This window comes from Erpetoichthys calabaricus, chromosome 17, assembly GCF_900747795.2.
Source record: "Erpetoichthys calabaricus chromosome 17, fErpCal1.3, whole genome shotgun sequence".
NCBI classification, from domain to species: domain Eukaryota; kingdom Metazoa; phylum Chordata; class Cladistia; order Polypteriformes; family Polypteridae; genus Erpetoichthys; species Erpetoichthys calabaricus.
This window is the reverse complement of record NC_041410.2, coordinates 98,276,312-98,348,400: the sequence shown is the minus strand read 5'-3', so window position 1 is coordinate 98,348,400 and position 72,089 is coordinate 98,276,312. Positions and strand designations below refer to the sequence as shown.

Here is a 72,089-nt window from a genome sequence, read left to right as displayed (position 1 = left end):
CAGGCTGGCCTTATCTTTTATTATTTTGTCTGCTAATCTGCCCTCGTTGGTACCAGTGGCCTCCACCAGTAATCTCAGCATGCAACTTTATGTGCTTCATTAGCCTTACTAGTAAGGTCCATAGGTTAGTCTCTTCTGTAGTTGTAGCTTCAACCAGCAATTCCATTATGATGATTTTACGTGGTCTAGTAGCCTAAAAGTAATCCCTGTATGCTGGCGTCCTCTTTACTTGTCTTATTTGTTATTTAGAGCAGGGCAACCTCCATTGTTTTAGAAGCCTCACCTAATAATCACTCATCTTTTATTATTTTTGTTCGATCATTTTTTTTTTATGCTGTATTAATCTTTATCGTTGGCCTCAACCAATAATCCCAGTTTTGTGGCTTTGTGCACTTCAGTAGTTTCTGTAATATTCCCTGCAGGTTGGTATAATCTACTTTTTATAAGTCTTGTCCATTAATCACAGCAGATTGGCTTTATATGTTTTAGTTACCTCAATTTGTAATCTACATAGGATGGCCTCATCTATTTTAGTAGTCTCACCTCATAAACGCCAACATGCTGGCTTCATCTTCTTGATTATTTTGGCTTGGTGGCTTCATGTGTACCAGCAGGGTCAGCCAGTAATCTTGGCATGCTGGCCTTCTACAGTATGTTTTAACCGCTTCACTAGCAACTTTTGCAAGTTGGCCTCATCTGTAATTGCGACCTCAACTAGTAATTTCAGTAAAATGGTTTACATGGTTTAGCAGCCAAACTAGTTCCCTCCATAGGCCAGTCTTGCCTGCTTCATTAGCCTTGTCTGTTAATTGCAGTTGGCTGGCTTCATATGTGTTATTAGCCTCAACTCGTAATCTCCATAGGTTGACCTCCTCTATTTTAGTAGCCTCACCTGATAATCACAACATGTCGGCCTCATCTCTACAGGGCAGCCTCATCTGTACCAGTAATCTCGTTATGACTATTTGTTTCAGCAGCCTCGCTAGTAATTTATGCAGGTTGGCTTCATGTGTAATTGTGGCCTCAACCAGTAATTTCAACAAGACAGCTTTACATGGTTCAGCAGCCTCACTAGTAACTCCCTTGGCTGGCCTGCTTAGCTGATGGTGTCCACAGGTTGTTGTCATCTTCTTTAGTCTTATCCATTAGTTGCTGTCTGCTGGTCTTATATGTTTTAAAAACCATGGCTGGTGCTCTCCACAGTTTGGCATTATCCAAAGCTGCTTTTTTTTTTTTTTTTTAAAGCTCTTTTAGGTAATAATATGGGGGTTAAGCCTATAGCTACCAGCAGAAGGACTGTCTTATGTTGTGTTTAATTTTTTCCCTCTTGGCCTAAGCTTGGCATTTTAAAGTCTGCTTGACCAATTCTCACCATAACAGCCTGAGCTATTTTAATATTAGTGGCTGTGGCCTCTACTGGTTGGCTATAACTGTTTTAGTAGCCTCAGCCAGTAATCTCTGCAGGTTGGCCTCATGTCTCTTTAGCAGTGTTGGCTGCTAATCTCCAGGTTCACCTCATCTGTTTTTTATTTTCTTCTTGGCCCGACCCATCAATGCTCCCCATATCTGATAGCGCTGAGCTGGTGAGGAAGTTTCCCCGCCCTGCATGTGTCATCTGAACACACACGTCTCAACCTGAGATATATGCGAGACGCGGACCACAAAGGCGTGTCTGCCCACCTTGGGTGCCAGTAAGATCCCCCAAGCAGCTGAGGCCCAGAAGAGGAAACCTGAAACCGTTGGGGCTGGCTGGTCCGACATGATATCAGTTGTACATGTTTATGACCCAAAAAAAGAGGCCTCAAAAGCTGTCTTCTGGCTTTCATTCTCCTGCTTCATTTTGGTTTTGTGCAGAGCTCAGTGTTAAGATTTCAGCGTATACGAGACTTTGGCAGTCAAGCACTTAAAAAGTGATGATTATATCTCCAGAGTCCGCGTACTGATGCATGTGGAGGAGGATATGCTGTGAATGATGAACTAGGGCTCATCTTGTGAGAGGGATGAGCACAGGAAGCTAGCAAAATGCAAAAAATAAAAGTTTAAAATTGTCCAGTTTATTACCAGAGTGATATTGGAGCACACAAAGTATTGTGTTTAATTTTTTTTTCTTATAAAGTGCTTTAACCATGTCTTGGTTTTTTTGGGGGACTTAGTTTTTATGTGAATTTCATTTAAAAGTATATGTACTCAAATGCATCATTTTTGGATATGATTTATTGTTACAAAAATATGTAAGAAAGAAAAACATCTGTCTGTTTGAAGAAGTAAATAAAATTCATAACTGTTCAGTGTGCACCTAAGGTTTACGCCACCGGCACACTTTGTCCACTCTCGTCTGCTGCTCTCCTGTTGTTTCTCCAGCTACCTTTCCTGCCCAGCAGGACAGACAAGAGCAGAACACAGCTGTAGCAGAACACACTGGCTTCTGAGTGCAGCTCAACCACATCACAATGCACCTTCTTGCATCTCCAGGGTACCTGTCTCTCCCTTGGGTGTTCTATATCCTTTTGAAAGGTATCTTTAAACAGTAAGCCAATTTTACATTATGAGACTTTTAGTTGGGCATGCCAGATTTGCTAACTCTAGCTGCTGATTTTGTTGCTGGTCCATGTCAATTGACATGACTGAAAACATCTGTGCATGTGAACTTTACAGACTGAGTTCCTGCACCTTTTCGGGCAGCCAATAATGCGCGGCCTAATGCAGCTGGCTCTATATGAAGTGTTAACAGGTATGAAGTTCAGTTTGCCTTTTTTTTTTTATTTTATTTTTTTTTTTCATTCTGCTTTATTTCATAAAACACAACATTACACAGACAAGTTTCTTGTTTGTTTGCGAAGTCCAAAATGTCTGTTTTCCTTATTCCTCATCGCTGCTTTCTATGCCTTGTACTTCCAGATGAGCATTCATTGGTTGTCAGGCTGTTATGCACACTGAGCTCAATCATACAACTAAAGACAAAATGAAACCTGTTTAAGGGGTGAGTCCTGGACTAGTTGGAGTTGAGGGAGTCACTTGGTATGTCAGACTACACAACAACATGACTGGGAATTCTGAGAGTGCGCTGCCAACGGTCTCTGGCTTGGTAAGATTATGTAAATGAAGGCTATGACTGGAACTCGCTGGAAAAGTCATCTAGTGTGACATGGCTTTTAAGTGTTGTAGGTGGTAACTGTGATTATTAGAACGTTTGGACGCTATATAAAATGTTTTAACGTGAACCTTCAGCTCAACAAAGCGTGCCCATCCTATCCATCTAACTCCTTTTGAGTTTTGAATGTTCCTAGAGTCCTACTGTCCACCACATTACTTGGTCACTTATTCCACTTGGCTTTGGTTTACTGTGTGTAACATTTGTTTGAAATTTACCCTTAATGAGTTTACAACTGTGTCCCTGTGTTCTTGTTGAAGTAACTGCCAGGTCTACTGCACAAAGTCCCTTCACAATTTTAAACACTTAAATCCTGTCACGACTTAATCTCCATTTGTTTAAACTGAAGATGCTCAACTCATTTGATCTTTCCTATGAACGTTTTAAAATTTCCTCTGACATTACTTTCATCATATTTGTGCTGTTTGCTAATTTTTAGAGGATTTAGAATACATTTATTTAATTGGTTTTGTAATCTGGGGTCACTAAGTTCATTAAAAATATTTGAAGTTTTGGAACGCCATCATTATTTTTTCTTATTGTTTTGTGGTTGCTATGTCCATTGCTACCATGTGACAGTGTGTGAGGTCTCCTTTTGTCCAAATTTCAGGATAGCAGACAGATTTTGCAGTGTTAGGTAATATTGTAGTGTCTCTTGGTTTAATTACTTAGCATCTCTTTCCACTATGGTTTTCAATCATCAGGGTTTTGTTTGAGTTTTCATCTTTTGGTTTTTTACCTTGTCCTGGTAATTGACAAACTGTTTTAGGTTACTTCTGCTGGTGGTCACTTTTCATTCCTTTCCTAATCTGCTTTTTCAGTTCAAGCAGTCCTGTTATGATCAGTTTTTTTTTTTATTTTTTAGTGTTGATTTCCTATGTCGGGGGTTTTCAAACTCGGTCCTGGGGATCCCCTGTACCTGCAGGTTTTTGTTTCAACCAGCATCTGTTTATAATTGGACTCCTGGGCTAATTAAGTGAACTGATATTTCCCAGATTCTGTATTTTGGGAACAATATAGAAAGTATGTGTGTGTGTGTGTGTGTGTGTGTGTGTGTGTGTGTGTGTGTGTGTTTTTTTTTTTCTTTTCTTTTCTTCTTTCTTTCTACTTTTCCAGGTGTTCTAATTGTTTAATTAATCCATTATTTACTAATTAGTGGGTCTGACGCAAAAGTAGTTACAGCCTTTCACGATTCAGGATCATTTGCCTGGGTGTCTGCTCTGCTCGTTTTTAATTGTCATTATTAAGATACAATGAAGGGAACAAACTGCACAGACAAAGGGCAAAATAGAATGAAATCATCAAAAGAGAGCATTTACAATAAATCTGTAGCAAAAATAGAAATATTTCTAAATGTTTTATAAATGTAAAAATCATGCCTCTGTGCTTTTCTAAATGTGGAATAAGAAGAGGAAAAAAGAAATACCAGCTAATTAAATAAGTGTTATCAGTTATTGTCACTGATTATGAGTCTGGCTGGAACTTTAAAAACCTGCAGGCAATGTGGGTCCCCAGCACCAAGTTTGAAAACCCCTGTCCTGTGTGATTATGTAGTTGTGCACTCTTAACTTTAAATGTAGTTCTGATCCTTGTTCTTTGTGGGTGGAGCCCCAGGAGGTGTGGCCACCCTGACATCACTCCTCTGCCTTTGGTTGTTTTAACTGGCCGGGAAGGCCATGGAGTTGGAAATCATGAATTTGGAGGTTTCTCTAAGTATGTAGCAAACCGATCCCCCACAATTAATAATTTGTAGCCTGGATATTCCTATCCAGGATGTCCTATTAACAGCTCATCCTTATTGGATATGTTTGCCCTTTCTAATTTTGTGCCATTTTGATAGCTACTTCAGTTTTTGCAAGCTGATCAATGAACTAAAGGGTACTGTCCTGAGTCGACACTTTGTACAGTGCCCCCCCTCTTTCTTCTTGTACCTTTTCCATAAAAAAACACAGTAAAAGCAACAAAAACACCATGTTGACGTGGCTCTTTGTATTCTTCCACACACTTTGGGTTGCTGTTTAGTGTTGGCTGCTGTGCCCAGTCACTCCTCTCTCGTCAAGGACGCAGCCAAATCATAAAGTCGGTATGATGTTTGAAATGCTCCGGCGCCCTCGTTATTAAGCAAATTGCCCAGGCGTAATTACCCCGCATTCCTCTAGGCCGTTCCGCCCGCCTGCTCAGCAGGAATCGTTTTGTTGGCTCCCCCAGGTGTGCAATCCCAAGTGGAACGAAGCACGGACGAGGACAAATGGCTTCCTTTCTTCCTCTCCTTGTAGTTGTTTTGTTCTGCTGCTTTGAAGCTCTTGTTTTCTGTGTCAAGTGTTTCCTTATCGGCATTTTAAAAGCTGGAACCTCATGGCTCGAGTGAAAAGACCCGGATGGCCGCTCTGCCACTATCAGCGGGCATCTCGGAAGAAAGGAAAAAATTACAAAAAGACCAAGAGGCTGCTCTCCATCCCGGTGAGTGGTAATGGATGCCACAAATTCCTTTCATGCCTGTCTTTCAACCTTCACTGTGGTGCCAGCAGTGGGGTGATGGGGGGTACACCTGCTCAGACTTATTCCCCTTTAACACCAGGCGTCCCAGACCAGGCTCTGGGAGGACCACATTTCTCATTTTACATTAAATGATTTCTGCATCTTTCGTGAGGCTTTTCGCCTAATTTGGCCCTTCATGCTGGTAGCTCTGTATTTCTGCCTCATTAACTGACATTACCTCCTCAAGGGGGGCGTTCTAGTCTTTGACTTCTTCATTAGAGGTGATTTCTTTTAATTAGGGTACATGCACATGGCATCATTTGAGCTGCTTGAAGTCAAGTGCAATTTGAGCAACTAATGGAATGGTTGCCTTAGAAAAAAGGCTTAATAGGAAACCTACATACTGAGTCCAAAAACAAGAAGCAATAGAAATAAACAGGCATTTGAAACTTCAGGAGTTCGACACCCCTGTTTAAGTGCATGGAGAACACTCTCTGTCAGGCTAGGGTGATCGGTATCTTCATGTAAGGCAGAAAGCACAGCCTCGTGGAAAGGTAGCTGGGCTTAAAATCCCACACTAAATTGGTGTGCAGACATCTACAGTATGTCCCTTCTGAAGGTTCACCTAGGTTAAGGGCCCTAATTGAATTTGCACCACTGACAACCGTTACATCCACCAGTGAAGGAGCTTTGCTTAAAATCCCACTACTGACTCTTATAGTAGGGTCCACAGGTGAAGGAGCTCTTCCTTAACTGATATTCAGACAGAACTGTCAAGAGGTTAAATTGCTCTGCTTTAAATCCTACTGTTGATACCCGGTCACCCAGAACCTGCCTGGGTGCTAAAGGTAAAGTAAGGCCGCTTTCTGAAGTTTTACAGTTAACATTATCACAAGATCTGTTACCAAGAACAAACCATGTTTTTTTTTTTATGTAGCGCCTTTCTATACTGAACAGCCTTACATGACACTCTGGGCCTTTAGATAAGAACAAGCTAACATGAAGCTTCATCGCATGCATAACCATCCAGAGGTGAAGGAGTTGGGCTTAAAAATCCCACTCTGACACCACAGTGCCTGCTTGAGTACTGAAGTAATACATGGCCTTCTTAACTTTCATGGTTAAAATCATCACAAATGGCTTTACAATAAGTAACACACTTTATTTTTATAAAGCTCCTTTCTGTAACAAACATCGTTTCAAGTGCAGAGCTCTGTTACACCTAGCTATATAGTGTATGTGTTGATTGGGCACACCTGCAAGATGTGACGTGCTCAGGGTCACAAAGTGAAGCTGCGGTGACGATTGAACTTCCATCTTTATGATTTGTGGTCCTGGTTCTAACGCACTGGGCCAGACAGCTTTGCACAGAAAGAGAAAGATTCCAATAGCTCTAATTGTAAAAAAAAAAAAAAAAAATCTTGATATAACCATGAAAGGCTTTATATAAAATACACTATGCAATATTTAATTTACAAATATGTATTTATGCTAGTATTGTATAGTTAGTAATATTTCAATGCAAGGTGCTAGTTAAAAGAAAAAAATAGAATATATTTTAATTGTTTAAATATATTTAAAGAGTGTATGAAAAAGAGAAAGATGTTAGTAGCACTGGGCAGCATGGCTCGAAGTAAGGAGACCAGGGTTTATGTCCCAGGTCCTCTCTGCATGGAGTTTGCATGTTCTCCATGTCTGTGTGGGTTTCCCCTCGCATTCCAAAGACCTGCATGTTAGGTAGACTGGCGATACAAAATTGGCCAAGGTGTGTGGTTAGGGTGTATGTGTGCTCGCCCTGCGATGGACTGATGCCCTGTCCAGGGTTTGTTCCTGTCTTGCACCCTAAAGTGGCTGGGATAAGCTCCAGCTCCCCCCGCAACAATGTTCAGGACAAAGCAGGTTAGACAATAATGTTAGTTCTATCCATCCATCCATTATCCAACCCGCTATATCCTAACTACAGGGTCATGGGGGGGTCTGCTGGAGCCAATCCCAGCCAACACAGGGCACAAGGCAGGAAACGAACCCCGTGCAGGGCGCCAGCCCACCGCAGTGATGGTAGTTCTAATCAAACAAAATCAGCTTCTACAATGAAAGGCACTGTATAAAAAGCTCTGTGTATGTTTTGTAACAAAGATGTATTAATTTAGTAATGAATAATGGTGATGGTGTTTCATTATGAGCTGCTATATAAAGGAAAGAAATGATAGTACTTAAAATATTCAAAAAATGTCCTTTATGAAAGGCACTGTACAGACGAAAGAAGGGGGGGGGGGTCTGCTGACATCCTGGGAGAGGCAACTAAAGCACACCAATTTTCCGCATGGGCAGTGGGTTCTCCATTCTTGCCCTCCTTAGCTGTGTGCCACTCTGCGACCCGTAGGCGGCACTCTGTCATGCCATTCACGCCTACCCTCAAGCTCTCCAGAGCAAACATTCAGTTGTTAATACAAACACACAGAGAATGTTTGCGTGGGCCAAATGTAAGTTAAATATTAAAAGGTGAGCGCCCTGAGATCCATGACCACCGTTCACAACCAGATGAGAACATTCAAATCAAATGGCTTTTGGCTGTCTGCGTATTTTGCTCCATAAATCAATGGTGAGTCACTTTGCGTCAAGTACCTCTGGCAACTGAAACAAACACGAAGGCCACAGCATTGATTCTGGCAAGCTGGTGACCTACACGGTGTCAGCCCGCACAGCCAGTCATTATGGGTAATTTAGCTTTGGCAGCACTGCACGAGTGTGACGGGGCCCCAGACAGAGGAAAAAAAAGAAGCCACGGTTCTCACGATGGGTGGCTGGGGGGTGAAGGCGCCTCTTGTGTTACGAGGTCTTTGACAGCTCGGCTGAAAGAGCTGGGTGGCCACTGACTCTGGGGAAATGTCACACAGCCTCACGCTTCAGCCTTTGGTCATTTGGTGTTGAACAGCTGATAGTACAAGGCTCTTTTTTGATTAAGTAGCCCGACACTTTTGTTAGTGGACAACTGTGGTCTGTGATTGGTCATCAGACTGCGTTGTACAGTGGGTGAAGACTCACTTTCATCGAATAGCCCAACAGTCTTGGCATTAGTCAGTCTCTGTTTTTGATTGGTCAGCCCAATATGGCCAACGATGAGTAACTGCAGCCTGTGACTGGTCCACATAGCATGATTATCAGTTGGTAACCATTACCTTTGATTGGCCCAGTGGAACACGGCTTTTCTTTAATTGATCAATCAGGCCACCCAGTTCTAGCCTCATAGGGCTGCTCATCCCAGTAGGGTTAGTACTGGTTGTCCACTTTGAGTGATTACTGTCTTTGATTAGTTGTCTCACCATGGCCATCAGTGGGTGACTATTGCCTTTCAGTGGCCTTCCCAGCAGGACTAATTGTGGGTGACCAGCACTGTCATATAAGCCTTTATTTCTTTTAATGGATGTCTCCTGCATTTGTTTGGCTCTCTCCTCCTCAGCTGTGGTGGACCACTGTGCTTATTGAGAGGTGACCACTCCTTGTGATGAGGCAGGCTTGCCCTCCTGGTACTGACAGCAGTCTTTGGTCAAGTAGCCTAATATTGTGACAAAGTGACCGTTTCTTTTAAACATGGGGTCATTTGTTTTTGGTGATGTGTAACTGCTGTCTTTAGCCCTGCAGCTAGGCAGTTCTTAGGTTTTCTTGTTGGTGATGTTTGACCACTTGAGACTACCGGTCTCTTTAGATGACAAATGACAATTGTCTGTCTTTTTATTAGTTAATGGCTACATGAACAAATCAATGGCCAATCTCTTTAGACAATGAGTGACCTGTAGCATGTAGCAGAATTTTTTGGCAGTGAGACCAGTCTTACCATCAATGTAGCTGGTGATGGGCGATCATTGTATGTGTTTTATTAGGCAGCCTGTTGAGATGATGACTGACCATTGTCATTGTCCACATTGCTGATCTCTTTAACAGTGTCTGACCATTGTAATTTTTTTTCATTATTTCGCCTTATACAATTTCTTGTATTAGGAATTTGTTAGTTTTCGCATTCCCCTTGGGGTCAGAGCGCTCCTGGAGCAATTGCAGGTTAAGGGTCTTGCTCAAGGGCCCAGTAGAGTAGGATCTCTTTTTGGCAGTGACAGAGATTCGAACCAGCAACCTTCTGGATACCAGCACAGATCCTTAGCCTCAGAGCCACCACTCCGCCCCATAATTTATCCATATAACTGGTATTCTTGGATTCTGAGTGACCATTGTCATTTCCAGTTGACTGGCCTCTTTTATTGATGAGTGACCCACTACATCTGCCAATGTTCTTTGTCTTTCTGGATGTTTGCTGCCCATTGTCCACATGGCACTGTCATCTATGGTCATGTAACTGGTGGTCTTGGATTTTGAGTGACCATTGTCTTTATCCATGTAAACATGTACTGTTAGTAGTAAGTGGATATTGATTTTGTTCATGTCGCCAATCTCTATAGGTGATGAGTAACCAATGTTGTTGGCCGTGTAGCTGATTTTTTTTTTTTTTTTTTTTTTTTTTCATGATCAGTGACCATTGTATTTACCCAATTAGCCAGCCTCTTTACGTGAGCACTGACCTTTGTCATTGTCCAATTGGATGGCCTAATTTGGCAATAAGTGACCCTTATCTCTGTCCATGTAACTGGTCTTTCTGGATGTCGACTGACCATTGTCATTGTCCACATGGCTGATCTAATTTATAGTCAGTGACAGTTGTCTCTGTATGTGCATCCTATGCTGAACTGGCACTGTTGCCTGGTAGGCCCTGACTTGCACCATGAGCCATGTCCATTCTGTCAGCATCACACAATTTCAGGCCTAAAGTAGCCTGATTTTTGTCTCTGTCACAATCGGACGAATTCCCCACAGGACATGGATGACCTTGAGTGTGCTGGCATGACACCCACATGACTCATTGCTGCCTGCACCCTAACTGTCCATCGCTTCCCTGCCAAGCCACATTCTCTCACATTTTTTTGAATTTCTCCTCCAATAAATGAAGAGGAGCTTTGAGCTTGGGGGCTGCTGATGGGCAGTGAAAGCAGAAGATGGCAGCAAGACTTGTGAGCGCACACAAAAGATGGAAGAGGTGCGGGTGAGCAACGGGATGCCATCAAGCAGAGCACAGCATGTACGTGGAGCTGCTGGCATCAGAGTGGGTTTCACGTGAATATGGAGGCATGCAAATGACTTGGTGATTGGTCAGTGTGGAGTGGTCAGTTACATCAGACGTCACTAGTAGCACACCCTGGTACATCTGGACGAGTAACCTGACCAGCCTGCCTGCCCTCTGATTGCTCAATACACCAGTCTTCCATTTCTGGCATCTCCTGAAGGGTTGCATCTGGGGTTCCATCCACTTGTCGAGCTCAGGGTAACAGACCAGGCCATCATACCATCGGCAAATATCTGCAGATCATCCTAGGAAGTTCTGAAAATGGTGCAATATAACAGTAGCACTAATGGAACAATTGTGGTCAAGTCAACAGTATTGGACCACCAATGACACGGCAGCCAGAGCCCACTGCTAACCCATCATGTGATCCTACGATTGGCTGCCAGTATCCTAGTGCATTATACTTGGTGCCCTAGACAGTGGTGATCAACTTGACAGGTAGTGAGCAAACCAGAAGGCTTCACTAAACAGAAGGCAGCTGAGATGATTTTTAAACTCCTTAAAAACCACAAGACTATGGCTGAAATCCCACTGCTGACTCACTATTTCCCACTGAGTCAGTGAGTGCAAGTCAAAGTTTACTAAAAGCAGAGACCGGGGGAGGCCATGGTGGCCACCCAGCCTTGTCCAGGTATCGACTTGTACTACTCTTGTGGCTGCCATTGTAAAATGCATCCATTATTGAACTTCTTTGATCAATTTTATGCATAATGGGGCAGGTTCAATCATTCAGGCATATCAGGCTTTGGCAGAATAAAATAATGTAGCAAAGGAAGAGTCCACACACACAGGAAGCACATTTAAACACCACACAAATCATATATTGTATTTTTACTATATACTATATAGTGCTTTTCTCAGGCTCACACATAGGCCGCCAAGAGCTGTGAGGCTGCAGTGTGATCACAATAATAAATCAAATCCAAGTTAACAAGTCACTCTTGTATTGTCAATGAAAGATGCTATACAGCACTAAAGTTAGGTGCTAAAGTGTTTCACAGGTTGGTTAAAATATTCCCTGTCTCTGGACAGAAATGGTAAGGGGATGTTTGAAACTCTAAGGGGGACATGGTGTGTTAAAGTCCCAAAAAACCCATCAGGCAATAGTGTGTGTGTGTGTTGGGGGGGCTTAGCCTGGATAAATGACCCCCTGGAGATGGGCATTAAAATGATCTTGAACTGCTTTACAACAAGAAGCATACATTATTTTATAAAGCTCCTTTCTGTAGTGGACACCTCTGTCACATCAGCCTGCCTGGTGTTGTGGCCATCGTCATGTATTTTTTTTTTTTCTTGTAGATGGACACAATCTGTAAAATATTCGGTGAACAAAGGGTGTCCAAATGAGAGGTCCGCCTTGGATCTGTCCAGAACAAATGTGCTTCCAATTACTTTTGTAGGAAGCTGGGCGCAGCCCTTAGTGGACTCTGAGGCAATTTGCTTCTAATAGGCTCTAAATATAAAGGCCATTGATCTGAAGTAAGGTGACCTGGAAATGGCAGTCACTTGCAGTTTGTTCCTGCCCCTGAACTTAATTAAGCAATTCCATGTGAAGAGCGCTGAAAGACAGCAGGAGATCTGCGACACCCGGAGCTGGTTAGAGAAACTGGGACCAACACGAAAGTGCTGTCTGCCTGCCAGAAACACGAGTGTGTGCGCAACCGCATGCTGCAGTCAAATAAGCACTGGGGCCCACTGACGTGCACACACACGCATGTGGGGGTGCAGCTGTTTAAACTTTCGTAACAGCTGAAATGACCGTAATTGGCCTAATTGCAGTGTGCTGGAGGCAGTCGGATGATCTGAGGCAATTAACGTCAGAAAATAATAGATAATCCGATGCCGTTGGGATTTCTGTTTCTCTATTGATAGAGCAACAGTCTTGGACACAGGCGTGCAGCGGCAGAGGGGGATTAGACTGGGCATCCCGGCTGGGTCAGCAGTCAGGGGGTAGGTGGAAATGGGATGCACTTTGCTGGAGACACTTCCTACTCTGACACTGCACTTTAAAGATTGAAGGCTGCACAGACACAGGAATTAGGGGAAGGGTTATGTCTGGTCTGGGCCGGGGTGCTCTTTCGCTCTTTTATAGCGCACACTGGAACGGCCACTGTCACACTACAGTTACGCATGTTGCTGGGGTTTGGTGACCATGAGAAATGCAAAGAAAAGGCAGTGAGGAGAAAGGCAGAGCACACTCTTTGTTATTATTAAAATAAATGAATGCAGTATAAGATTTATTGAATAAATGAGTATGTGACGTACCTTAGAAAGGCAAACTCTGTTATTGAAGAGCTCAGCCAACCCGCACAAACTTTTTTCTCGCTCCTCCCTTCTGGCCGTTGGCAATAGCAGCAGTAAGTTCTGGGACCACTTCTACCTACACAAGAACAAGAAGAAGAAGAACACTTGCTTCTTTAGCACATTTACACACCCAGGATGCACACACAGTGTATGTACTGTATGTGCAAAGCAAAACAAATTAAATTTAGACGAGAATAAAAATGCATAATAATGTACTAAAAATAAATGATGTACATTTACCTGAGATGGATATGTAATTAAAATAGAGTCCTTAAATATGGAATTCATGTCAGTCAGTCATTATCCAACCCGCTATATCCTAACACAGGGTCACGGGGGGGTCTGCTGGAGTCAATCCCAGCCAACACAGGGCGCAAGGCAGGAACAAATCCCTGGGCAGGACGCTGGCCCACCGCAGGGCACACACGCACACACTAGGGATAATTTAGGATTGCCAATGCACTTGACCTGCATGTCTTTGGACTGTGGGAGGAAACCCACGCAGACATGGGGAGAACATGCGAACTTCATGCAGGAAGGACCCGGGAAGTGAACCCCAGTCTCCTTACTGCAAGGCAGCAGCGCTACCACTGCGCTGAAATGACATGAATATGGAATTTATTTTAAGTTTCTAAATGACAGTCTGGTGATAAGGTCTGATGGCCAGGGTGGACAAGAAAAAAAAAAAGAGAAAAACAATCTGCATTGGTTCAAGGGAGACCAAAAGACCTCCCAATCCCCACTCTGTCTAATATAAATGTTCTTAATCCCTTTATTATTTTTAAATGATCTACAGTGTTAGCCTGGTGTATCCCTATTGATTAACTATTCCAGATTTTTGGTACCTGTAATAAGGTTGATGAACAATCATTAAAAAAAAAAAAAAAAAAAAAAAATTGTAACATAATGAGAAGTGTGTGCAAATCAGGAGTAATATGTAAATAATATCTTCAAGTTCATATTGTACATCATTGTGTGTGTGTATATAGGGGTACATACTGTGAAATGCAGAGTGGTACGGGCTGCTACTGTATCTTCTGCGGGTGGTCCTCCTTGGTGTAGAGAATGCATGTTCTCCCTGTGTGTACATGTGTGTTGTTTCTTCTTCCGAATACTCCAGGTTTTCATCCCACAACCCCAAGTATGTGCAGGTTACGATAACCATCAACTCTAAACTGTCCCAAGTGTGATTGTGGGCCTACAGCTCAACAGTTAATTAACTGGCAGACATTGCTAAGCTCCATTCATGCTGATCAGTTTGAAAACACTTTGTTTTTCCCTTGTGTTTAGAGAAATCTGACTTTATGTGTACTCATTATGTAATGCAGTAATTAGTGAAATTTGTATTTATGAATTTGTCACAGCGTTCCAAATTGAATAAAGTTATACAGTTGCCCAGTTCAGGTGCACACTCGGACACTAACGTGCACTCAGACCTTCGACCATCCATATTAAAGAGAGGCTTTTACTCTCACACTCACCCTAGCTGCCCCCCGTCCCGGTTTCTCGCATCTCTCATGTCTTGACCTGAAGTGGTTGTACGTTTCTCATGTATTTTTATTCTAAACCTGCTTCAGTGGATTCTGATTTCAGAGGAAGGCAGTGATGAGGAAATAATAGATTTTGATTTGGTTGTTTTAACAGGGGAGTCAACAAAACATTTTGAGTAGGAAATGCATAGAACTGGGGAAAGACCCCACACATAGGGCTACTGGAAGAACCATTTTTGACTATAGTGGTGTTAAAAATATTGAAAATTGACCTAGTAAATTTTAAACCTGCAGATTCTGAAATCCATTTCATTGAGGGAATGCATCACCTCCTCGCACTCACATTTGAGCAGTTTGGACTCTTTGAGATGTGGGAGGACAACAGCTGGCCGTCTGAGTTTGAAAATGAAAATTACCGCTGGTTCGTGTGACACATTTTCGCCATAGGATATATTTCCATTTTTACTTACTCTGAGCGTTGGCTATCTGATTATTTGTGCCAGGGGCACCATCACGAACTGGCATGTGCTTTAGAATTTAATGGTAATAGATGATCCTATGCCCTAACTCAGTACATCTTTTTAGTGACAAGATGTGTGTAGCTCAACCCCTGTAGCGGAATATTTTGGACAAAATAAAATAATTCTGCAAATAACTAAACCATATGGTGACATGGCCATGAATGAATAAAAAACACAGCAGTATGTGAGCATGATTAATGAAATGTTTTTTTTGTTTTTTTTATTTCAGTGGCACTGCTCCCAACATTTAAATCTGCAGTGAGAAGAAAACTCCTTTTTCACCTGTCAAAGTTGAGACGGTGGGCTCTAGTGAATACTTTGATTTGATTGGTGATTCATCCATAGTGGAGATTTACTTATGTGACCCATGGATACTAAACCCTCAAAAAGCCTTGTGCAGAAAAATGTCCCGCGTGTTACTCATGGTTTTGACTTCAAATCTTGTCTCTGAATATGGCTTTGGTTTCCTTCTTTCCTGATCCTTTTTTTGTTTTCCTATGGGCATCTTCTGGTCACGCAAAAAAAGTTTATCTGCAAGTGTGCTGACAGAACAGCAGGAAGCAGTGATCTAATTGAAGAAGCCCTGAATTCATCATCACTAGTCTGCATCTGATATGCGATGCCTGTTTAGAAATATAGCAATTGATGGCCAAATGTCTGTGCACACTTGACTGATTGATTCACCAATAAAAATACAGTGGCAAATGCTGTGCCTGCATGTTGTCTCTGTATGCCATTTATGATATTTGTAATGTTGATGTACCATCTGTTGGAATTAAAAATGCAATGCATTTTACTGCTATGAATGTTTGTGATGAACCATCTCTTGGAATCACAGACGTATCAGATAGGCAGGCACATACAGACACTTATCATTTGGGTGGGCCGTCCTGATGCCACAGTGTTATTCACATGTTCCTTTTAACGTAAGCTGGCAGACACAACAGCTGAGGCTGGCCTGTGAGGGCAGATCTCGAGATCATTAAGTCAGTTGCATTTCCATTAAGGAGTTAATTATTGCTGATCCGGATTAGTAAGTGGATGTGCTATACGATCGAGGCTGGGGTTCACTTGGCTCATATTCGGTGGTTACTGAAGGGCAGCCCACACAGGATATTTAACTGCTTTGCTTAACCCACAGTGGTGCAATGGTCAGCACAAACTACTTCACAGGTCCATCATCCTGGACTCCAATCATTTATCCAGTTGTTTTCTATATGGAGTTGGCACGTTCTTTGTATTTTCATGGTTTTCTTCCTACATCTCTAAAGACATTCTTGTTAGTGTGACTTAAACTAGGCCCACTGTGGGTCTGTGTGCAAGAGAATCTTGTGTGCAAAACTGTTTTGTATTGCAGCCAGTGCTGTTGGAATAGGGTTCTGCCCTCCGTGACCACCTTGGATTATGTGGGGTTGTGAATGTTAAATGTATTACTTAAGTCAGAGGTCTCCAGCTCCAGTCCTGGTGGGCTGCAGTGGCTGCAGGTTTTCATTCTAACCACCTTCTTAATCAGTGAGCCGTTTTTGCTGCTGAATAAATTGTTTTGCCTTAGTTTTAAATATCGTGACTCGGATCCCTTAGTTGTTTCTTTTTACTTAATGAGCAGACAAACAATGAGACACAGAACAAGATGCCACATTACCAGCTAACCTGAAAATAAACAAAGAAAGGTAAAGGTCTCGGTCGTGTTGGTCTGCTCAGGTCAGTAAAACATCTTGACGGTGGTCTTAGAAAAATGAAAAAGAGAAAATCAACAGTCTGCTGTGGCAGAATGAGAGCAGCAACAAGTCCTGATATTCAGTAACGACTTAAAATAATAATTGGCTGGAGTTTGACATTCCAATTTAGCTGGTCATCTGTTGGCTCGTTTCACATCTCATTTCTGTTTGGCTGCCATTTAATGAAGAAACGAATCAATTCAGAGGACTGAATCCTTAAAAGCAGGGCTATTAAAATGAAGGGAAAAGGAATTAATTAGCAGTGAAAACTGCTCGCTGATGAGGAAAAGGGTCAGAATGAAAACCTGCATCCCAACAGGACCAGAGTTGGACACCCCTGACTTAAGACATATGAATACCAAAGCATGTTGTGCCATGTATACACACAAATGTACCAACACCCCTAACCACAAGGCTCCATTCTCCCCTACTTCATATTCAACATTTATAACTCAAATTTCCACACATTCTTTAAATATGATCGATGTTTGGCACAAGTCCATGGAATGATTTCACAGTGAGACGTCTCATTGTGTTCTGTTTGATATCTCAATGTACATGTAATGAATCAAGAAGGAGATGTCTGTCAGGGAAACCCAGTCAGAAAATTACTGTACAAGTTAAGAGTGTCGCAGAAGGAATACGGACAAGACTACCTGCCACTCGGCTGAAGCCACCCAGACTTGACCACCACTTTGAAGACCACAGTCCATGCTGGGAAAGCAGATGGCTGCTGATTTCATTTGCTTGACTTTTTGTAAGAGTCCCGATTTATACACATGTGCACTCTTGGGCGGCACTCCTGATATTGCAGGAGAGTCAGTTTCAACCCGATGAACTTTTTGAGCTTTCCAATGTTGGCCTCAGTGTCTATGTGCGCAGACTAAGGAACGTTTTTAAATAAGCTAGGGGGCTGCAAGACTTAAAAATGATTATTGTCTCTTCAGAACTGGCACCATTTTGTATGTTGCAATGATGCTTGCTTATCATTAGGTGTTTAGAAGGTGTCTTTGTTCTTTTTGTTTTTTGCAATTTTTCTCTGATCCCTTGTTTGTGGTTTTGTTTTTTTCCCTCCCATGGTTTTTGTATTTTCAGTACCGTATATGCTCACGTATAAGTCGGGTCTTGAAACCCGAAAAATCGATCATAAAATCAGACCCCGACTTATACGCCCGTTCCAAAATCTGACACTTTTTTTTCCATCTTCTTGCCTCCTCCAATCTTGCATCAGTTTCTCGGACGCATCAAATTTTGTTGCAGCAGCGCAGTTACCAATTTCTTTCGCTACTTCAAAGATGTTTAATTTAAAACCAGCTGCATATTTTCTTCTGATCGAATGCTACTTTGTAGATAAGGGATGCTTTCACAATTTAAGGTGTATGAGCGTGTGAGATACAAAAAATACAAACCAGTGCAAACGTTGCTTTGGAATAATTCGGGTATTACCGTGTGGTCACGTAGGCACAATACAAAGAAAAGAAAAGGCCGTGTGCTCCGTGGTTACTCTCTCAGGTGGGCGGGCGTTAGCATATCATAACCTCTTGGTCCAATAGCGTCAGTTTTCCTCATTCGACTTATATGACGGTAAAATTAAGTCCCGACTTATCCGCGAGTATATTCAGTAATTGTTTGCCAGTCCATTTAACTAATATCACTCAGTTAGGGTCTTCAGCTGTGACTTCATTTATTCCACTTAGTGGCCTTGGGTCCTTGCTGAGCCATTTGCTCTTCTTGACTTTTTATCCATGCAGGTGGTACAGTAAAGAGATCATGGGGGTCGTGTCCTGTGTCCTCCCTGCTTGGAGAGTTCTTTGAGTAGTGAGAAAAGCACTAGATAAATGTAAAGAATTGTTATTGCATGTTCCTTTTCATATTCATTTTGTGAGTTTTTTGTTTGTCTTTTAATCATTTTTTTGTTTGTGACTTTGTTTTTTGGGTTTTGCCTTTTTGTTTCTGGATTATTCTTTGTTTTAGTGGGCATGTTTAGGTAATTAGTTACCTTTTCCTGGAAGTTTTACTTGTGCGTGTTTTTTTAGATTTTTGCATTCATTTATTTATGGAATAATATCCTAATTGCATAATTAACAATTTTGTTCTTTAAGCCAGGTATTTTGGTGGGCCTTTCAATGATGATTTACTTCATGAGGTACAGAATAAACAAGAATAGTTGTGTCACATATTTGAAATATTAAAATGTGTACTTCAGTTGAAATGTTTAAAATCTAAATTCTTGATTGATAAAGAAATGCCATTTGTCACCTTTTGACAGAGGTCCATAAAGGGCAAGTGAAGGATAAAAAAAAAAAAAAAATCCAATTTCATTGACCTTGAAATCATCTAAAACGATACACTCACTTGCTTATGTTTCTAATTTGTTGTCCTTAACTGTCTGGAAGTGACTCTTAGAGGGCTGGGACTGCCAGTAAAGAATCAAATATCAAAAATGTGATCATCGGCAACATCAACACAGCATAAAATGACACTCCACATCCCGCTGTTACCGATCCCCTTTAAGTGTTGTGACCTGTTGCATTCTGTTAGGGTGTGAACCCCCTGAGGTTGGTGGTTGTGGCCCACACACCTTCAAGTGTTTCTGATCGTTATTGCTGAAGACGCCTATTGTTTTATCCTTTACAATAAGGGTGTCATTTCCTGCATAACACTTGAACTTAAAATGGCCTAAAATGAGGGTTTTTTGTTTTTTCGGGTCTAAAGGCCCTGGTACTGGTGAGTCAGTGGCCACCAGAAAGAAAAAAACTGAAGTGATTTCTAGGCATACGGAATTCTTATGAACATAGAAAAATGAGAAAATGTCCAGTACTGCCTTTACCCCACATATGAATATTGAATCATTCACACAGAAGTAAACTACACATTCTGCCATTTTCATTCCTGCTTGTAGCATTTTATTAATGGAGAAAACGTTAAATGGATGGATGAGGGCTTACACTGTGTGGATGTTTGTGTAGATTTTGTAGTAACACTGTTCTTCTTGTTCACTCTGATGGACACGTTGGCTTGCCGGATTAATGCTTCTGTACATTATGTGAGCCTGGAAGACGTACACAGCTTCGGTATGACTTGTGTCTCCTCCATTCAGATCTGGCATCTCATGGCCTCATGTAATAGTCTTGTAGTAGGCACAGATAGCTGTGCGACTTGTGTCAAATGTGTTGGTGTCTTGTCTGTGTGTTTATCTTTCACATTCAGCCTTCATCACTGCCCGGCAGGGCTGCTTCTTCAGCAGCATTGTGGAAAAAAGAGCCAAGTCAGTTTTGCCTCTCCTGCCAGTACAGTGATCCCTTATCGATCGCGGGGGTTGCGTTCCTGAACCCCCTGCGAAAAGGTGAAAATCCACGAAGTAAAAACCATATGTTTTATATGGTTATTTTTGTATATTTTAAGCCCTTATAACCTCGCCCACACTCTTCTAAACCGTGGACTCATTGGTGCTGTAATGGCGTCCTACAGCGGCGTAGCTGTTCCCTTACTTCAACAATCGTTGGTATCTTCCGTTGGCGCTTGGGCACGGCCCCGGAAACAGTAGCAGGAGCTGATCATTTTGGAGCCATAACGAAGGGCTTGACTACGCACAAAGATAAACACAAAATGCAAAAAAAGTTAACTCTTTACACAGCGAAACACGTTGATGCTGAATGAGCGAGACGAGATGCTGGCTAACACAAAGCAGAATCAAATGCTGCTGTCCGTTGCTGAGCCAATCCACACCCAGGAACTTAACTGCATGCTCGGATTGGGTAGCTTCTCAGCCATCCGCCAATAGCGTCCCTTGTATGAAATAAACTGGGCAAACCAATTGAGGAAGCATGTACCAGAAATAAAAAGACCCATTGTCCATAGAAATCCACAAACCAGTAAAAAATCTGCAATATATATTTAGATATGCTTACATATAAAATCCACGATACAGTGAAGCCGTGAAACTTGAAGCGTGATTTAGCGAGGGATTACTGTATAGTTGGCTTCTACATGGCAGGTCCTATGCAGTGCCTCCAAGTGGAAACTAAGGCCCCAGGCCAAACCTGCAAGGACTGGGAGATGGTTTGGACCACATAATGTGTGGATATGTCATGGTGCCCACAAACCAAACCCTCTGCTATGGATCAGATAGCACGGGCAGATAGATGAACTGCCAACCAAAGTAGATGAGCTTTAAGGGAAGGAAAACCAGGTAGAGTATTCTTGTCAGCCGTGGTTGGTAAATAACTTGATGAAAACTTAAACTCGGACAAGAAAACCAATACTGGGCCATTGCTGGATAATGGTAAGACCACGGGTTTCCACTTTTCTGAATGGTCAGTGCTCACTTTTCGTTTGCTGGTGCTATTCTTGTGTGGTTACCTGACCACTGACAAAGTCAGAGTACTTTCAGGGCACAAGCTAAGTAGGAGAAAGTGTGTTTTGCAATACTGTAAGTCACAGCAGCCATTCTCTCCTTCTGCTTGTGCACTCGTATGCCACGCCACAGAACTGCAGACACTTTATGAACTTGCTCAGCTGGCACTGGTTTTGCCAGGGAGGCATGTTGCAGGTGCCTCATGTGCCTGGATGGCCTATTCATAACATGTTTTATCTTTAGATGTTGTAGTGCTGTCATCCCAGGTGAAACCAAACCTACTTGTTCTAAATATTTTCCTCCATTCCCAAACCCCCCCCCGCAACAGGCTTGACTTGAACACATGTACAAAGGAGTGCACTGCACTTTGTGGATTTTGTTTAATGTTAAGAATTTGTAGAAAATCAAATCAAATTGGCTTTTGTATATTAGTTTCTCTTAAATATTGAATTAAAAATTCAATATATTGTCCAGCCTTGATCGAAAGGCGCTATATCAAGTGGGTTTGAGCCATTTCAACCTGTTGGTCTGCATTTCTATCGACCTGGTCCCACTAGCCCAGGGGTGGGCAGATTCAGTCCTGGAGGGCCGCAGTGGTTGCAGGTTTTTGTTCCAACCCAGTTGCTTAATTAAAAAACAATCCTTGTCAATTATTTAATTGCATGGCTTGCTAGTGCTTTAACTCTGCCATGTCAGGTCATTCTCATATCCTAGATTTATTTTCCTTTCTAAGGATATCATCCAAATGATTTGAAGTCTAAAACAGATGAGTAATTCTCGGTGCTTCACTTTTTTCTCTTCACTTTCCTTCCAAGTATTTAATTAAACCAAATAGTGCATGATAAATACACACAGGTGTAAATGGTAACAAGCTAAATGGAGAAATGCTGGTCTCTTTTGTCATTTGCATGGTATTGCTAATTAGGAGCAATTAAAAACCAAGAATACAGCTGTTTAAGACTAAAATAAGCAATAAGGGTTCAAAATCTTAACGAGCGAAACAACTAAAGTGAAGCTGAAGTGTTACTTGAGCAATAAGGGCTTCTTATTAAGCAATTGGGTTGGAGCAAAAACCTGCAGCCACTGCGGCCCTCCAGGACTGAATCTGCCCACCCCTGCACTAGCCAAGTCCTGTATCTTGAAGTGTGGTTCCTTACAGGACATTCCTGCGTGCTTTTTATTCCCGTACCAAGTCGGACAAAGACAACTTTACACATTCCAGTAGGATGCAGTCAGCTGGCATTTGTTTGAAAAGAAAATTAACAAAACAAGATTGCAAAAAAAAAAAAAAAACCTAAAAAAAAAAAGGAAAATAAAACATTGAAATAATTCAAACCAATCCGGAAATATCCCAGGGTATCACATTCTGCGGCAAGGAAAAAATGGAAATTTATGTTCCATTTGTATCTCCCAAAGTTATGAACAATCCAGGTGGTCCAGTTAACCCTCATCAGGAAAACTCGGTCAGTGGACGGGTGTCAGATAATCCGACTTGAAGTGCTTTTGAAGAAACAACAAAACAAAATTGATGGATGGGCCTTTTTAGTGTTTGGCTGACCCTCTAGCCCATGAGGACAACTCCAAGTCTTAGAAAGGACAGCTTTGTCTTTACAGCCTGAGGCACCATTCTCGTGTATTTGTAGTCCACGGGTCTTGGCACCTTCTGTCCTAAAAACGTCACAGTTCAGTTCAGTTCTGAGACCCCCAGGATGGACATCTGTTAGTCTGAAGATTTGTCCAAAGGATTCCATCTCTCACATTTAGCAAACATTAATAACATAATCTTTACATTTACAGAGTGATCATTCTTTCAGTCAAAAAAAAAATATCAATCAAGAGAAAACAGGATGGGCAGATAGTGGTCTGGATTCACAGCATCTCGGCTTTCATTCCATCAGTTTTCACACTAAAGAAGCACAGTCTTGACAGACAGGGGGTGCTGCTGGCCCGGCCCATGACCTGAGGAGGATCGGACAGGAAAGGGTCAAATGATGCCCGGACTGTAAATTCAGTGCCAATAACACATGTGGACCCAGAGGCACCCTCGAATTGGGGCTCACTGGGGATCATCAAGGAACAAGTGGTGTCCTGTACGGACCAGGCTGGTGGGAAAGGAGGAGACGTAATGCTTGTCTGAGAAGCTGAAAAAGACGCAATACAGAGGGAGCACTGGATGAATGGACAGTGGATATAGAAATGGATGCATTTATGAATTAGCTCCTAGGTGTTGTGAATGAATTATTGAACAAGTGAATGAATAAATTTATGGATGGACAATGAATGAATGCGTGAATGAATGAGTAGACTGAAGATGGCTGTTGTGATCAAGAAAGCAAGAAGTGCATAGACTGACTGATACAGAGGAAGTTACATGAATGGATGAAATCATGAATAAGTGACCGGGTTGCCAGTTGAGATGTATAGGACAATAAATGAATGGATGAATGGACAGATAAATTGAAAAAAGTCTGGCTATCCAAATGGACAGCTGAAAAAAGACGGACTGGATGTAGAGACGGATGGATGAATACATGTGAAGACTGGCTGCTGTGATGAAAGACCAGTGGATGGATGAACAAATGAATGAATGGGCAGAGTAGATGGAGAAATGGATGCATTTATAAATTACTACATGGGCAAACAGCTCAAGGATGAAAGTATAAGGTTGCAGACAGAAGGAAGACTACATGAAAAGATGGGCAGGTGGGTGAGCAGCTGGTCAGAAGGCCATCTATCTAAAGGGTGTAGTGGACAGTGCAGCTTGAGGACCTCCCATTTTTGACTCTGTTACTTGCCTGGCTGCCATGAAGGTGATGAAGAGCAGAATGGCATAACCAAACTGAAGTAATTGTCACTGGCATGGTCTACAATATGCCAGTTTTGATTGGCATACAGTCTCAGCAGGCACAAGGTGCCCTGTCTGTCCAGATCTCTGCCTCAGCCCCTCTGTGAGTACATACAGTGTAACTAAGTTAAAACTTTATTATTAAAATATTATCAGTGTTATGTTATCACATATGTAGCAGCTTGAACTATAATCCATTTTCTTAAGTTTATATATTTATATTTAAGTCTTTTTTTTTTTTTTTTTTTTTTTTTTTTTATTAACTTCCCTTTCTTTCTCTCCGCCTTGCCATGCTGCATGATTGTCATCAGTTTATGCTGCCAGGCTGCCTGGCAACAATTAAGGAAAAATAAAATCCCGGGATGTGTGGCAGGATGAGTCGCATGCCATGATATATGCCAAGTGCACCAGAAGATTGAAAACTGGAAGCAAAAGAGAATAGCGCGAGAGCCTCCAATGTCTCTCCTTCCGATGGTGTTCAGTGCCCATCCGAGGCTTGACTTTCCTTTCCATCTTTTTAGTTTTATAATTTTGGCAGATGAAAGGCCGAAGTGCGGAGATCAAGGGATTTGGGGCACCACAGTCTGTCCCCAGGGGAGACATCGGCCTCCAGTCAGCACTGTGTAAGCCACTGTCCCCCTCTGGCAGGTCAAATGTCCTTCTACTTGATCATCGCTGCTAGCAGACGGTGTGCTGACTAGACACAGGGCTGTCCAAGATATTGCCGGTCTTGCCCTGGCATTGCTCCTTCTTCTTAAACATTGGGGAGATGTAGAGGGCCTGAAAGAGAAGCAGAACAACTTGGTGAGAGTCAAAGAATGAACTGAACACTTGTGGCCCTCTGTCCACCTCAGTGTGTAGAGCTTGCAGTGGGTGTAATACTAGAACCTACCCTGTAGGGGGCACCAGTCCATGACTAGACACACAAGCATCATATCACTCAGTGGAGCAAAAAGACAACAGGCTGAAACTACTGATGGTGCAGACTGCACACCCACCATCACACCTGGGCATAGTGCCACCCACAAACTTGTCATTTGGCAGGTCATTCAACGACCTCTGAAAGGTAAAACAGCTAAATAGTCATTCTTGCTAAAAACGCCCTTTTTCACTTCTCAACTCCTTTCTTTTTCATAATGTCAAGAATGGAAATTCCCTCTGTGTAATTCCTGGCCTAGATTAACTACTCTGGAAAAATAAAAAAAAAAAAATAAGGAATCTGAAAGTACAGTCTTTAATGTTGTGGCTCCCCCCATCGTGGTCACACTGTGCAGGCGAACGCAGGGGTCGAGTCTCTGTCTGGAAGGCCAGTGTACTTTGGAACACCAACAGAAGGCTGCCATGACTGACTGTGATATGACTCAGCTGTGGTGGAGCGAGCTGTCTGGTTTATGAGGCTGTGGCAATGAAGGCAGCCAGAGCAGTTAATGGTGGCATTTGGAATGACCTTAACGAGTGGGCAAACGCCTCTGCAGAGAGCCAACTGCTGACCCCTCGAACTTCAGTTTGGGGTGGTAGGGTACCTTGCTATGAAAGGTGCTATATATAATGAAGTGATTTAGATTATTTCAGTAATCAAAGGTGACAAACTGCAAGAAGTGCTGTCCCAAAGTCCACCCTGCACCATCACTGCAGGCTACTCCTCGAGCAGAGGGCCAGGACATAGGCCACAGTAAAATCAGAATTGGAATTCTGCCTCTTAAGTTAATAAACAAGAGGCGTCATGTGCCTCAAGAGGGGCAGCCAACAAAAACACCCAGTGTGGCAGCCTGGGCACACTGTCACAGTCTCGCGCATTAAAGATCTCGTACAGCTGTGGGGAGAGCATACGACTTCACAGACGGCACCTTGGCTGGAAATTAGACCCAAGACTTTGGAGCTGTGAGACAACCGTGCTAAAAACGTGTCGCCCTCTTTACAAAAATGTTAGACTGAAAGCAGTTGGTGCTGGCGCTCGCTGGCAGTAGTATTATAAAACAAGTAGTCTTGCCCACTTATCTAGGTAAAGGTCACAAGGCACTGATGACTACCCTAGATTCACCAGCACTAACCCTAGAAGAGGCACCAGTCTGTGGCAGGGCACTAGCTCTCCTGCTCCATCATTTGGCCAATAAACCTAAAACGCATGCTTCCTGGATGGACCTCACAGATACACGGGGAGAACATACAAACTCCACACAATGTCTGGCCTGGGAATTCAACCCAGCAATGCTAACCACTGTGCCCCACCCTTTACATTTACTGTAAAGTACTGTGGGCTGACACTCACTGTGTCCATCCATCCATTTTCCAAACCTGCTTATCCAAAGAAGGGTCACACAAAAGCAGGAGCCTAACCTGCAAGCACTGATTATAAGGCAGGAACAATCCCTGGACAGGATGCCAGTCCATTGCATGGTGGACAAACACAATACCATAAAACAGACATTGAATAGTAGCACCAATGTAAAACATTTTGGGGGGGTTGTGGATAGTCAATGTGTAAGACACTACCAAATATTTATAAATCTCATTAATTCTCTAAACTGTCTCTCTAATTTATGGTCACAGGAGAACAACACCAATCCCAGTACCACTGATTTCTAGGTGGGTAACATTCTCAATGGGGGTGGCAGAATATTGCAGAGCACAATGAAGTAAATCCTATTTGCCAATTAACCTAAAATGCATGTTTAATGGATGTGGGAGGAAAACTAAAGGACCTGGAGAAATCATAAAGTAGACACAGGGAGAACATGTAAATGACATAGACAATGTCTGGCTTGGGAATTGAACCCACCTGGTAGAGCTAACCACTGTGCCACCCTGCACACAGGTACACTAGACAGTTTCTGCACTCTGGGATGAGAGGGTCTGAGAACAGCACAAGGTAAACTGAGTGCTGCTTAACATCAATACATGAAAGACGCATTGACATGTTTGCCATGTAAGGTGCTATATAAAGTAAATCTACTAACGCTTGCCCAGGACCCTCATGCTGCTCTGGACGTTTCAAGGAGTTTCATTATGAAGTCGCTAAACCAGCAGCTCACAAGTTCAGTCCTGGGCACCCTGTGGCTGCAGGTTTCCATCCCACCCAACTTCTCGTTTTAATGGGACACTTTCCTTAAATAAAGTGGCTGTTTCCCTGCTTCTGTGTTGTGGTGTGTAGAAATTACAAAGTGAAGTTTGCAAAATTCTTATTAGCATGTAGCATGCTTTTTATTTTTTCTCCATTTTCTTTATCCTCATTGTCATGATTTTCATTCTGCTTTTTCAGGTGTACCAGTTATTTAAGCCAGTATTTGTTAATGATGAGCACCTCAGTTTGAAGGAATATTTCGGACAAAAATAAATGTATTTGGAAATATGAAACTAAATAAATAGTGATATATGAGCATAAACAATTGTTTCATGAGATATTTTGCACTACTTTAAGTGTTTATGTAATTATTTATTCATTAATTTATTTCAGTGACCAATGGCTAAAGTGGACAAAAAAGTGATGTTCCTTGTTGCACACTGAAAAGAACAGTAGGAGTCCTTCTTGGACATACAAAAGCTCAGGAAAACGACAGATTGGTTTTCTAAAGTGGGGTTCGTAATGTCGGGCAATGTGCCAGGGAGCGCATCACCAGTACTCATAAGTCAAGAATGGGGAGTACCTGCCACCCGTAAAATGAAATATGTGGTGCAATGAAGGCTGTCATTTTCTTCCGTCAAAGTTGAGTGAGCGGGCAAGCTCTAGTGAGTAGTTTTTTGATTGATGAGTTGTTAGTGAAGTGCATGCTCTGTGATGTGCACGTCTGTGAAAAAAGGGTCTGTCACATGCCTCTGATTAGGAAGTGCTGTAAAATGTGAGGTGAGGCACATTTAGAATATACCTGAGTGGCACAAATTGGGCAGGGTCCATATTTCATGGTACATTGATTTGTGTATTTAACTTATTTTGTCTGAATATTCCCCCATACTTTAGTGTGTCTTCTGCTTAAGTAGCTGCCATCTCTCATTATTCAGTGTCATTTGCCAAGATGCCTACTCTGATTATCAATAATTGCCTTTATTGGGATATAATTAAAGGAGCAAGTACGACAGAAGAGGGTGAAATAAAAGAAAAATAAGACACTAAAGCATTTAAAGCAAAGTGAAAAATACAAATTATTATAGATTCCTTATCATATGTCTTGAACTACTGCACTTTTGTTAGTAAATGAAATCAGACAAGAGTGAAATGACTGACTGACTGCAAACTGGATGGCCCCCCAGAACTGAACCTGATGACAACTACATCAAATCATGTTAAACAAACATGTCAACGTTCTCACATGCAAGGCACTGTGTGCTGATGTCATCTGTGAAAGGCGCTATATGAAAGTGGACTATACTTTAGCTAACAGATACTTACCACCCAGATGGCCACAAGGGCGCCTTGCACGAAGCCAACCAATACGTCTGAAGGATGATGCTTGTAGTCGGAGATCCTGGTTAGCCCAGTGTACAACGCCAACATGACCAGAAGGAACTGGACGAGCGGCCTCAGGAGGCGGGCGCCATGCCACTTAAACCGAGCCTGTAGGTAAAACTGTGGAAGTAAAAACAGAAGAGGACCGTGAGTGGCTTGCTTGCTGAAGATGTGCCCACAGGTGCCACTTTGGACCGCATATGACTGTCATGACTATCGGGTACACACAATCTTCTATGTCCTATTGACCTTACTTTAATGAGCCAAGCCATTCAAATATTCTGTTGGATATAGCTGTAGTGCTTTTCACTGTGAGCACAAGGATTTCCACACCTGCCTTACTGTTTGAGTTTTTGCGTAGAATTCATATTTTGGAGCAGAGCAGAGCAAAACCCCAGTATGTCCCTTTTAGACAAACATTTTTTTTTTTTTTTTTTTTTGAAACAAAACTGAATTTGTAAAATTAAACTAAAATCAAAGAAAAACTTCAGAGTAAGGAAGCAGGGATTTAAATGAAAGGAAGGGGGAACAAAAATATTTTGTCCCATCACTTCGTTATGCAGCTTTGCTATTAAAGAAGCTACCGTATATAATGGCGACAGAGTATGGGATATGTTGACTACTTTCCAGTGGCAGTGCTTTATTTGCTTTATTGGACCTCAGTGTCCTCCCCATTTAGGCTTTTGGTGGGTGGGGGGCTTGGGGAGTTTTGTTCTGCAGTCTTACAGTTGAAGTGCCCGCCTCAAACAATCGCCCCATTGTGCCTCAGGCACCAGCGCTCCTGCATTTTTGAGCTCAGTCGCCCCAGCATCACTGGAGTCTTTATGTATGTTAGTGGCTTAAGAAGTCGCCGGGAGCAGCCAGTCAGTAGCAGAGTCCACTCTTGGAACTTCATGCTGCCGGGACATAATGAGCATCTTTCAGCTGTTATGCTCAAAAGATGAGACCATCATGGGGGGGGGGGGGGGGGGGCAGAATTGTCTCGGCTTATGGAATACTGTAACAGCTCTGAGTAAAAGACGAAGTCAAGAACGCTTCAGCCATCTCTGTCTGTCTGCCAACCTCTCGCACACTGTCCACAAATAGATTTAATGAACCTTGTGCCAACCTTCAACTAAAGGCCAGAGGTCTCCATGTCACTGATCAAATCAAACTGTGATGCCAAAAACATAATATCAGATGAGTAAAATTTTATAAGGGGAAGCACACATTGACACACAGGTGCAAGCAGTGGACCCTCATACATGAAATCCACCCCAAGATGTCTTGTTAAACTTTGGTCTTGTCCATTTTCTGAATTTTTCCATTACAGGAGCCAAACTCTGCAGCAATCCATGACACTGCCCAGGATGGGATCCGGGAGTCCTCGTGCCAAATTTCATTTGGAAGCCAAACACACTTGTATCATCTTTTATTTGGTAAGTAAATGATTCTCATGCTAGTCTCTAAATAAATCGGAGAACCCTTGTGCCAATTTTTTTTTTTATTTATTTATTTTTTTTTTTATAAAGTCTCTGGTGAAGGACAGACATCCTCGTCTCCAGTTCTGTTGACAGACCTTGCTGTTGCATCTTCAGTTAAGGGCAAAGGCCGGCCTGTCAAAGTGTGATATCCTCAGGTGGGTTCACATATTAAAGTTTAGGTCCCCTCAGTCCATTCATTCAGTGCATTTAGAGACTGTCATGGTGGTCATCCTATAAATGTGGTAATCAGAGTTGTGGTTGTTACTCATAGAAAGTAATTGGTGACAAATGACTAATTACTTCTCTAAAGTGATTATTTATTCATCACTTCCTTAATGTATTACTCATTACTCTACTTTTATCAAGTAAACACAGACAAATTTGGATCATTTAAAAAGTATAAGGATGGCAGCCAAATGTCTGTTCAGTATCATACTACTGTAACTAAAAACAACAAAGATGAACTCAACAGTTAAACAAGTAAATAACAATGACAGCAAGAAGCAGCGTAAAGAGGCCTTTAGGTCACAAAAAGTAATCCCTGGGATTAAAAGTAAAACAAATGTAACCACCTGAACACTTCCAAACATGGAGTCGATAAACAGTTAATTCTTGCTAGTGTAGCAGCCGCAGATGAGCGCACTCCTTGATTGGTGGGCGAGTGTAAGACAATCGCTATGCCTGTGCCTTTCCCTTCCCTCTGCATTTTACATTATCCAAAGGCATGTGGCGATTTATATTTTATAATGAACTCTCTTGTATTCACTATAAATTCAAGTGAAGACTCCACACTCTGTTACCTTCACCTCCACTTTCATGGAAATGTAAGCGAGGTGACAGGAAAAAATAGAAATGCCTGTTGGGTTATAGTGCCATGTTTTATGACACAATGCATTAAGCTCTTTTATTTATCTGGGTGTCAGATAAGCATTTATTTTTGAAGTTCATGGTTACAGAATGAACTTCACTTTTCTTTCTCTCCCTTTAACTAGAATTATATTCTATCCAATAATCCTATTTCAGTGTGTTGTAAAACTGAAGTTACCTTTCAACATAAAACTGAAAATGTTTATTTCTTAATAGATAAAGTCAACTTCAATACAATCTCAAAGTAAAAAAAAAAGAATTATGGAATTTCATAAAATATCACACGGCTCTGGTATAGACCTGGCAGTATCATAACATTCAATGCCAGTGTGAAAAGAGTATGCATGTGTGGTACACATTGGGCAAAGGGGACAGTGATTGGGTGGCCCTTCAAGATATTTACAGTACATGTGATCTGCTCAAAAAAAAAAAACACATTTATAACGCAAGTAACAGGACTGTCGTTAATGTCGGTAACCGTGAAGCAACTACACAAATTTCAACTGTAATATGTTGCCCAACTTTGTTACTAGGAAATGTTACTTTGTACTGCGTCACCGCTATCTCTAGTGTTGACTCACGTGCTGAAAACCAAGTAACTATAAAGACCTTCTCTCAAGTCCAACAACATCAAGGTAAATGGAGAGGACCCTTGTAGCAGATCACGTTTTACCAATAAAAGTGAGTGGCTCATCCTGAAAACTACTAAGTACCGTGAAGACCCTCACACCAGTTTAACACCACCAAATTAAAGCCGATGAAACTTTGGAAACCATCATGCCAGGTATCATATAAATGAGGGGACCCTCATGCCAACTTCTAAACTCCTACAATGACCCTCAAACTAGTAGAATTAAAGTCAAAGAACTTTGTGGCAAATCTTATTCATAATTATTTTGCCTATCATGGAAACTCATAAACATCTAAAGGTCATCCTCCTGGTTCAACCCCAGTAAATTAAAGCCAGAACCAGAGTTTTGGGAACCCTCTTGCCAGTTATCATTAACATGACTGATGATTATAAAGACCTTCACACCAGTTATAAAAAATTAAAAGTCAGGGGGCACTTGTGGCTGATCATGTTCCAGTGATATAAATAAGCACCACCTCATGCCAACTCCTAAATCCCATAAAGACCTTCACAGCAGTTCAGCAACATCAAATTAAAGCTGTGGATCCTTTGTTCCAGGTTTCAAGTGACATTTTGGGCATCCTCATGCCAGTCCTATATTCCCAAATGCCTATAATGACCTTCACGTCACTTCTAAAGCATCAAATTAAAGATAAGGGAACCCTACAGCAGATCTCAACTGGATTTTAATACTCCTTATTCCAGCTATCATATAAAGGGGAGACTGCTGACTGTTGATTCCAGAATGCATTTGTGGAACCTAATACCAGTCTCAATTGGGTTACTGGCACTGCATTAATGGTGGTGTACTATTTTTGTGTGATGTAACAAATAATTCCAGGTAAAAGAACGTGACGTTGACCTTTGCATTATCTGAATTTTCAGACAACCTAACAAAAGACCTCAACTTTTCGCATGCAGATCTTCTCATGTCTCTTGTTATGCTGCGACCTTGTTCTGTTTTTGGACCTCGCCCTTTCTATTCTCATTTTGGTCTTGACTTCTTGATAATGACTTTAGACTGCATGTGGCCGCCGATCCTGTTTCCTTTGCCCCTGTAGTGTGCCCTTTCTCTCTTGGTACAACAATGCCATTCATCATATAAATGGATTCCTTATGCCAATTCCATTTGACTACACACAGACCCTAATGCCAGTCATCATGGCATCTCCTTAATGAATAAAAAGATTCACACCTACCACCCAGTACATTTAGGGACCCTCCTGTTAGTTATCATATAAATCTGAGACTCCCAACTGTCGGGCAGTTCTTTGTGACAGACAGGGGACCCACTTGACAATTAACAAATGAACTGCAGGAGGCTTCATGGCTGAGCTTTACTGAAAGCTGGGGGGCTGTTTCTGCCGCTGCTGAGTACACTAAGACAGGACATACCCCACACACACACCCCCCCCCCCCTTGTGCGCTTTGACGTTTAAATCACAATCCCTCACAAGGCACTAGCGCTCAAAGGCTCTTAGAGAGATGGGATCTGCTTATGAACAATCCATTTGGCAACATGTGAATAAACTGCTCGGCTGCAAGGTGTCCGTGTGAGGGGCTATGGGGCGGCTGGGCGGGTCGCTGCATTAGGATATGGGGGCCCCCCTGACGGCATGGTCCCTCCTGCCCTCGGCCTCGTTCACACAGTCCCAGTGCATTCCTCGGCCGCGCTTATTCTTCTGTCTGAGAATTGACGTGCCGGAGTGGCAGATTCCCCGAGACAGGCCCGCTCTCGCACAATACCCCTAAAGAAAGGCTCTGAAAGAGGCCCGTCTGTCTTTCCCAGCAGGGCAGGATCCAAAAATCTACCCACCCCCCCTCATCTCCTTGTGAAGCTTTTTGGCTGAGGCTGCTCTCAAATCCACAACAAAGATGTGTTTGTGTTTGTTGGGGCTTATTAAAGCCACAAAAAAAAAAAAAAAGACACAGCGGCCTCCCGCCTAAAAAACGAATCCCAGTTTAGAAGGGAGAGCTCCCCTTCATCTGCTCCTTCAGTTACACTCTTTTGATCATCACTACAAATCAGAGTTGAGGAGACTTGTGGTGGTGTGCCTACCTAAAGGTAATCGCACGGCAACCAGCCTGGATGCTATCCAGAAACTATGCTGCATTAACACTTGGCACACTATATATCTTCTGTACACAACCCATCACAGCTGCCTTGTCCTAACACTCTGGTGATGCCAGCTTTCCAGGGAGGAGATTCCCTGATTTTTCTCCCCATCCACCCACTTCCTCATGTTCTCCTGCATTCCCTGATAGGTTGGCATATCCTTTCAGAGGTGGCAGGCCCAGCATGCTTTACTCAGCTGGCTCCATGGCTGCATCCTTTATCAATCTGTCCTTTTCCAGGACCTCCCTGATACCCACTGAGCATCAGGGGTACTTTACCCAAGTACCTCAGTGGCATAATTGGAAATATGCCATGGATGGAATTCTAGCCTATTACCCCAAAAAAAAGTATTATGGGGTAGACCAAATTAATACCAACAAGTGCCAGTCTTGATCCAGGGTCTATGAGGCAGTCCTATCCTATTGAGTGCTGGCAATTCAGGTTTACTTAATTTATATAAAAAAAAAAAAAAAACTGGGATGCTGCATCATGGTGCCAAGGCATCATAATGACAACATACATGAAATGCACTGAGCACTATTCTACTCTGGATCACCTTGTAAGTGTCATAATGTGACAGATCTATCTATCTAATGAAGATGAACTAAACTTTAATATTGGGGAGGATTTCGTTAGCTTGCATTTGTATACAATGGTATACATCCTTTCTTTAACCAGTTTAATCCAGTTCAGTGTTCTACAATCCTAAGACACTTGTACTCTAGAGGATTCCTTGATTATCACTTATGATCAATGTAATGGATTCCTTACTTCTATGACTGGTGCACTGGTAGAATAATTTATCTTCTCAGAGTCATACAGGTAGTCAATGGTGGATATGGACCAGTAATGCTTCATACAGCGCCAGTGATAGGTAGTAGCTATTGTCAGACAGGAAGTAGCTGTTATGTTCTACATCTGCTTTCTTTGTTAAAAGCCATCTTGGGACACTTTACAGTTGCAGCCCAGTTACTTCCATAGTTCTAAGTGAGAAACCTGTAGTCTGTGCTGACCCTTAGAAGGACTGACTGGCTATGTGCCGAGGGTCAAGTGTATAAGTATTAAACCTAATAATCTTTAAAGGGTATTAATTATATTTCCAAAGGGAAATTGTGTAATGTAAACGTCTAAGTTTATATAGCACCTTTCCATATAAAAGACCTTCACAAGGCACTATAAATGTTCAGTACTATTGTCTCTGTATGGCTATAACTGCAGAGCTGGAGGCTAAGTGTCTCCGTCAAGATCACATGAGTGAGGTGTGATCCTTCTGGTTTTATATAGCACCTTTTGTATATGGAACAGAGGTACAGTACAGTTGTTTCTACATGTCTACAATCGCAGCACTGGCAAAAGTGATGCCCTCAGGGTTACATAGTGAGTCAGTGGGAGGGATTACACCTTTGAGCCGAATATGGAAAGGCACTATTTAAAAAAAATAAATAAATAAACACCTATCTCAAGGCACTGTAGAGATACAGGAAAAGTACTTCTGTATGTCTACAGTCACAGGACTGGAAGCTGAAGCAACTCCCCGATAGACTGCTGGTCATAGTGAGGAGCAGTGGTCAGGGTCGCACCTTCTTTCTGGTATAATGTAACAACAATAATTTTATTTTTAAAAGGCATTTCATTTTTTCATACACTGAATGTGGGTCAAAAAGCTCTGACCACTATAATGCAATTTACCCCTTTATACAATCCATGTTACTAACCGAGAATAAACCAGATATGGACACAGGGACACTGCGATGGGACCATGAGACGTACTGCACAGGCGCGCATCTCATAAACCGCAAGCGAAGTCATATCCACCGCGAACGAAGGAGTCACGGCCCAAGAACGAAAGAGCTCAACTAACGTGAATGAGAAATGAAGCAACAACGCGCCCATAGCTACCACTAACGACACAACCACACAAAAAAGAGGATTCTGCGCTGCACCCCAGAGTCAAACGTGAGAGGCTACGGAAGCCCCACAGGTCCACAAAGAGTACGAAAGGCGCAGGCATCACCGCCATATTGTGAGTGGCACTACTGCGGAGTGAAGGAGCAGGCGTCACCGCCATATTGTGAGTGGCACTACTGCAGAGTGAAGTTAGAAATGGTGTGCTGCTTGGGATTGTACAAACCGCTGAACGCTTTACACCAAATTCAAACACAATACAGCTCAGCGATACAAACACGAGCCCACCTGGATAAGATCAATGAACGCAGGTGCCTACAACGCACGTCTGAAACTGCGGAAGCAAAGCAGGCATGGGTTCAAAACGAACAACCACAACTGACAGAGATAAATAATCTCTTTCAAATCTATTTCGGGTTACCCAAGACCAGGGGTTGGTGAGCGAAGCGAGCAGGGGGCGGAGCCCCCTAGTGTGTGTATATTATACAGTAATCCCTCCTCCATCGCAGGGGTTGCGTTCCAGAGCCACCCGCGAAATAAGAAAATCCGCGAAGTAGAAACCATATGTTTATATGGTTATTTTTTTATTGTCATGCTTGGGTCACAGATTTGCGCAGAAACACAGGAGGTTGTAGAGAGACAGGAACGTTATTCAAACACTGCAAACAAACATTTGTCTCTTTTTCAAAAGTTTAAACTGTGCTCCATGACAAGACAGAGATGACAGTTCCGTCTCACAATTAAAAGAATGCAAACATATCTTCCTCTTCAAAGGAGTGCGCATCAGGAGCAGAGACTGTCAGAAAGATAGAGAGGAAAGCAAACAAATCAATAGGGCTGTTTGGCTTTTAAGTATGCGAAGCACCGCGGCACAAAGCTGTTGAAGGCGGCAGCTCACACCCCCTCCGTCAGGAGCAGACAAAGAGAGAGAGAGAGACAGAGAAAAACAAACATCAAAAATCAATACGTGCCCTTCAAGCTTTTAAGTATGCGAAGCACTGTGCAGCATGTTGCTTCAGGAAGCAGCTGCACAGAAGGTAGCAACGTGAAGATAATCTTTTAGCATTTTTAGACTAGCGTCCCTATCGTCTAGGTGTGCGAACAGCCCCCCTACTCAATCCCCCTACATCAGGATCAGAGAAAGTCAGCGCAAGAGAGAGAGAGAAAAGTAAGTTGGGTAGCTTCTCAGCCATCTGCCAATAGCGTCCCTTGTATGAAATCAACTGGGCAAACCAACTGAGGAAGCATGTACCAGAAATTAAAAGACCCATTGTCCGCAGAAATCCGCGAACTAGCAAAAAATCCGCGATATATATTTAAATATGCTTACATATAAAATCCGCGATAGAGTGAAGCCGCGAAAGGCGAAGCGCGAAATAGCGAAGGATTACTGTATACTCAAATTTATTTATTTATTTATATCTATCTATCTTTTTATATGGTATATATATGCACATACATATACACATTATTTTTAAACATGCTAATTAATTATGTAAAGTGTTTTTCTGTTTTGAACAGCTTCAAACAATTAATGAACACACTTCTACAATGTGAGCACCAGTACTTCAGCTGAGTAAGGTTGAGATTAAATTGGTGACTACACAATTGACAGTGCAGTGTCTTGGTCACCAGGGGGCAGCACTGTTTTCCTATTGTATAAAACTGGATTTCCTCCCTCTAATCTATTTGTGGTGGGAGGCACTGCAGTGCAGCAGTTAGAGACTGGGTCTGAACCCCAGTCTGACCACTACTGTTGTGGAGTCTGCATGTTCTCCCTGTGTGTGTGTGTGTGTGTGTGTGTGTGTGTGTGTGTGTGTGTGTGTTTTTTCCCATCTTTCTGGCAACTGTGGTTTTCTTTCCACATTACAAAAGTTAGGCATACTGACATAACTAAACTGGGGAGATGTGAGGATGTGTAAGTGTGATGTACACACAAGTTTTGAACCTAGCACTGCCCAGATAGGCTTGAAAACAGAATGATATATTCACTGTGTGTGTGTGTGTGTCTGGAGCTTTTGGGGAGGGGAGAGTGGAGGATTTTTATAAAAGATATACTTTTATTATTATTATTTTTTTTAATCTAGGGAAAGCTGCAAGTTTTTCCACCAATCTGGAATCATGATACTGAAAAGCAGACTCTAGCATTCTGGAAAGTTTGAAATCTTCCACATAATGAACAGTAGCTCATTACTGATGGCCTGTTCCCTATTTTTCAGGTAAGCCATCTACAGTATATGTTATATTGTTACAAATGTGTCTGTCACTGCCAGGACACAGGGGTGAAGTATGTGGTGACAAAGGTCCACATTGTGACAAACAGTGTTTACAGCCAAATTTGGACTATCAGCTGTCTTTAATATGGGACTCCTGATTGGTTCTTGGGTTCTACCACCTCCTCCCAAATAGGTAAGTTCCTAGACGAGGCAGCGAGGTTGGCAGCAGGGGCTTCTGAACTTATTTACAGAGTCACAGCCCATGACACACTGCAATCATCATATCAAGAAATAACTTGTGAGAAGCCAGCAGAAAAACAGTGTCTAAGCAGAAGATAAAGCAAGGGTTGGAAATCCCCAAAACACTTCTTTTTGTGTCATCCGTAGTTGCCTCATGGTCAGAGCTGTCACAATATTCAAATCATATTAAATTTACACATTTCTTTATGAGGCAGACAAGAGTTTATCAAATTACAAGTGAGTGATGGTAAATGTGTAAGCAACGCAGGTTCACTTAATTGTTCATTTCAATATGTATTATAACATATGGTGGCAGCAAGCCACACAAACTTGTTAGTTTAAAATATGATCTTGAACATTCATGAAAAAAAGGAAGGGCCAAGAGGTAAGGGATACTAATATGTATAAAGATGAGGTTGTATTATAGAGTACAGAGAACCATAACAGGCAGTGTGGCCCCCTAGTGGCTATCCAGAGTTGGATCCTGCCTGCAACCCAGTGCCTTAGAAGCTACAGTTCCATGTGACTTCAGACATACGGATTGACAGACAAAAGCCAGACCTCCGTAGTGACTGTTTGATTGGAAGTGTGGAAGTTTGGAAATAACTGCAGAGAGTCTAGGGGATGGCACTATATGATGTGAAAAGGTTTAATCTGCCATCATTCACTGATGACACCTGACACATTTAACCTGCTGGTCCTGCACCTTTCTGGTAATTCAAATAGATAAGCAGGGAATGCATTTCTCAGCCCATTGAGGTCACAGCCCAGAAGAGACCCATAATGAAAGTTTTACTTACAGCGAGGTACAGCATGGTGTACATGGCGAAGGAGGCATGACCTGAGTAGAAGGACTTCCTGTAGGAGAAGAGGAATAAAAATTAATAGGGAAAATGAAGAAAGAAGGCGGAAGAATGTGAAAAGGTATATAAAAGTGAAGGACCAGAGCACCTTGAGAGACCAAAGGATGGACACACAAACAATGTTTATGCAAACATTTTTTGCCTTATTTTCCTTTGCTTTGCCTTGTTTTCTTCTTTTATTTATATACATAACTCCTTTATCTATTAAGGTTCTTTGTGGGCTTTGTCTTCTCAAGCCAGAGATTTTACAGTTTATCCTCTCCCTTGCCGGACATTTTTGTGCACTACTTAAAATTGTGTGTGTGTTTTTTTTTTTTTTTTTTTTTTTAAACTTTAAAAGCCAGTCCCCCATTTTGAGTCTAAACTGATCAAAGTTTGCCTGTGGAGTCTGAGGTGAGGTTGCCTAATTCTAAGCAGGCCAGTGAAGGTCCTGGCCTGGTTTGTGGGTCTGTTCAGAGACCTTTTACCTTTTTCACTATGTACATGTGGCCTGTTCACAAGAAGTATAAATTGTAATATTGATACCCATTCCTTAAGGGGGCACTGGAGTTGTTATATAACCCGTTCTGTTCTCTCTCTCTCTCTCTCTCTCTGCTTTGTCTGTAGATTGTAAAAATAAAAATAACTGAATAAAATATTCTCTGGCTGGGCCCTGGGGTTTCTATAGGCAAAATTTTAAGACACACCCATCACCCAGTTCACTTTTAATGTTGTGCCCTGGTACTCATGTTTGTTCAATATGTTTGTTCAATACGGAGATTATCTGTATGTGAACTTTTAACTGTAAAGTTTTCTGTCAGTTGAATATTAAACTCAAAAAGTGATCACAGCCCAGAATCGGAGGAGTAATTAAAGAATGGCTGTATTGTGTTGGGACCTCTCCTCCCACGTTTGTCCTTTCACTAACCCATTCTCATCTGTTCACCTTGGCTGTCCTGTGGGGTTGTATTTTTATGTGATATTCTCCTGTAAACTGATTCAGGTGGAGGCACCTGGCAGGCTCCCAGAGGATTTAGTGGCAACTCTATCTCTTCTGGGAACTCGGTCTCCTCAGACCGGAGCTGGCAGGGAGCTGAAGGACGCTTCACTCTCACGCCACTTCACGTGCATTTATCCATGTGTGTGCAGCCTTGCTGTGTTCAGTATAAATTTGGCAGCCTGACTATTCATCTTAATTTCTTGCAGATAATAAGAACAGAGAGTAAGGAGAATCGGCATTGAAGTTAACTAGCTGTTGGTGCCTTTGTGCCAAATGTGGTAATATCAGCAGCATGTGCTCACAAGGAGGTGAGGAGAGTGGCGCTTGAGGTCATGGCTTACAATACTGGTCCAACTTGGGAACAATTTTAACCAAGGTGAGCAACACTCTGGAGAACTGGGTTGTTAATAGATTCACTTTTGACACTGTGGTAACAATCTTTAATTGTGAGAGTCTTATCAGTTTAGTTAAATACAATGTACTCTTATTAGCCCTTGCGAAAGTAGGTTGTGTTAAGCAGAACTGCTTTGTTACTCATTAAGAGGACTTCTACAATACACAGTAATCACAGATACCTTGTTTGACAATAAGTGCTAAAATGGATTGGCACAATTACACATGCTAGGCAGCCAGGTGGGTTCCCTTTACCAAAAACTGGGTGACAACTTAGAATGGATAGGCTTTTCACATCTCTTGCACTTCATTTGGTTTGATTGGGCAGCGTTCATCTTCAGAAATTTACCAGAACTGACAGTGTGGGGACTTTTCAGGCAACACTGGGCACAAAGCAGTAAACCGGTCAGGACACAGTGCAATGCAGACTTTTAATTAATAGGATATTATTAATGGGGAATTAACTACATGAGGGGGATGCAGTGTAACTGAATACAGTTCAGTTTATTAATCAATCATTCTCCTTACTGATGATGATTTCTGTCTCTTTGCTTCCTGAGTTTTTTTGTGGTCTGACTAAACAAGTTTATTTTTTATTTTTTTTTTTCTGGTTGCCTCAAAGTTCAGCTATTTTTTGTAGGTTTTAATTAGTTGATCAAAAATTGATTCTCCCATTCCATCACTTAAGCTCTGTGTAATGGTAACCTAATTCAATTCAACATTTCATTTTTGTATTACAAAATGCTTAGGCATAAGGTGCCTAGATGCTCATTCTCTGCCAGTTGGTTTATTTTTCTTCATATAGCGCTGGACACAGCAGATTGGCTCATGGCAGCTGCTGCTGTGAGGGTGCTAACCTAGCAGCCATTTACACAAATTCAGTTAATGCAAGATTGGCATATTACAAGTGTGCAGGCCATGCCAAAGAATCAAAGCTTGAGGTAAGGAAAGCACCAAACTCCATTCTGATTATTTTCTCACATACTCAGCCCTGGACTTACCTGGCCTCCTTTACTAGTGAAGCGTTGCCCGTGCAAATGTAGTTATCCACATACTGGCCAATGGAGCAGTTGACCTGGGGTTTGCACACTGTCAGGAAGTTGGGCCGCAGACGACCAATGGTAAGCTTGGCCATGTTGGTCAGAGACTGTCCTACTGTGCAGCCAAACAGGAAGCTGCCAATCTCCTTGTAGAGGGTGGAAATATAGTGGTTGGACACAAAGGCTTTTGACTCGACCTTTAGGTAGTGTACACGGTAGCTCTCACCCAGAGCGATCTGAAAATAAAGCCAGAGAGGAGATGAGTGAACCAATTGGGGCCTCTGAGTCAAGGGTCAGAATGCAAAATCATACAATCTTTGAGCCTGAGAGATCTGTGAGAGTTGGCATCTCCCACTACCTCTAACCATAATCAGTTGTCAAAATGCCGTTAAGGGAAAAAAGCCACAGAGTTTGTGCATTAGGGCACCCAAAAAATTAAAACAAGGCTATAAATGCATTCATGGCTCGAAGATATTCACATTGCTAGGACACACTGGCGCTTAGGCCTCTTACAGTGCTCCTGGGTCAAACTCGGGACTATGGCCCAAACACATTGTCACAAAACCGAAGGAGCTGTACCCGTATGGGAGTCCCAGTCCCAACGCTCAGATTTTCCCTAAGGTTTCCAGTGAGAATTAATTCACCTTTCCATAAAATTTACACTCTGAATTTTGATTTATGTCAAAGATGTGCCCTGCTGAGTTACCTGCAGGAGGCTTTTACTGTAAACCTTTCACCTGAAGGCCTCTCCAGTGCATCATGGTTAAACCCGCAAATGCGAGACAAAGGACCTGTGGTTTGGCGATGTTGGGTTCCCCCATGGACTGAGCACACTTCAGGTCTTTTCCCAAAACTCAATGCTGTGGGGTAATTGTGTGTCAGTGGTGACAAGTGTGAAAACTCGGGATCAATGCTGTCCTGAGTTATGAGTGTTCAAGTTGAACATTTTCATGCTTCACTTAATACCCACCATGATTCAGTTTATGGGGTTACAAGAATACATGTGGCATTTTCAAATTTTGTTTTGGGTGCATCACAGAGCCATTTTAGTTTGGGCACTTGTGAAATACAGTGTATAATTTTGCTATCAGGTATAGATGTCACAATTTATTTTCATTTGTGACATACACTCAAAGAGGCAGAAGACGCAGATGACTTAGAAAGCGACCCCTCTTACCCCTATCTCTCATTCACTCCCACAGCCACCAACAAGCCCACAACAATGCCACCTCCATCCCTTCCTCATTTAGTTCCTAGTATTTTTGTCAAGTGATGTTGTTTTTACCTTGTCTTTACTGTACAGGTATTGTTGCAAATGGATGCATATGGCTGCAAATTAGCTTAACAGGAGCTGGGAAAACAGCCACAGTAATAATGAGAAAATGTCTCTTTAGAAAGCTAGTTGATAACTGTGATTACCTATTGAAGCCATTATGTTCATTATAATGGAATGTATGCTTATTTTTGGAAATCTGAGTATCAGTTTTGGGACTCTAAAGCATAAATATTTTTTTCCCTCGTTGCAAGTAATGGTGATTTCATTTTCAAATTATGAGAATTTGTCTTATGACTTGTGTATATATATTTTTTTTAAAAAAAAAAGGGAAGACTATATTAGGGATTCCTCCATTAACTAGCACACATACAGTAGCTGATCACTTACGGACACTGCAGTAATAAGGATACCTCCACTGATCAGGACACCATCACTGATGGACTCTTTCTCCTCATAAGGATAGGAGATGCTCTCATCATGACAGAAGAAGCCTCGTTTGTATGGTTCCACAGCACCCATCTCACAAGCAAAGAAAGGAATGGATGCTGAAAGAGAAGATAAAGGGAAACAAAATCAGGGTTAGTACCATCCCATCTATCGGTTCATCCATGTCAACAGGATCCTGCTTAGTCTTTGGGAAGAAATCACATAATCCAACATCTACCTAAAAGTAATGCCATAACAAAACCTACACTTGGGTTCAATGATCTTCTACAAAAAATCTTTTGTCAATTTAATGCAAGAGAGTCAAAGGAAAAAGTGCAACAATCCAACTGAATTAGACTCCAAATCCTAGGAGAATCTTATTTCATCTCCTTTATGAATTTTTACTGAGACCACTAGGTCAAAGAAGATGTAGAAGAAGAATAGAAAGATTTGGAATAAGACAACTTATAAAACGTGGAGCATGAGCCAGAGTTAAACATCCTCCAGAAATAATCGCCTAGCATAACAAAAATAGGAATTCATTTTTAATGTTTATTGTTCAAGATGTTAGAAATGAATTGCACTCTCCTGTGACGCCATTTTCTTTTCTGCGGGCACTGCCATTCTGGGGCGTTTTTGTTGATATCACAGTCACTTTGGTATAAGGTCAGCATCATGCCCTTCCTGGATGTCCAAGACTGGATGCATTTAAAATATTTAGAATTTATTTTCTCTTGTGGAAGTTCTGGCTCAAGATCTTTGCTTTGTTTATCTATACATACATTTATTCTAAGAGTCGTGTCCATTTGTCATGTGATCACTTGAGAACCACCGGAGCTAGAACCTTAAGTTCTTGATACAGATGAAGACCATATCATGATGCTTGCTGCTGAATAAAAAAAAAAAAGGGTCTGGGAGAAACCACCGAAGAGTTATTGGGGTTCATGTCTGTCTAGGCAGTTTGCCGTAGCAAAAAGTGATCGAGAATGTGACATGACAGAAAGAACGAGCAGTGACATCTGCTGAGAGTGATGCAAACTGCAGAAGCTGATTACATGATACAGAGAAGGAGAGCTCCAAGATCCACTGCACAAGTGGCACAGAAACTGCTAGTACTTGCACGCTACTGGGACTGGAACCTTAATCTTGGAAGGACTGGAGGTCCTCATTTTCTAGCCAGATTATAATTTCAGTTTTGTTCTCTGGTACTGGTTTCCTGTTTCTACTGCTTTGGCTACAGTTGATCTCCCAATTGCTTAATCCAATGTTACCGCTGAATCATCTTGTATAGTCAGTATAATAGAGTGTAGTGGTGCAGCTATCGTTTGGGTGGTCAGACTCAGCCCCCTGTCATAGATATGACAGCTCCTTAACTCCTACGCCAGTCACAGTGTGCTCAAGTCACAGCACTCAGCACAAATTCCCACTTTGTGTGTGATTCTCTTCTTCGTGCTGGTGATGCTGGATACCTCAGATATTTGCCATGGACTGACCGTTACATGTAAGAAAAGCAGGGCCAGCAGGTAGTGGAGTGGAGGAGAGGGGGAGGTTGGCAGCTGAAGAGACTTAAGCAGCAGCAGCAGAAACCAAAGCCAGCAGATCTGAAGCGGCTGCCTCCCCCTGCCGTGTCAGCCGCTGCATAGGAGAACATAGCTGGCATTCCAGGAGAGGATATGTGGCCTTCTCACTGAGAGGAGTGAGGGCACAGTGCCCAGTGGTGGCACCTGTCAGCCAGGGTGAGTCGTGAATGCTACCCGCTGCAGCTGTCCAGAAAGTTTTAAGTATGAAAAATGAGAAAGAAAAGGAGTGGCCCACCTAACATGCCTCTGATGACGGCCTCCTGCGAGTCTGGGCGTCCCTTCTCAGATGCCCAGTCTCTCATTCTTGCTGCCTCAGTGCCTCGGACAATTTCTTAACATAATGACGTGCAGCCCTTTTATTTTGCCATTACACGCTCCATTTCCCCTCATGTGCTGGTGTACTCCGAGGAGAACTGGGCCACTTTCAACCCAGTCATTGTGACAGCAGCCCCGTATGACCAGGCAACAGACAAGGTAGTGGCGGGAAATGACTGAGATGAGCCAGAGGAGAACTCAAGGTCTGCAGAAACCGATAACGCGGAAGCCAGCTGACATCTGTAATGAGACCACCGCCATCATCCCCTGCTCAAATGATGCATTAGAATAGCAACCTTAAAATTAGACGCATTCAGAAGGACGAGCCACCAGGCTCTGTTTACAGCACTCAGGCTGCAGGGCAGGCACAAAATATCGATTACATACGAAGAAGCAGTACTACGACCCACCAAAAGCACCAGGGCTAAATCTGTAGGAAGTGACACTCCCGCAGCCGCCTAAAAACGCACACAGGACACTATGATCAAGAGCAGAGCGCCACTGAGCTTCCAAACAAAAGCATGGACTCTGACTTAGCTGAGCTCAGCATCCTCCTCCTTTTACTTACCCAACGATGATGTGGAGCTCTACACCTTATTGCTGTCACTAGTGACAAACTGATGCACTGGCATGCATACCTGCATTGCTGTCCCCTATGCTTCTTTAAGTGTGGGGCATGGTCTCTGTCTGAAGGAAAAAATCCCCCCCCCTTTTTTTTTTTTTTTTTTTTTTTTTTAAATTGGATCTCCAGGTTGGTCTGATGTTTAAGTAAACTGCGAAAGCCAACAGCAGCTTGGTGCCCACCGGGCACATTGGAAAAGAAGGGTCCAAAATAAAATCTCCTTTATCTTCAGAGTGGTTTGATGAATCAGGTGAGGCCTGTGGGTGGCCCTTTCTACTAACTTAAATTTCAAACTGAGAGTAAAATTGAGATAATGTCCTCTGGACATGATGAAAGTGGATGGTCTGAAATCAAATCCTTCAGATGAAACAATAGGTCTGATCAATCAAGTGCTTCATGTGTTTATATCTCCAGATTGACCTTATAAATCAAGAAATGCCTATAAGTGGAAGATCATACTGCTTTAAACCCACAATCTGAGTGTCAAGTGGAGCTGTAGATACAAGGATGGTTTGATGGACCAGGTGAGACCTGTTGGAGGCACTCTACTACCTTAACTTCACTAATTGAGAGACCGCGATTCGGGTTGTAGGTGGGTGTCTGCTGGGTAAGATGATGGTGGATGTCCCAAAGTCAAATCCTCCTTCAGATGAGAAAGTTAAGGAAAGTTAAATTAAGGAAGGCCTGTTGGTGGTGCCCTTTTATTTATATAGAGATATAGATATATATATATATATATAGGGAGAGAGAGAGAGAACACACACACCCATGCCCTTACACTCAAAAACACACAGATGGACCCAAAATAAAATCCTCTTTATACAAACAGGAATCCTCTCCAGAGTGGTTTGATGAATTGGGTGAAGCCTGCTGGTGGCCCCCTCTACTGCCCTAGGGAAAGACACACAAGTGGACTGGGAGTGAACTAGATAGGGTGCAAGTGGAGGACCTAAAATAAAATCCCATTTTAGACAATGGGATTTATCAGCAGGTAAAGCCTGTGGGTGGCGCCATTTATTGCCTCATCCTCCAAACTGAGGGAGAGCCAAGTGAAGGTGGATGCCCGCCAGGCAGAGTGAAGGTAGAAAGTCCAAAGTCAAATTCTCCTTCATATTTGGCAGTGGACTCAATTAATCAGGCAACTCCTGCAGTAACTGACAGAGAGTGACAATTGAATTTGGGTTCACACTGAATATTTTGGAAGTCCCATCCTCCAACAGATGAGATAGTGGATCCCCAGAGATATCCAGGACTGTGACGACCAACGTCATTGGGCTCAGCTGGTGACTCATGGAGCAAATCCAAACTACCCTGGGCACCTACTCAAAGGCTGACATATTGTTTATAGCAACGGCAACATTGCCAGTCACTTGATGGATGGTGTCATCGTGCCCTACATATTTGACATCACGGCATGCAGTATTCTGATGAAATGGCCATTTTGATAGATTCAGTTAGCAAAAGAAATACCTGATAGGTTTAGGACTTTTGATTGTAGTTTTGAATGCCGCATTTATGGTGGCCTTTTTCCTGTTCATCCTCTTAAATCCTTTGAAGTGCCCGTCCATCACAGTCGTTAGTTGAGATTGTGTTAATGGCATGAAAGCAACTACCATGGGACACCGATGGATTTGTGTGAGGCACCTGCCTGATATGGATGTCTGATTCTGTTACATAATTCAGCCTGCCTTGACTGGCACTGGCCTGGCAGTAAGTGGTGCGTGCAGTCTGATCCATTGACACATGATAACCTGCCCATGCAAGATCAAAGCCCACACACCCCACACCCATACCCATTAAAGGGTCTGATGCCAGCTGTTGCTGCTGCTCTTTCTGGGCTCAAACTTGAACCATTGAACCACTGAGGAGTCTTTAAAAGAGAACCAAGGTGGAGCCAGCAAGCCCATGCCTCTCAGTCAGCAGGGGTCACCCTTTCGCACCCCCCCCCCCCCCCACCCCCCCCCCGGACAACAATCAGATTCCTCAAGTCCCTTTCCGCTCCTCAGGAACGGACACCAGTTTTGAAGCCAATGAGAACAAGATGCAGGAATGCAGCGAGTCCATCTGCACAAATCTGGCAGGCAGCTGCTCACAGCCTTGAGTCCCCGGCGAAGGGAAACATTTTCTCAGTAAACACCACATGGGACGCCTTTGGAGGGATCGCTGCTCTGTTTCTAATTTACAAAGTGACAGCGAGCACTGGTGGGGGGGAGACAACACTATAGGGAATGTATCTGTGAGAGACACTAGAGTCTCATCACCAGGAAACATTAGAAGTGGCACCTGAAGGCATCCGGGGGGCCAGCTGTCACACAGGGACACAGACCAACAGTAGGGGGCAGCGTGCAGTTCCTGCCCATCTCACAAGGCTTAGATGAAGTTCTGCCAGAAAAGAACAATTCTCTCCTGCTATCTTATTTGATATAGCGCCCCTTTCACAGTATACGGTACATGATTTCTATGTTGTTTTCTTCATTGAATTTATTTCATTTGAATAATAGTTAAAGCTATGCTACCTTTTTTTTTTTTTTTTTTGGGCCGCTGTACTCCTGTCTACAAGTTTTTAAGTCCTGCATTTAGAATGATCAGCTGGGTATGCAGCTGTAACAGAGATAAGAAAGGCAAGGCAAAAGGCAGGAAAAGAAGCCAAAAAACAGGAAGCGGAGATGTCTGTAAACCAAAAGTCGCAGGTCAAGTCTTTGACGTCACTAAGAGGGTCTGAAACGGCAATAAATCCACAGCTAAGGTCTGTTGGACAAAGTGAGTATTACATGTGGGTGACTTGCCAACTGGACGACCACACTGCCAGATGACAAAATGTGTGCAGCTATTGAGCACAAACACAAAATTGAAGAAACTTTGGGGTCGCATGAAAGCGGCCATTAAACTTTGATGCTGGATATCCTTAAAGGCACTATATAGCAGGTGGGAGACAGCGGGTAGCACAGTGCCCGTTCACTTACGTGAATGACAATGGACACCCCAATCCCGTCCCTTCATCACCTAAATCTTCAGTTTCATCCCAAATTAGTAGTCTACAGCTCTAATACTCACAGATGAGCTATTCCTCTCCCCCAGCATAATCAGATTCACTCACTGCATCTTTATTTTATAGCACCTTCAGTGGGGTTTCTCTGTTAACACTCAGGCCGGCTTCTAATTCCCTCATCTCAATTTGCAGTGTCATTTTGACTTAATGGGTCAGCATGAGCAGATGTCGGCGCCAGATATTTGTCTGCACCCAGGGGGTCACCACGTTCTGAAGTTCTCGGGGTCAGCAGTCTGTGCTGAAGAGAATCCATTCAATGGAGGGGCCAAAGGGGAAACTCGTGCCATGCTGAACTTTTAACAGACAAGACTCATTCAAAGACACTCAAGCTTTTGTCTGCCAGTTTCAAGTGCAACTGACACTGGCCAGATAAGAGGGGGAGCTGGAGTGCCTTGGGCAATGCTATGGCTTTGACTTTTGCCAGCTCATTTTCTGTGCTTGGCTGGCACAGTTTACCCAAGGCTCTGTCCTCCTGTCCCTGTCTGTCTTCTTTTGGCCTGCTTATTCTGTTTAGTGTTTTTAAATATAGTGTTTTCTGGTTTTTGAATGGTTATTGTCATGGTTGGGGTGGCATTCCAACTGAAATAACAGGTTTTCCCTTACCTGGCCAAGATGCTATGAAGAAGGATGACAGTAAGTGATCCCGAGGGAGGAATTGAACGTTACTCTTTATAGCCAGGAAACTTGTATGGAAGGACACAGTAATGGGTGGGCTGGCATCCTGTCTGGATTGCACAATGCCCTCTTGCCTGGCTAGGTGGTAATTTTAGAGGGACAGATGGGTGCACTTTGCCACCTCACTTTGGGGACAGGAATGCTGGATGGACAAAGAGAGATGTCCTTTCAAGGAATGACAGGTAGCAGTGTGCCTCTGGTGTGGCTCCACTTTGGACACCTACAGGGTTGCATGGAGCCTGTAGTTCTGTGAGGGTCCACAGGGGGGCACTTCCAGGAGAGGACTCCCTTTTTGTATTGCAGTTCTGACTGCCCCAGATGTGTTTCCTAAATGCTATGCTCGGACATCGGATGTACTCGTGAGTCCAGCATAAAAGCTGCTTTGCCATTTTATCAGGGAAGAAGTGGAGGTTTGAAGGAAGGAGAAGAGAATTTATTACAGCTGTCAATTCCACACAAGCATAAAGTATTTTGTTTAAAAATAAAAAAAAAAGGCTTTTGAACCCATGACTGGCTTTGGTCCAGTTGTGTTTGGGGCTCTGCTACACCCCTACAGGCCACATTGTGTATTTATTAAGCACATTTACTTAATTTGTCATTGATGTTGTTCATTGTAGGTCGAGACAAAGTGGCCGAGACCCCTGATGCCGCCACAGCCCTTGGCCTATGGCACCCATATTTTGGGCTCTTTGGAAGTTCTCTTTCTTGATTCTTTTGTATTTTTTTGCTTTTTTTATTTTTTTTATTCTGTTTGCTTTTGGATTGTTTATTCTCAACGTCAGAATTTAGCAATTTCTTGACCATTTTTAATATGATTTCTTGCGTTACTTTTACACTTTCTTTGAATAAACATTATTAGAAGTATCTTAAGACATAATTAGCCTGCCTCCTCACTCACTCACTCACTCACGTCCGTCCGAAGCCGAATGTGCAGTCTCCTCCTGCGCAGCTGCCCGAAAAACCTTACGAGACCGACATCCAACCCCAACATTGCGGCAGGTGACGGATTTACAGCCGCAAAAATTCAAAGAGAAAGGCGACTTCGATTAAAGCTCTAGAGGCCTGAAAGGCGATTTCGACTACAGCTCCAGGCCTAATTACGCATTCTGATTCAATTACGCATTCATTCAATACACCTATATCAGGTTTGTGGTGCTTATACTTATTACTATTCCATATTGTACTGGAACATTCATCATTCAATATTATACTATAGGCCTGGAAAATTCATCAACTAACAGTACAAGCCTGTACAGTAATGAGTAAAGCGGACTACAATCATTACAAAACAACTTCTTCGTTACTTATCATTTGTTCTTCATACACTGCTGACACAAACTCGTGCCCGTTTCATCTTACGTTGTCGAAACGGGCTCTTTGTCTAGTTAAGTAATATGCTTTGTTTAGGGTGTTTTTGAGGTCAGGAGTTTCCCAGTTCCACTCTCCCTTTTTGATATGTTTAGGCTTGGCCCTTTTGGTTATGCAGGCTACAAGCCTGTTTTTGAGTTTTGGGGCAAGACCTGCTAAGCATTTTCAGGTCTACATGGAGTTTATAGACCTTTTTGGAGCTGTTCGATCAAATTTCTCAAGATCAGCAAACTTCTGTTCGTTTGGATAATTAAACAGGGAATTCTTCTTGAGTCTTCTACTGGACTGCCTTCCCACCCAACAGAAAAATAGTTATATGTATCTGGTGTCTTTTTAACGGAGGCACCATAACCAAGTGCTTTAAGACTATCACTTTCACTTCCGTTAACCTTGTGTCTCATATAACATCTCTCAGGGCACTCATCATCACAAACAATGCTAACACCTAATTTCAGGACTGTCGTATAGCGTCTTTCAAAGGAGGCAACACCACTAGGACTATCCATGTAGCTTCGCTTAATCTTTATCACCACGATAAGGGATCTGAATGCTTCATTTACTGAATGTTTGCATCATATAGTGCCTTTCACAGGAGGCACAATCACTGAGTCCTTTAGGACCTTCACTTTAGTTTACCTCTATTTCACATAGTGCCTTTCATTTCATTAATACCTCATAATCTACAGGGCCCTTTGCATAGCCTACCATTATGTCCTCATATAGTGCCTTTCAAAGGAGAGCACTCTCGCTAAGCGCTTTAGGTCCTTAACTTTAGCGTCACATAATCTTTATCTCTTATAGTAGTTTTGAGAGCATAAATTACCTGAACACTTGTATTTACTGCATTTTTATGTCATGCATATTTGTGTTGGGACTGTCACTTTTGTTTCAGTGAAACAATTTTTAGTCTTTCCAGCCCTCACTTTTTGAACTCTGAAGTCTGCTCACTTCTTCATCAGTGTAGCGTTTACTCAGCCTTGCTGGGATTTCTACAGGATGACAGGGTGGATGCTGGCCCTGTATGAGGCCCACTCACTCAATGCAGCAGTTCAACTCAGAATTCAAAAAGAGACATAGCCTGCATGTCAGTAGCGTGAACGAGTGGAGTCTCACTTTTATATAGGGCCTTCCGTGTCCCACAGAAACTGCAGACTGCAGGATTCTCTGCCAATGTGAGGCGCTGTGCACCATAAACAGTGACATTGTTTCCAAGCCATGAGTTTAGCGTCTTCAGCATATTGTCCCGTCCCCCAGGGTCATATGAAGGATACAGCTCTGGGAACGGCACCAGTCATTTATCCCACAATGCCATGCGTGAAGAATGTGTGGCAGGCAGGGGTTCCTCTGCGGTGGATCATGTGGGGATGATTATATGGCCAGCTGAATTAGTGCAGGCCACAGCGTTACTGAGTCAAAACAGCGTCAGACGCCAGACGGGGGAGAGGGGGGAGCCTGATTGGTGCACACTGGACCGTGTGTGTGTGTGTGTGTGTGTGTGTGTGTGTGTGAACGAGCACAGGCACAAGTCCCCTCAGACTCCTGTCATCTTACTCACTTCCATCATGTCTACATGTAGTGGCTGGCAGTGTCTCATGGACCCGCAAGCAAAAGAGGGCGGTGACAGATTGATGCTAGCTGAACGTCAAAGGTCACATAAATATTACACTATCGAGGGTTAAAGGTCAAGAAAACCAAACGGTCTGTGATGATGGACAGCCAACCCTGTTAAGCCCCCCAGGCTGTCCACAGTGCCATCCAGTCCGCATGTGTTCTGTATAGCGCCTTCCAGCTTTTAGTCTACAGACCTCCAATTTCTGTTGTCTCTTTTGCCTTCGCTTGGCCGGCACCTTCCAGCTTTCAGTTTGATTCTCTTTAGCCTATAAAGTTCTCTTCAACTTCATTCTGTCTGCTTTATTTTATTCAACATCACCATCCACTTTTCAGTCTGCGAGCCTTTTTCTACATGATACAGTTGGGGAAATAAGTATTTGATCCCCTGTTGAATTTATAAGTTTACTCACTTACAAGGAAATGAACATCTCTTAATTGTTATGGTAGTTTCATTTTAATGGAGAAAGACAGAATATCAACCAAAAATCCAGAAAAAAAACACATTAAAGTTATAAATTGATTTGCATGTCATTGAGAAATAAGGATTTGATCCCCTGCAACCCATCCAGAATTCTGGCTTCCACTGTGGCACACAGATTACAATCAATCAATCAATTACAGGTACTCCTGATCTCAACTCGTGATGTGTATAAAGCACACCTGTCCACAGAATCAATTTCTTCCATTCCAACCTCTCCACCACCATGGGCAAGACCAAAGAGCTGTCAAAGGACATCAGGGACAAGATTGTAGACCTGCACAAGGCTGTAAGACCTTCAGCAAGAAGCTTGGTGAGAAGGTGACAACTGTTGGTGCAATTATTCAGAAATGGAAGAAATATAAAATGACCATAAATCGCCCTCAGTCTGGAGATCCATGCAAGGTCCTTGCCTCATGGGGTGTGGGGTGTGGATGACCATGAGAAAGGTGAGGGATCAGCCCAAAGCTACACGGGAGGAGCTTGTTAATGATCTGAAGGCAGTTGGGACAACCACGGTCACCAAGAACACTATTGATAACACACTACGCCATAATGGATTGAAATCTTGGCAGCACCTGCAAGGTCCCCCTGCCCAAGAAGGCACATGTACAGGCCCGGGTGTTCACTGGCAAACTTATGATGTAGGGGATCACATACATGACATGCAGATCAATTTATAACTTTCATGTAATTTTGTTTTTTTCTGGATTTTTGGTTGATATTTTGTGTCTCGTCATTAAAATGAAACTACCATAAACATTAGAGACTGTTCATTTCTTTGCAAGTGAGCAAACTTACAAATTCAGCAGGGCATCACATACTTATTTCCCCCACTGCAATAACTTTTAACTTGTATAACACTTTGTAGCATTCAGGCTGCATGCTATCAGTTTGTTTAGTGCCCTTCCGCTTCATTCTGCCTCCTTTACTTTATATAGCAGGTCCAAGTTTTCTCTGCCTGTCTTTTTTTATATTATGCCTAGCAGGTATTATATAGTGCCTTTCAGGCTCATTCTACCTGCTTTATTTTCCATAACACACACTGCCTTCCAGTCTGCATGCCTTTAGTTTATACAATGCCTTCTAACTTCATTTAATTTGCTTTACTTCGTAGAACCTCCCGTTTCATTTGGCCTGCATTTCTTAATTTAGCACCTTTCAGTTCGCCTTCACTCATTCTATGTAACACATTTCCACTTTCAGTCTGATTTGTCTTCTCTCTATACAATGCCTTCCTGCTTTGAGTCAGTTGTTCCTTTAAATTGTATAGTGTCTTGCATGACTTTAATTGATATTGTACCTTTAGTCTTCATTAATATAGCATCTCACCGCTTTCAGTCCGCTCTCTTCTTCTGTTTAATGCCTTTCGTCTTTCACTCAGTGGGCCTTTAAATGCCTCTCATCTTTTAGTATTTGTGCCTTTAATTTATATAGTGCTTTTCAGCCTCACACATGCTGCTTTACGTTATATAGCATTGTCCAGTTGTCATTTGTGGGCTTTTAACTTCAATAGTACCTTCTAGCATTTAGTATGTATGCGTTTAATTTATATAGTGCCTTTCAGCATCATTCAGCATGCTTTATATAGCAGCTTGAAAGTTAGGTCTCCAGCATTCTTTCTATAATATAGCTGTGTCTTTTTAGTTTATATAGCGCCTTTCCGCTTCATTTGGCCCACATTATTTTACATAGTCTTATAGGAAGAGCCACCTGCCTCCATTCTACATAAAGCCTTCCAGTTCAGTTTGCTTGCCTGCCTTTAACTTACCGCACCTTTCAGGTTTATTCACCCTTGTTACTCTTATGCGGTCGGTCTACCTTTTAAAATATATGGTGCCTCATAGTGTTTCGTATGTATGTTTCATTTATATAGTGCCTTTCTGCTTCATTTGGCCTGCTTTACTTTGTATAGCACCTTGCAGACAATTGCTTCTGCCTTCCTTCCTTGTAATGACTTATTGCTTATAAATTAAAGACCCTCATATTAAGATATACATTGCAGATTTCACAATTAATGCCTTCAATCTCTATAGTGCCTTTCAGATCCATTCAGACTACTTTACATTTTACAAGACCTTGCAGCTTTTGGTCTGTGTGCCTTTGTCCCGTAATGCCGCTCTGTTGTCTACCTTTCATTTATATAGCACCTTTCTGCATTTTTTCACTTTGCTTTATTATTTATAGCACCCTTCGGCTTTCACGGTGTATGCTTTAATGGATATAGTGCCTTTCAACTGCATTTGGCTGACTTTTCTTAATGTAGCACCTGTCCAATGCCCACTTGGCCTGTAGCAGTAGTGTATATATAAAGTACTAGCCCTGTGAAGATTGCCATTCCTCCATCCCCATGTAGCTCGGCCCGTGCCGCCATCCTCCCTCATTCTGTTGTTTTTCTTTCTCCCCAAGAGGCCGTTTTGTTTTGCATCCTGTGATCTGCACTTTTGTTTTGACACCTGCACAAAGGAAAGGGCAGGAAAGACACTTGAGTTCCATGGCGTGTTGTGACAGGCAAATCTGAAGGCATGGAACTGGAAGGACAAGGTGAGTACATGGCAGAGTAGAGACGGCGAAGCGGGTGAGAAACTGCAGCAGCAGGCGTCAATGTGACACACATCGCCACCTGGCTTAAGGTGAGAGAAGGTGAGATTACCCACTTTAAAGGGTCTGACAAGCCCAGGTGGAATAAAAATTAAAGAGTAGAGGGTGCCAAACGTACACATTCAGGCTCAAGGACACACCAAATAGTGCCACTCTACCCTTTTTTTTTTAGGTGTGCGATGGAGAGTTACTGTATAAAATGAAGATTATCTGCACTTAGTGAGCCAGACGTGAGCCATGCAGTGCGGTGTGTTTTAGTTTTATGTAGACTTCAATGCAGCGCTTTGTATTGTAAGTACATCAGTTCCACAGATGAACAAAGCGAGAGTCCCTTTAGGCAACATAAGGTAATAAGACCCATGTTTCATGAAATATGGTGGACACGCATCAAAATTATGTTTTTATTCTCTTAGTCTATCCGTCTAGACTGCAGTAAATACACATGCTCACCTACTGTAGGCCACGTTTTGGTCTGTGTAAAATGAACAACTCTACCTGATTGGTCTAAGTATTTTGGGAGTTCACATTAGCCGAAACACCAGCATGTGCGGAGTTAAAGTTCAGCTTTATGCACTGGTGTGGAATTCTGAAGTTCATTCCTGAACTTGAAACAGATGGGTTGCTGGCTTAAATCCCACTGCTGGCACCAATAAGAGACACTGAGCAATTCTCCTATATGTGGAAAGCCTCTAATACAGGTCGCTATCGAAGACTAACATAGAAACTAGATGTTCCCCTCTTCATAGCACTTTTTTCTCCCCGTGTTTGAGCCAATCTTATGCCTTGAACGCCAGCTTCATTTGGTTTGATCGCTAACTTTTCATGTGATACTTATCAAAAGCTTTCTGAAAATCCAGATAGGTAATCTCGCCTGCAGCTTTCTGGCCATCTGCTTTTGTTTGTTCCTCATCCACACACACAAATGTGTTACCCCTTTCAGCAGTTTGTGGACCATAATGTCCTCAATGAAGACATTCCTGAGGGGAGTATATGGCTCCTGGATGGTATCTCCCGTCTTTCCAAGATGAATTCAGTTTGCTGTGGCTTCTTGGACGTGTTGAGGCACTGGGACCACCAGTTTGACTTCATGATTTGTTCCAGTTTCTAAGAGAGATCCTGGCGTGTACAGACTCTGTGCTAAATGTATCCCCTCTTGCTGTCCACTGTCCCCATCTTTGTTATTTTGTTTCGATGCCTTGTGTGCTTTTTTGAGAACCAGTACATGAACAGATGCTCGGACCAGCCCACTTCCCCACTTCCATGTGTTGATAATGTTGATTTTAATGAAGTGATCATTTGCAATACCATGTGCTCTGTAAAGTGGCAGAAAATGTTAAAGGTGCTATATAAAACCCCCCTGTTTACGCTGTCACTCACGTTTCAATTGAGATCCAAGTGCTACAAGTGCAGCTCATGCCAGGTGAGCCACTCAGTCTGACCTAACGAATGCTCCCAACCCCCAGACACCATCGACAGGAGACGCATTCCTTCTTTGCCTTCAACGCCCGGCATGTCGGCTCCTGTTCTGCTCCAGCATCTCCAATAACCAAACCGACGGCTTTCACGTTTCAACAAGTCCACAGTGCGTCTGAGGCGCTGGCCGTTTTCCGAGAGCTCCTGGGCCCCACGGAGGGACGTGCCCGTCTATGCAGGTATGGATGCCACACAGCACTACAGGTCTGACTTCTTGTAAGCCAATGCCATTTCATGCCAGCAGTTAGGACCCCTGCTCAGTGGCTGCATCAGCCCTGCAATTGCATGTCTTCGCCCTGGTGGGGCAGAAGAGAGGCACCATTATCCCCCTGTGTATTATGTACTTCTGGACCCCTAAATCAATGCCAAGGCCTCAACAGAGGAATATTAGGAGAATCGCCAGTTGAGCAAAATGATGGTGGATGGATGGGATACAGGTGGCTGGAATCCACAGCGAAGCCAGTCCAAAGCACCACATGTTGGTAATGTCAGCCTCCTCTGCCTCACCCCACCTTCTTCCGACAGGGGTAGTGGAAGAGGTGTGGCCAGACACAGTGCCCTGTCCCTCCAACATCCCACAAAGTCCCTGCCAAGACCATGGCATTCAGAAATGGAGATATAGTCTGCCTATTTATTTCAAGTTGGTGCCTTTTGGAGTGAAATGTTTGTTCACACTTTGCAGTGTTTGCGCTGAAATAGGCAGGCCAATGACCACAGCAGTGAGTGGGGGCACTCTATGAACTTTTGCACTCAAGCCCAGTACTTTGGACCCATTGCCATACTCCTATTGACAAGGTTTCATTTTAGCGTTGATCCATAAGTCCATCGGGTCAATCATCAGATGCTCTCCAGATTAGCACAGTTAAAGTCTATGTGCGAATGTCCTGGGCAGCATGGACGTCTTTGTTCTTCTGAGCCAAGCTGCCCAGTTTCATCACCAAGGATCAATAATAGTGGTGTGCCAAGAGCAAACATGGAGCTTCGCCCATCAGGGATGCAAGTCATTTTGAACAAAATATGACTGCTTGGGAGTCTGTCAGTCTGTGCAAACTTCTGGGTGCAGTATGAAGGACACTATATGAGAATCTTAGGAAAAATGCAACAAATGCATAACTTAAACTATCAGTAAAGCACAGCATACTTTATTTGGAAGTTATTTTTCAGAGCGAGTTTCACCTTGAGGTGGACAGCTACACCATTGTGAATATTTCCCTATCCTCTTTTAGAAATTGTTCTCGGGGGGGGGGGGACACCTTATAAAAGATGACCTGACACACCAGGAGGTTACTGAATAATTATGGAGCGAGTGGGATGAAATGTCAAATAGATTGTGATTGGATGAATTCTAAAATTGATTAATTTATTATTGAGTGGCATCCTGACTGGACTGCTCAGTGAAACTATTGATGGATTGATTAATTAATAAATGTATTTATCTCATGTGACATGGTGTGTGCGATATCAGGAAACATGGCAGCTAAAATCCTCTCCTCTCTCATCTGCAGGCCACACACTCCGCTTGCACTCCACTGTCAGTGTGTAACAATGGCAGCTCCTCTCTGTCTGCGAGTGGTCAGAACTGACTTTAGGAAGGAAGACAGAAGTTTTGAGGTCAGGTACTTCCCACTAATGATGGCAGCGGTAAGTGGCGACATGCTGCCTGTTAGCAAATTTCACTGGACTCTGTAGATGTGACTTTAATGATAATTTTATATAAACCTTTACAAAACTTTACCATAATGAATAAGTAAATCCACCAATTAATGAACAAACTGACTGCTAAATAGATTACGTGATTCGTTGATAAATTGCTTAATTAGCACATTTAATTAAATATATTTACAGTTCAGCTCTGCTTCAGCAGTTAACCCTGTAGAATCCTGGGTTCAAACTCTGTACCTGGTCACTGCCCATTTTCTCCTGGTGACCATGTCAGGTATCCTCCAGTTTTTCCCCTGCAGATCCCAAAGACTTGTATGGCATATTAATTGGCATTTACAAATTAGCACCGACTGCATGGGTGAGGCCCTGCAGTGGACTACATGCAAATCCATGTGGCGTTTTGTCTTCTAGCCAATGCTACCAAGATAGGCATCAGACCCCTGAGACCCTAAACTGAGTTAGACAAGTTTGAGAATGATAACCCCTTTAATTAGCTGACATTTGGCACTAGCCGGGGCACTCATTTACCACCTGTAGTTACATTATAGTGCCACTCATATGCCAGAAGGCAGCAATGTGGACTGTGTAAGGCGTTATTCTCTGGTTTACAACCAGAATTTCATTGAATAAATGTAATGAATAATATTAAATTCCCAAAAAGGAACAGCAGTGATGGCCATGTTGAGCATGTGACAGAACACAGCCTGGTCTCCAGCCACACACTTCAGTCCACTGCAGCCTCCTTGACTCGCACACAGTGGGGCGTCCTGCCAAGGAGTTAAGCCCTCAACCTCGGAGATGGAGGTTTGCTTTGGCTGCTCTTTGACTGACCCCCGCTGGAGCCCCATCAAAGGCTTCCTGTGTGGCTGCCAGGGTCGGGAGCCAAGCAGAGGCTCACCATCTTGTTTGGCATGTTGGGGCACCTCCCATTAAATGAATGGAGTTATGGGCATGGTGTCCAACTAAGGCTCACCTTCAGGTACTAACCAGTGGACAAAGGTGACAACTAGGTGGCTCCACAATGGGGACTGCTTTTGGGCCAGTGTACAGATCAGTTCCTGTTGTGCCTTCCAACAGAAAATGATCTTGAGGTGGAGAAGCGGGCATGCTTGGGCTTTAAGGGTAACAGATGGCACTGTATATATAACACATAGGACAACAAAAGGAGACAATGACAAAAGGCGCTAGCAGGCAGTGAGTGGCCTTAATCGCTCTCATTCATGCCCCATTTGGGGTGTTAAACTGAAACCTGTACCCCCCACTGCTATGTCTTTGACCAGTGTAGGGAGAGTGTCACATGATCACTTTCTCATTCAGGTAGCCATAGGACAGTCTCCATGGCAACACTAACCCCTCCAGTCCTAGGACTCACAGAGGCGAAGTTAAAGGTCAGCCTCAGTTCAGACCACCTTGGCAGACGACAAAGGCCTAATTGGCCTTGAAAGAAGTGTGGCACTTGGCAGCAAGCGTTAACTGAGAACACAGGGGTAAGCCAACTCTCCCTTTACTCATCTCTCCCAGTTTACTAGCTGCTTCTTAACCAAAAGCCCTGGAGATAATGGAACCTTTTGCAACACCTCTGTTATAATAATTAGGATGCAGGGGTGCCTGCTGGAAGGGGAAAAAAAAGGCTATCCACAACCGAGCAGCTGACAGGCTAGGCAACTGGGGCCCTTATTAAGAACGTCAGCATGTTGGAAACTGGCGTGGAGGGTTGGATGCTGTCAGCGCTTTGAATGGCAGGAGCTTTTGTTGCACTTTTTATGGTGTGTGGTAAACGTATGGGCAACACTACACCAGCAGGCGCTCGGGCCACAAAAGCTTGAAATCTTAGCAGTACAATATGACCCCACCACAGAGATGGACACCACTTTAAATACCGGTGGTCACTTTCCAGCAGGGGGAGCAGCCCTGACCCCCTTGGACTTCCACATAGGACCAATGGAGCCTCGGATGGTTGGTCTGACTTAACTGTAGATTGAGGCAATGAATTTAAATTTTATCACTCTGAATTCCAGTCTTCATAGTGTCTACCAGGAGGTGCTATGGAACACTCATCCAGCCCTAAATATGAAACTCAATGAGTCCCTTCACTCTCACATCCTTTCACAGCTAGCGCATCTGGCACAAAGAAGAAACCAGTCCTGGATGCCATGCCAGTCTATCACATGGGCACGGTGCCATACAGATCCTTAAAGTACAAATTCAAATAAAATTATCTAAAATACTCATGCTGTCCCTTCGGAATTTCCTAATACACACCCTTCCAGATGGGGCTGCTAATCCCCAAGGGGTACTCATCAATCTGTTCATCGACTATAATATATACACATATAAACATACACATGCGTTTTTTGTCTGTCAGTTAGTGGGTAACCCAGCAGTAATTGGCATACAGCAGACAGACCACACTCATGCCAAGATGGCTGGTCCCCGTGTTCAATCTTGAGGCAATGTCCATCCACCTAAATGGACGTTAAAGCTCCTGACTGGAAACTTTATGCAGAAGAAAAATACAAACTGCCTACAGTGGGCATCCAAAACCAGAACAACATAACATTGCATTCAAGTGTTGCAAGAAGTGGCCACCCAAAGGATGCAGTCACACAGCACCTTTCACAATAAGGACGACTGCACAGAACCCATAAAATTAAAGTACTGGCTCAACTGCAGTCTCCACCGTTAGCAGGTGTGAACAAAAAGAACTTGAGGACTGACAGCGCACCATACATGGGGGACGTGAACACATTAAAGTTATGAATTGACTGTCCGCTTATAGAGCGCCTTTAACTAGTGACACACCTGAGCCAGTTATTCTGCTCACTCAGTGCTCACATTGGCATTTAAACCAGAATCTCTGTGCCTTTGTCAGAAACTGAGACAAATTACCTTAACTTGACATAGTGCCCTTCCAAATGGCCACCATCCCATGAGGCGATACATGCAGTCCAATTATCTCCATACTCTTACAGTTTGAGCCCAGGAAGATGAACGCACACATACAGGGTCACACAATAAGACATTTCGGTTTGAACCAGTGACTTTATATAGCGCATTGCAAATTGGAACACCTTCCCAAAGATTCCTCATTTTTACAATAGGAGCAATGACAGGTGAAGTGACTCATCAAAGGCAATTCAGTAAGACAGCAGTGGGACTTCAAGTTCTCTCATTGTATAGTGCCTTTCCAAGTGATTACGTCTTTATTAATACAGTCACATTGTTTTCATCAGCCTACAGTAAGAGCACAGTCAGGTGAACTGACATATTGGGGTTTGAACCTGTGACTTTATATAGCACCTTTCAAAGTAATCACTGTGGTATGATATTTTAGGAGTACTGTTCAGTTGTTTTGAGGAGTGTACGGTATGAGCACCGGGAGGTGAACTGACTCCCTCAGGGTCTCACAATAAGACAGTGCAGTTTCAATCTCTGCCTTTATTTAGTGCTTTTCCAAAGTGAACACCATTCCAAAGTACAACACAAGCACTGACAGGTGAAGTGGCTCATTTGCAAAATAAGATGGCAGTAAAACATACATCTATCCTTCCTTTATGTAGTGCCTTTCACAGTGATCATTAACCCATGTGGTCCTAAGAGTACTGCATAACTGTGTTCATACTTCTAAAGTCTGAGCACTGACAGGTGAAGTGGCTTACTCAGGGCCACAAAATGAGCTATAAAGCGCCTTCCAGAGTGATCACTTCAACATGGAGTTTTAGGGCCACAAGTTGTTTTCACGGTTCTACAGTATGAACACAAGGAAGGTGAACTGCCTCACTCAGAGCCACACATTGAGACAGTGAAGCTTGAAGCCACGCCTAAGTATAGCACCTTTCAATGTGAACACCGTGGCAATGGGACTTCACACATAAAGTCACCAGTTTTCTTAATTCTCCACAGTGAGCACTGGCAGGTGATGTGCCTGCTGCAAAATAACATGGCAGTGAAAGGTGAATCTGTATCTTTGTATTGTGCCTTTCAGAGTGGTCACTGTCCCACCAGGTTTTATGGATACAGTCTAATGGTTTCCATGTTTCTACAGTTTAACAAAGGTGAGTGAATCAACTCGTCCAGGGCTTGAACCTGTGTCTTTTTGTAAGAGTGCCCACTGTAACACTGACTTACAGGTTCAATGCTGCCACCAAAGTGCTTCTGCAGACTGAACACCTGATAGATGAAGAGACTCACGGAGAGTAAAATCCAACGTTTGACTGCATACCAGTCTATATAGTGCCTTTCAGAGTAAAAGCCACTACAAAAAAAAGACAGCTCTAGTAATATTATTATGACAAGACATACACCCAGCTGCAGTATGCATAAGTGCACACGTCTAAGGGTTAGAAAATGGATGGATGGATGGAAAATGAATATACTAGTAGAACACGTCTTCGGCCTGCAAATGGCGGTTGATACAAAATATGCAACGTAACGCTTAAGGGAAGTGTTGTTTTTGCCTGAAATTGCACAGCACAGGAAGTGACAAAATGGATGAGCTCGTCACCCTAATGTCAGGTCATTTTGCCTTTGATTTTCCATCACAAAAAGTCCGAGATTTAGCCGAGGGGCACTTGGAGCCAAGCGCCATCCAGCAGCAGTCCCGACCCCACTTAAGCCCTCATCATTATATATACCTGTCCAATCAGACTGAAATAATAATAATAAAAACTTTTCCAAGAAAAATAAGAGTGGGTAGAGTACAATCAGAGCTGGGGGGTCTAATAGGTCACTTCCGTGAGAAAAGAAGAGAAAATGGTCATTCAAAGGGAGAGCCCAATGGCACAGCCAAAGGAAAAATTAAAGAAGCAAAGTACGCTTAAAACTTAACCCATACTAACATTTTACAACTTTTAAAGCCAACAACGATTTACACACACATACTGAGCAAATTCTTGGGCCCACTACACTAATACTGCAGGGTGTGGACCCATTTTAATCTCAAAATGGCCTCAGTTCTTCGTGATATGAATTCCACAAGATGTTGGGCACATTCCATGGGTCCAGGATGGCATCACACAGATCTGTCAGCTACACCTTCATTCTGCCACTCTCCAGTTCTACCACATCTCAAAGGTACTTCTGTTGGACTCAGATCTGAACTCATGGTCATGAGTCAATACCAAGGGGTGTCTAAACTCCCCCTGGATTTGGCGTTGTCTTCCATATGGCCATTCACGTCTATGTCGGTGTTACCAGACTGCACGTTTCTGTTAAATCTGCCTGAAACAGTGACATTAGTGGATCTCCACTGAGATATCTGTGGATATATACACACTTACTGGAAATATTAGGAACACCCGATTATCCATCCAATGATCTGACCAGCCAATCATGTGGCAGCAATGCAATGTATCAAATCCTGCAGGTATGGGTCAGGAGCTTCAGTTCATGTACACTTAATCCCGCTTTGGCCTTTGACATCTGTGAGAAAACAGCCAACTCTTTACAGCTCGTGATATGGCCAGGATTTAATCTGAGCTCCTTGGAGAAACGTGCCCCCCGCGAAAGTGACGACTACTGAGTATTTACGCCAGCAACGACGTGTACACCGAGAGGGGGGTGAAGGCAGAACAGCGGAGGAAAGAGAAACTTTAGAAAAAGAGTTGAGCGCTGCCGATCGCCGTAGATGAATGCCGCTTGTTCTTTCGCGTTACTCTTGTTGAAATTTAATCAGGAAGCTCAATGCCACATGAAATAAACGGAGGCCTTTCGCGTAGAATGGTGAACACACGGCTCAATTTAAATTGGCCCTTTTGTTCAACAGGAAACAATTATGACATGTAAAATAAGACGTGTGAGAACCGACTACCGAAATTCCGATTGACGGTGCAGATCTCTAGCCTCAGAGCCAACTAAATAAAATAAAAACCGGCGCCTCGTCCACTAAAGTGAGATGGACGTGCAAACTTGAAGCACCTTTGTCTGAATAACCCAAGACTCCCAGGTCACCAAGCGAACTCGGCGCCCCGAGATTAAGCAAATCCTGTGACCAGTTTACGCATTGCTTACATTACAACATGTTCCGCATTCTGTTAACGCCGACATTAATTTATGCTGCAGTAATGAAAAAATAAAAAAGTAAAACTGCCTGCCCTGATTTTTGGCGTCAGTTTGAGTGTAAATAAATAAATAAATAGCTAGCCCGAAAACCGCACTTTGGCGTTGTGTTGCCGACGGTTGCCATGGATACCTCTTTTGTAGCGGAGCGCGGTTTAATTAGCGGAGATCTTAGAGAAGACAAAAGAGGAGAACTACAAGTGCGCGCTTCGGAAAAGGTTCATGCAACACGTTTAATTGAAAGGAAAGAAACACACGTGTGTGTGTGCGCCGCACGGATAATCCTTGAGCTGTCAACACTCGTGTAATAATCGAAGAAGGTGCGACGGCTCTGTGTGTTTTAACTGCTTTGTATTCCTCGATTGCGCGGTCCCTTTTGTTTTTGGGTGGGTTTACGATACGGCTCGTGAATCTTAAATCAGCTTTTTAATTAGGGGGCTTCTCGTGTCCTTGTTTTGTGCAGCACTAGTAGTTTTACCGCACCACGCGAACTAACGGCTCAACTGCAAACTCCGAAACCTCAAACTAAGGTCCTCGAGAACAGCTCGAAAGATGTCACTGCATGGAATCCCGTCGGGTGACCGTGTCCGTTCAGAAAGCGTCCAGGTGACATCGCGGGGGGCAGGTGGGATTCCCTTTTGTTTCTAATGACGGCCGCTTTCCAAACTACACTTTTACAACTGACGACACCTTAATGGCACTTTACTGGTTGTGTGGCTTCTCGTGACTCCAGTGCTTTATAAACAGCCACCTCAACCTGTGTCGGGTGTTTTGGGCTTTGGAAAGGTTTCACAGAAATCTCTAAAGTCAAGTCGGCTACCTTAACTTCTAGAAAGTTGATTCAGTTCTTCTGGACATAGTTCTTTTCCAGGGGAGATACGTTACATCACTCATCCAAGAGGTTGGAGTCACTTGGATGAGTGATGTAACGTATCTCCCCTGGAAAAGAACTATGTCCAGAAGAACTGAATCAACTTTCTAGAAATTTCTTACCTGGATTATTGAACATGCATCGAGGCTACCTACACTCTTAAAAATGAAGGTGCCAGAGCGGCTCTTCAGAGCGATGCCATAGGGGAGCCATTTGTGGTTCCCATTAGAGCCATCAACATGAAGGTTCCAGAAACAACCTGCATATGTTTAGATCCATAACAGACTTCATTCAGTCAATAACCATGAATAACAGATTGGTGAAATTCCAGTGGTTACTGGTTTTAGAAGGACTCTCGCTGCACCCAATAACACAGGCTAAGTTTAGGTTTCTTCATCTGTTGGTGGCCCACCTTTCATTAAAGATTTCAGTTTTTTCCCCCCATATACAGTATTACGTTTTTCAAAGCACAAAGAACCATGCAAAAAAAAAAACGTTACTAGAATGAAAAGTTGCTTGGTTAAGCAGTGCAGCTACAAAGAACCACACAAGCCATTGAAGAACCATAAAGTGCCATTAAAGTACACACAGTTTGAAGATTGCAGCTGTATACAACAGATCAAGGAAAGCTCAGTGTACCCCATGTTATTGTATGCAGCAGAGGCCTTTTAAAATTTGCACCTTTTGGTATTTCACAGCTCTGTTATCTATTTGTTGTGATGGATGGCGCCTGTTACCAATCTAAATTAACGGAGTCTATCCAGGACCTTCACCAGGAATTTTCTCATGAGAACCAAAAATGGTACCTCCATGGCATCATGCTAAAAGAACCACTTTGGCACCTTTAGTTTTAAGAGGGTGGACACAAGGAGAACATGGAACCTCCACGCAGAGAGGACCCTGCTCCTGAACCCCCGTCTCCTTTGTTATGAGGCAGCAGCGCCAACCTATCCCAGGGCATCTTCAGTGTCCAGACATTTGTGCCCTGTGCAGGCCTGGGGGGTCGTCCCCTGTTCACGTAGTAACTCATTTTAAAAAAATAACGAAGTGAGGGGGCTGTAGGACTCGATGCCCCGGTCTCTTGGAGGATCGCACAACCAAACTGCGGGGTCGCAGGCTGCAGTTCGTCCTGCCGCCATAAGTTTACATAAAATTGATTCTGCGTAATAAGTGACGCAGGCGCTGTCGCCAGTGAATCTGAGTTAAAGGTCACAGCTTTATCAGAATCGCGCGCATGACAAGTCCATAAATCCTCACATTTATAACTAACAGAGGCTTCATTGCTATGAATGACGAGACGCCCGCGTTGTCTATCTTTATAATCGACAGGTAATCATCCAATTTAAAAAATGCACGAGCACATAAAAACACTCGGCGCGCACTTTGCCCCGAGTTTGTTTGACAAGCGGGCACGGATAGCAAATAACACAGTGAGAGGAAATCACGAGAGTCCCTTGTCTGCTTCTTGCAGCGGGCGGCACGTTTTAACGGACGCTGTCACCATTTAGTAAAGACGGTGGTCTTTTGTATCTCTGGGAGTGTTTTCTGTTTAACGTGTCGTTTGTAACTCCATTTTTTTCCTCGTTAACTTCCACAGATTAGGACAGACATGAGGAGTAGTGAAGAAGAAGACGACACGACATTTATATAGCGCCGCTCTCTCCACTCAACGCACTTTACATAGGCGGTGGGAAGCCTAAATCTGATAGTACCCGAACGCGCTGATTTTACTTTCCAGGACCAGTGATCCTAACACACACCCACACGGCGATTTGTTCATTTAGCGTGTACCGAGATACCGACAAACAAAACTTATAAACGGTGTGAAGCTCCGACATGACCGCCCCACGCCCGGCACTTCGGGCTTTTCACCCTACGTCGGTTTCCCAGACTGACTGTCCCTCTGGAGGCTCCCAGATCCCCAAACCCTGCGGCATGGTCTGCATTAAGCGGACTAGCGAATGGCATGACATGTGCCAGTCCTCTCTTTCCGTTGCCCTACATGCCCGTTTGCACAAACTTTCATAAACAGCTGTGAACTGCTAGCTGAAGGCAAAGAAGCCAGCCATTGTTCGTCAGGAAGCGCGACCTCATAAAAGTGGAGCTCGTTTCTGTTTTGACAGAGCAGGTGCCTACAGCGGTGTGCCAGTGAGCTACTGGTGTTTGTGCCCACCTGGGCAGAGGCAGACGGTTGGTAACTTGCTATCAATTTTTAGAAGTTAAACTTTTAATTAATGCGCAGATATTGTTTGTTTATGCAAATCAGTTTCAACCTGCCTTTGTTTTCCCGTGTATTTGTTTTAATGTCTTTATTTATTGTATATATTTGTATTTTCTGTATTCAGTAATTTATAAATTTATACTTGAATTTGGGACTTCAAACCCCGTTGCTGACACGGTGTGACCCTGAGCAAGTCACTTCACCTACCTGTGTGTGCTCCAATTATATGACAAAAATGAACCAATTGTACATCACATTTTATAAGTAGACATGGATAAAATGCGTCATTCAAGTAATAAATCATAAAAAATAATTTTGCCCAATAATATATTACAGTGCTCTGCGGCTGAGGTCCGTGCAAAATAAAATTAATGACACTGAATGCTGCCGACAATTCCCACACGTGACATATTCACCTTTCTATAAAGTTTTTCAAGATTTCATATTAAGAAAAATCCTTACCTATGAAAAGGCAAAAGACATCCAAACACACCAAGAGATGCCTGTGCCTCCGAGAGCGGTGGTCCTCCGAATCCTTGGGGGCCGAACCTGCCCCATTTTCTAGGGGCACCGTGACCGACTGGCTGTATTTGCAGTTTTGCATGACTTCGGCAAACAGATTCGATGTGCTGACGGCGGTTATCCAAAGACACAAGAAACAAGGACCCAACTCCGGCTAACGCGCTGGTTAGAAAGAAGAAAGAGCAAAAAATGGCAAAAGGAGCCCCTCAGAACTTCTCGGTGCACTCTTGAAGGTTTCGTTTTATTCGGTCCTCCGCTCTCCCGACAGGCGTTTCATATTCACATTCCCTTTCAAGCGGCGCAAATGAAGCCGAGGAATCCCGAAGTCGCTCCCAACTTCCAGCCCGCTCAGCTCGGAGGCGATTCCCAGTGGCCTCTGTAACATGTGTCGCCGTCTTCGAAGACGACCTCCTTCCCGGACAGTGCCTGTGAAACGCGAGCACTCGATCCAAACACGTTAAGTCCTGCAAACCGAGCCTGGAGTTTCGGTGTAAACTTTTACTTTGAGACGCGGAAAACAATGAGAATCCCAGGAGAAGGAAATCAACAGGGCTGCGCGCCGAAGGATACTCCCACTTTCCCAGTCCTGCTCTATCGGAGTTAATAATTACTCCAGTTCGTATTGAAGTACTGCTCCTCGGCCCCCGCCCCCTGGCCGCGTCTTTAATCATCAACTCCATGTACGTCCTCCTCCTCCGTAAGCTCTCTGGAAAGTGCAATTCGTGGAAGTGCAGATAAAACAGCGAGGGGCAAGGACGCGATCCCCCTGTGACAACTGAGGAGTTAGGTCAAGGGGGAAGACTTCCATCAAGTTGATTGTTAATGGCGACGGTCACGCAGACTGACAGGAACATAAACGACACCTCATACCAAATAAAAAGAAAGAAAAGTAACTTCTGGAGTTACTGACTTGGGATTTAGCGCAGAATTCCATTTTGATGCGCAGTTCTAACTTAAAGCGTCTGCTTGACGCCCGAGAATAACGTGGACTGCCGGGTTCGCCGTCCATTTGACATCATTTGTGCGAAGGGTCTTTAGGAGACCTCCCCTGTTAATGGCTGTCCGAAGATGTGCGTGTTCTGCTAACCGATGGTGCCAAGTGTGATCCACAGTGACATTTCCTAAAAGACATGGACAGGACCCTCATCCACGGTGGGCTCTTGCCTCCAGCGCGTTGTTCTCACGATATGCGCAATAGTCGGCCGAAGAGCCGCCAGGTTAACTGAAGCACGTCTTTTTTATCGTCCAGACCATTTCATAAAGTTCACCCATTTAAATATTTATTTTCTTTTAAATTTGCCTACCAGAAAAAGCTTTATTTCAGCTTACAATAGAGAATGAATTCGTGAGTATTTACAGTACTCTCCTTAAAAGAACACTCTCCCCAAAATGATACTCGTCATTTACTCTAAAGTGATGACCCGAGGGAAACAATGAATAATAATCCATCCATCCATTGTCCACCGCTTATCCCCAATAATAATAATGTGGGAAAATGAGATAACAAAGTGTCTGACAAAACAGGAGCCTGTGGTGACCAGCGCCGGACAACAGCAAACACAATTAAAAACGAAAAAATGTCCCGTTACTCGTGTCGCATCATCCACAGGTCAAGTCATTCAGTAGTAGGCGCTTCTGAATGGAAGTCATTACTGACTGATAGATGTGAAAGGTACTTTATAAAAGAATGATAGGAAGGGCGCTACTTTATACACAGATATTAAAGGTGCTACATGACAGATAGATGTGAAAGGCACTATATAACAGATGGACAAAGAAAAGGCAACACATAGTAGATAGATAAGAAAGGTGCAACATAATAGGCACTATACAGATAGATAGACATGTAAGGCACTATATAATAGATAGGTAGCCACATCCCCTGCTCCTCAGATCATCCACCAGAAGCCAGGCCTGGGCAGTACTTAGATGGGAGACCACCTAGGAAAAGTTTGGTGAGGCCAGCAGGGGGCGCTTAACCAGTGGTGGTCTGTGTGTGGATCTCGATGCCCCAGTTCGATGATGGGGACACTGTGCTTCAAATGTGGTGCCATCCATGTAAAACCGAGGTCCTGACTGACCCTCTGTGGTCACAAAAGATCCCTGAGCATCCTTTGAAAAGAGTAGTAAGGTGTACCCTGATGCGCTGGCTGAATTGCCCACCCACCATGACCTTGTCCATTCTGGCCCCCCAATCAAGTCCTGTCTACTTTTCACCCCTCTCTCTTAATAAGCTGATGTGTGGTAAGTGAATGGCCGCCGTCGGGTCATGGAGGTGGATGCTGCACACTGGAGGTGGACGAAATGGCTCCCTACTGTCTATGTAAAGCACGCTGAGTGTTTAGAAATCACAATATACCTGTAATTATAAATGAATATTGTAATATAACAATATTCTTTAAAATTAGTTTACATGTAAATGCCTATTTTTTAGCTCCTAATACAGAGAATACACTCATGAGCATTTAGTCTCCCCTTAAGGGAATCCTCCACCTCAAAATGGTGTTTGTATATATTGTGACCACCAGGGGGCGGCCCAGAGCCCCCAACACCATTTCCAGGTATTTAAAGTGTTCCTTATTTATTTTACAGTAGTGTCGTCTCCTTTTCGCTTCTCCTCCTCCTGACATGGTGGGACAGCCCCCCCCTTTAATCTTGAACCCGGGAGTACTTCTGGTGCCATGGCATTGCCCACTGGAAGCACTTCTGGCTCATACAGAACCCCCCCCCAATAGGGGGGTCCATTCTTTACAGCACTCAAAGACCCCAACAGGGTCGCCCTTCTGCACTTCAACTCCCAGGCCACCCAGCGGGTGTCCACACGGGGCTCCAGCCAGGGAGCAACACCACCTCTTGTGCTGGGGGACGAATTGCTCATCCATTACTTGATCACCCCGACTGAGGGCCATCCTGGCCGGGTTGCAGCTCCATGCCTGCGCTCTGTCGGGACGGACCTCATCTGTTGAGTTTGGAGATGCTGTGTCCCTGAAGTCACCACTTTGTGTTTTACTGTTCGCCTCACATGCACATTATGTTGCACTCCAGGTAATCCAATCAGCGCTGTCAGCGGTAGGCCACAAGGCAGGCAATAATGGCCGTATGTACGTTTCATTTACTTCTAGTTGTCAGTAAGTCAAAGTTACTGTGGGCCTGGAGATGACCTCGACTGAACGGGAGAGAGAGAAGCGGACCCTGGGCCAGCACATCTCTTTCAAAATGTCTGACATGCCGCTAGGATGTGTTTGCAGCTTTAACGGGGGCTTGCTGAGGTCAACCAAGTCTGTCTGCACGATCCTCCAAACCGTGACGCCACCAATTAGGGACGGGCTGCTCACTGTCTTAGTGCACTTTGGGTTAACTTTCCTCTCACAGGACTAACCCCAGGGTCCTGCCCTGAGAAAGGCCAAAGTTTCATCTTCAGTTAATTAGATGTTGGTGTTGACATACTGAAGAGCTAACCACTGACAATCTGTCTGACTGTTACCAAACATTGTCCCCGCTGTCACTTTTGTGACAGCCATCTTATCAAGTGACGTGAGAATTTACAAAGTCCACTCACACTCTTAAAAATAAAAGTGGCTCTCCTGAGTGGTGACATGAAGGGACTGTTTTGCCTCCCAGAAGAAGGTTCCAGAAAAGTCCTCCATTTATTTAGATCAGTAACCAGTCCCAGAAACGACCACGGCTCGGTGACTACAGATGTTTGAAGTGATGGCTTTCCTCACTTAAAAATCAGAGGCCCAAACGGAGTCCCAGTTTTTTGGCCAAGTGTGCTCACAGTCAAGGAATCTGACTCTCCATGACAGCCATGCACCCAAGTGACAAGGACACACCTGAGAAGAATTAAAGACCAAGAATGTGAACAGGTGCGTAAAAAGTGCAAGAAACACTGAAGTAAATCAGGAATATTTGGAGTTTGGGTTATTGAGCAAACCGAATAGCGAGAGCCGGATGAGCCGCTTGTGACATCTTTGTCCTGCTCTTGTGTCTGCTTGTTTAATCAGTCACGTCTGGACGATAACAGAAGTGGGTTTGGGTGTGAGGGGTCCCTGATGGTTGTCTGTGCCCGCTTTATGACTCTAGAACAGCACAGG

General features: G+C 43.3%; 1 protein-coding gene across 1 annotated transcript; it reads right to left on the bottom strand.

The window, feature by feature from the left end:
* Positions 1 to 24,231: 24,231 nt before the first annotated feature.
* Positions 24,232 to 68,082, bottom strand: ppap2d (phosphatidic acid phosphatase type 2D). The gene is made up of 6 exons (XM_028823630.2): positions 67,936 to 68,082; positions 42,852 to 43,009; positions 41,150 to 41,424; positions 38,714 to 38,771; positions 28,419 to 28,595; positions 24,232 to 24,814 (listed from the first exon to the last, which is right to left on the bottom strand). The coding sequence occupies exons 1-6, from the start codon at positions 68,075 to 68,077 to the stop codon at positions 24,713 to 24,715; spliced, it is 912 nt and encodes a 303-aa protein (XP_028679463.1). The 5' UTR covers positions 68,078 to 68,082; the 3' UTR covers positions 24,232 to 24,712.
* Positions 68,083 to 72,089: the final 4,007 nt, after the last annotated feature.

What these genes read in the sequence shown, in the direction of transcription:
- ppap2d (XM_028823630.2), bottom strand. Translation starts at nt 68,077, where the DNA reads ATGCAAAACTGCAAATACAGCCAGTCGGTCACGGTGCCCCTAGAAAAT. An exon ending in TCCTTATTACTGCAGTGTCC is followed by an intron (nt 41,425 to 42,851) that starts GTAAGTGATCAG and finishes CTTTATTTTCAG; the next exon opens with ATCGCTCTGGGTGAGAGCTA. An exon ending in CCCTTGTGGCCATCTGGGTG is followed by an intron (nt 24,815 to 28,418) that starts GTAAGTATCTGT and finishes CTTCTCTTTCAG; the next exon opens with GCCCTCTACATCTCCCCAAT.